Below are 61,842 nucleotides of genomic sequence, written 5' to 3'. Positions count from 1 at the left end.
GATACTCAAGCCACGAAAGCCCCCAAGGCTCAGCTAGGCCAGGAGGAGGTGAAAGACCAGGTGTTGCTGACCTGTCCTCAAGTCCTTGGAACTTCAGGTCACTAGCCTAGGATATCTGCAGAGGATCTAGACCCCTCTACAGGTCTGCCTCCATGTCACTAGGTTCTCCTAAGAGGCTTCATACTTCAGTCAGGGGAAAGCCAGGACACGCCCAAGGTAGCTCCTGAACATCATTCAATCCAGAATGCGTAAGAAAAGAGCAAGGTGCACACTGTAAAGCAGGATACTACTGGTATGAAAATAAAAGGACAAAGGACAGAGAAATACATCTATGGTGACTCTATCTCTGCAAAGGAGCACACCTGGCAGCAGGATCTCTGAGGGTGGGAACTGAGCAGTTGGGAGAAAAGGTGGAGAACTTTACCTTTGTAGCTTGAGTTCTGAACCACGTGAATGTGTAACATTTCAAAGAACAAATTAAAAACAAACGCAGAATGCTATAATCTTATTATTACAAAAAAAGAAAAATGCTCTAGAAATCTGTGTACATAAAAATATTCTGGAAGAATATGCAACTGTTATCAACGGGGTACTCCTGGGAAACGAGAGTAGGGAAATAAGGAGACTTGCATGGTTTATTCTATATGGTCTGTATTATTTTAATTGTTTCCAAAAGACATACTATACTACTTTGGCAATTTTCACTTAAAAAAAAAGAAAGACACATCTTTAAGAACTGCAATCTCACCTCCAAAAAGAATCTCTGAACTCCCTCAGTACTTTCAGTGTCTCACATTACTCAGTCACATCTTATCTTGTGTTACAATGCCTTGTCTACAGGTCTCATCTCCGTTAAACTCTGGAGCAGCTGCAACTGTAGCCTGTCTACCACTCAAGCTCCACTTTCCCGGGACAAAACTCTGTGGAAAAGAACCGGCAAGGAATAAAATAGCAGTCAAGATGGCAACAAAGCAATCACACAAGGACAAAACAACCAACCACAGTAAGCGTGAACAGTAATCTTACAAGTATGTTAATGAGCACAAGACTATTAGCAATGGGAAACCATGACCGAATCAAAACAACACTGAAGACAAAGTCCTTCCCAGAAATTGTGGGAATTCTAACAATCTGCATGTGTGCATCAGCTAGGAGCTTTGCACAATTGCCAAGTGAAGTGTGACCACCAGATTTCTCAGTAAAATTCAGTAAATTCCTATCAGAAGACAGGTTCTTTGCTTAGGAAAATTTCAGAGCAACCTCCGAGTGTTGAAAGAGAAGCTCCCACTACAATATGACCTGAAGGGATAAAGAACCTGACTTCCTCTGTAAGATAAAAGTGGAAATTTGGGGCGCCTGGGTGGCACAGCGGTTAAGCGTCTGCCTTCGGCTCAGGGCGTGATCCCGGCGTTCCGGGATCGAGCCCCACATCAGGCTCCTCCGCTATGAGCCTGCTTCTTCCTCTCCCACTCCCCCTGCTTGTGTTCCCTCTCTCGCTGGCTGTTTCTATCTCTGTCGAATAAATAAATAAAATCTTAAAAAAAAAAAGATAAAAGTGGAAATTTTAAGCTTGGAAATGGGAGGAAATGGGAGACTGTATTTGAAATGAGGGTCACGTGAGGTTCCTGAAAGAGAACTCAGTACTAGACAGACTGAGCTGAGGAGAAACAGCCAGCTGCTGGGAAACTGAGGAATTCTGGGAAGCAGGAGGCAATGGATGTCTGCATCTCAATTTTAAGCTCTTTGTTCTGAAGTAATGTAATCCCATTCTATTGCCTCTCCAAGACTGTCACACATTACCACCCCGACATGGCCCTGTCTGGAGAGGGTAATCCAGAAGGATCTGCTAGGTCCATAATTCTCAGTATGCTCTTGCCAGAACCCTCATTTTGAGGGCTGGATTTATTCTCCTACCTGAAACGACCAAAACCAAAAAATGGGCAAAATATATGACACCTGATACCAGATGGAAATATATGAAGGATAGTGAACTGTCAAAAACTGATGATATGAGAGAGTGGGGAAAGCCACAGTGGACAAACACAGAGGGGCTCATGAGATAAATAGGAGAGAAACCCAAGCAAGAGGTGACCAGAAACAATAAAAACCCTCCAGGAATCCACAAGAGATAGGAGGGCTGAGGTAGAACTGGATTTCTCACAGGACTGATACCTGTGTACCCTCAACTACCCTCTTTCTCGCATACCACGTCCAATATGTCAGTAAGTCTTGCCAGTTATAACTTCAAGATACACTCAGAACCCAACCGTTTCTCACCACCTCCACTGTTGCTACCCCAGCCCAAGCTCCTATTAGCTCTCACCTACATGCCTCCCATCCCATTCCAGTCTATTCTCCACACAGCAGAGAAACACTTACCACATGACAGAAGAGAGGACAGTTGCTTGCTTATAGTCTGTCTTCCCTCCTAAAAGGTAAGGTCCATGAAGGCAAGTTCTTCTATTTCTGTTCATTGCTGTATTCCCAGAGACTAAGTGGTCCCAAGGTATATACACTTAGCACCAAGTAAATAGTTGTTAAATGGATGGACCTGTATACTAGACTTCTAGGAAATGAATAAAGAAACTATCTTGCATCAGTGAGTCTTCAGGAGGCTCAGTGATCTGCAAATCATGTCTTGCTTTGTCATCCATCGCTGAATCTACAACAGCCTGTTCATAATGCTCACTGAATGAATAAATGAAAGGAATATAAAACAGGTTTACTATCCTCTATGGTGCCTAGGACTGGCCTGGGCAGACTATGGATGCTTTTATATCCTTTAGCACAGGAGTAGAGGACTAGTAAAGAGTAGAGTTCATAAATAATGCCGAGTCTAAAAGAAAATACACTACTTAATATGGATCTAGCAAATTCTGTGCCAGCTACAAAAAATATAGAGATGACTAAAATAATTTTTATTTTCAAGGACTAAGAAAATCTTAGGTATCTGGGTCTCTACCAGTTCGTGAACAAGTACAAGTAATTCAGCAGTATAACTGTTCTACTAGAGACATATACAAGAAGCATTTGAGAGGCACAAAGAAGGAATGATCACCCTTGCCTGCAGAGGTCAGGTGGTCAAGGAAGGATTTATGAAAAAGATTTTACTTTAGTCTTAGAAGGAAGCTTGCCAGATGAGAAAAAGCACATTTAGGAAAGAAGGCACAGATCTGTGTGAAGGCATAACACACAATTGCCTTCCAGAGTGGTTCCTGGAAGGGAGTTAACAAAATACAGAAGGACAGAAAAATGTTACAAAGCACTTTCCTCTAAGGACAGAGCCTGTGCTTTAAAAGTTCCTGGACCCTCCTCCTCTCAAAGTACCCATTTCTCCAGTGAGATGTGACCTCCAAAGGGGCTTGACAGAATTAAAAACAGGAAGTAACAAAATCAGGGAGGGGAAGACCAACATATTTATTCCGCTCCAGTTTATCAGAGGACTTAAAACGTGTACTGCGCAGCATTCCCTGTTATTATCAGCATTGACAAGGGAAGAATGTGCCTTAACAGCAGTTCTGCCCCAAAACTTGCCGGTGGCTGCTATGAGGCTCCCCGTGGGTCCGCGGTCTTCCTTGTGGTTGTGCAGTTAATGAGGCTTCCACCCTCGTAGAGACAGGCTCCTTAACTCTAAATTCATTTTGTGCAGAGATGAGGAAAGAATCTGATATACTGACTGTTCCTCAGGTAAGCCATGACTTAAATCCTATCTTAGTATTTAACTATCTTTATTTTCTGATTAAAATAGAAAAAAAGGGGGAGGGGGCAAAGAGGCAATAGAAAGTATACTGTGCTGATACAGAGACTTTAAACTCTAGTCAGAGTTAAGACTCATATTAAAGGTCAACTGATGGTTCAAAGGAAGTAACTACATGAAGTCAGAGGGAGACATGCATCAGTTGAGTCTCATTATTGGCCTCAATAATGTAGGAAAACAATTCTCAACAAAACTGGAGTCCACACTTGTCAGGTACGCTCTGTTAGGCATGAGCAGGTAAAAGTCTAGAAAGACGGGTTCTCCCCATGCCCTGGTGACAAGGAAAGAAGGCTCCTGGTTTGATGAAAAGAGCAGTTCCTGCTCCCAGGTGGTGTCTGCAGCTCACGGCTGAGGTTAGCAGTGGAATCGAGTGGAGAACTTGGGAGAAACGGGCACAGTCAGAGGCTGGTCACTGGACTTTACTTCCACACCCTGGTACTTGCGTATTGGATTTGCCTTGTGCACCTGCAGAGCAAGGGAAGATAATTACCACTGATCAGGATGTTAGAAAAGTACTGAGTATAGCTGTTTTTATTTTTTTTCTTCCTGAGAAAATGTTTGTATAGTCTTATAAATCCAAGTCACGATCCAAAGGGTGGGGAGGAACGCAACACAGCATAATAGAAAAGCACGTGAGCTTTGGAGCCCAAGTAGGTTTTTATTCAGGTCTTGGGGGTCCCTCAGCTTGCACTAAAGAACATCAAGACTAACTCCAACTTGATTGTTTATTACTAGGTTTAACAGGGCTGTACACAATCGCAGCAGAAAAGAGATACATGTTAAGAATCTGTCAGAGTGGGGAGTGGGGGACTGGGATAACTGGGTGATGGACATTAAGGAGGGCACGTGATGTAATGAGCACTGGGTGTTATATAAGACTGATGAATCACTGAACTCTACCTCTGAAACTAATAATACACTATATGTTAAAAAATAAATCTCCCAGAGTACAGTCTTAAGCTTGAGTCTTAATATTCACCAAAACCATGGACAAACAAACAAAAACAATAACCAGGAAGGGTTGCTGGGAGAAGGCCACCCTTCCTTCTGGGCAGTCTAAAACAATCCTGAATCAAGTCAGGTTAGTCGAGAGCTAACTAGCATTAACGGAAATGTGCTTTAGGATGCTGACATCAGGGGCGCCTGGGTGGCTCAGTCGTTAAGCGTCTGCCTTCAGCTCAGGGCATGATTCCGGGGTCCTGGGATCGAGCCCCGCATCGGGCTCCCTGCTCTGCTGGGAGCCTGCTTCTTCCTCTCCCACTCCCCCTGCTTGTGTTCCTTCTCTCGCTGGCTGTCTCTCTCTGTCTGTCAAATAAATAAATAAATAATCTTAAAAAAAAAAAAAAAAAGGATGCTGACATCAGCCTATACTGAGAATCACTGTAAGTAGCACCTCTATGACGGGGACAAACCCAAGAAGCAGTACCAAGCGTTGAAAAATCAAAGAACTTCAGGCTGGAAAAAAGACTAGTTTTGTGAGCATATCTAGAGTGGGGATCATTTTTTATCATTTCTTTATCCAATCAGCAAATGGCAGCTTGGATTTTGCCAGGAAACTAGTCCCTTTAATAGTTTGTCCCCAGACCTTCTTGAGGCCACCGTCATCTCTGCCAACAGCTGTATCAGCAGCTGGCCTCGCCTTTTTAGACAAAACTGCAACAACTTATGTATTTATATAATAATTCTTTTATCAATCACATGAAGTTCCATCTGAAACTCTCTTTGCTCAATAATGCAGTTAATGCACCTTGCTGCCTTCCAAGTGAAAAAGTTCTTAATGTGAATTAAGCTTTCTTTCTGCATAACTTAATATCTAAATCATTACGCTAGTGTTAGCATGGAGGGTCACATAGACCAATATGTGTTATAACCCCAAGGAATTTGAGTCAATTATTAAGAGGAAAACGAAAATACAGTTGCCACATAATTCCCATGTCCTTCCCTACCTATGTATCCTTGTCTAACTGTAAAACCACTTTGGTTTTCGTAAGTCGAAAGGAAATAATAAATAAGTTAGATAAATAAACAAGTCCTAGGAGAGCCTCACTGCGCATGTTCTACCACAGCACACCCTCCTTATCAAGACCCCTGGAAGAAATTCTGTCTGAATTCTGTATCAAGACTAAATGTACTTTTTTTTTTTTTTTAACAACTAGCTTGTTTGTATCTCATGAACACTGTGAGTTTTGTAACCAACAGTTCGTTTCTAAAAAGAGCCAAAGTTATGGCGCAAACTTGGCAGACACATGGGTCACAATGTGCACATCTTCAACATTGTTCACATCACAATTTTGTTCTTGGTTTGTGTGATTTTCCACCGTCACTCATCTTTGATATGTCCTGGTAGGCTACCTTAGATCCTTTCGGGAACAAAGCAAGGTACAGAGAAAACAAAATAGAGATAACCGTGGGCTAGTGAGTGCTCATGCTGCCCAGTTACCAGTTCTTTCCGTAGCCTGGCCAGCTCCTCCCTCTGCTGCTCTTCCTCCTGGTGCCTGGCCTCCTCCAACTGCTGGACTTTCTGAGCTTCTACCTCAGCCATTCTCTTTTCCAGCTCCTGCCGCTCCTTGGCTCTCTTCTCGGTGGCCAGCTGAAAAGGTTCCTGAACTAGAGAACCAGAGAGGCCCTCTGAGTACAGAAACAGAGAGAGTATTGGTGCACAAGCAGGACCTGCATAAACATAGCCCCCTGGATGCAGCAAGTGGCACGGACACGCAGGGCAACAGAAAGGCTAAGCTCTAGGGAAGGCCTGTTAGCAGAAAGGTAGAACACACCACATACAAAAAGTCCTAGAATTTTAACAGTTGGAAGGGCTCCTGGAAACCATCTAATTAGGAGAAAAGTAAGACCCACACAGATGAAATAGCTTGCTCAAAACTACATAGTGATTCTAAAACAGATGTAGGAGGAGAATCCAGTTTTCTGACACCTTACCCAGTGCTTAAGGAATCAAACGTTTATACCTAAGGCTTGCTTCATGGAGAACTCCAGAAAGAATTCCTGGCTTTTCCTCCCTCACTTACTACCCTTTGTAAAGTAAAGCCAATAACTGCTGTTGAAATGCCAGCTGCCTTTGCCCAGGCTCTTGTTCTATGAATCTGGCCCCAACATACACTTCAAACTCAACACAGGTACATGGTTCAACAAAGACAAAAAACCCGGTCTAAGAAGAGAACTAGATCCTCTAAAGGCAAATGCTCTGGCTGACAGAGCTGATACTGAGTCCCAGCATCCCCCCTGGGAAGTCTGACAATTCTCCCCTGATTCCCCAAGGGTACATATAATACTACCAGCAACGGATTTCTTCTCTTTCTTGGGAACAAAGGGCTCCTGGGAGATGACGGTGTTTGGACGAGCCTTGAAGCAAGCTGCTTCTCTCTGCTGTTTCAGCTCTTCCTCCAGCTATTAGAAAGAAAGTCTGTTAGATAAGCAACAGCACAACTCTCCATGACTGCTGCCTCAGTGGCTCAAGAACTAATGTTTCTAAGAGCTTCATCAATAAAGGCAGATGACTTCATCTCCACCTAGTTAAAACCCCCTTTACACTGAGTAGATCAGACTGACAACCTCTGAATCCACTGAGAACTGGAAAATATCTTTAAGGTACTTTTAAGGCCTATCTGAACACAAAAATAAACATGTAGACATTATAGCCCTTGGATGGGAACATCTATAAAGTATTCTCCCTTCCAATCCCCCAGATAATCTAACCAGAATTTTTTTTTAAGATTTCATTTATTTGAGAGAGAGAGAGAGAGAGCATGAGTGGGATGGGGAGGGGAGCGGGGAGGACAGGCAGAAGGAGAGGGAGAAGCAGACTCCCCGCTGAGCAGGGAGCCCAACATGGGGCTCAATCCCAAGACCCTGAGATCATGACCTGAGCCAAAAGCAAATGCTTAACCAACTGAGCCACTCAGGTGCCCCAAATCTAACCAGAATTTAACAAGCCTCTAGATTTAACTACTCATTTATAGGAAATACAGAAGGTACAGGAAGATATTAAATAACACCATGGGAATACAATGACCAAAATCGGGACTGTGGAAAATTTATAGGACAAACAAGCCAGTTTACTCTACAAGTAATATGTAAGTAGAAGAGTCTGTAGAGAAAAAGGGGTTTAGAGATTTACCAAACAAATGCAGTATGTGGGTCTTATTTGGATCCTGATTTCAACAATTCAACTGTCTAAAAAAATTATGAGAGATTTGGAGATATAAGAACACTATTTGTCACTATTAAGGGATTACTATTAATTTTTTTTATGTGTGATAGTATTACGGGTTTTTTTTTATACTTGTATTTTTATTTTTATTTTTTTTAAAGATTTTATTTATTTATTCGACAGGATAGAGACAGCCAGCGAGAGAGGGAACACAAGCAGGGGGAGTGGGAGAGGAAGAAGCAGGCTCCTAGCGGAGGAGCCTAATGAGGGGCTCGATCCCATAACGCCGGGATCATGCCCTGAGCCAAAGGCAGACGCTTAACCGCTGTGCCACCCAGGCGCCCCTATACTTGTATTTTTAAAGATACATACTGAAGATATAAAGATACATACTTATCATTACTTGCTGTTTTTAGATGAAATGAGGTGATACCTAGAATTTCCTTCAAAGTAATCCTTTGTTGGTAGAAATATCCAGTATAGAGGTTAAGTAGGTAGAAATGCAGATGAAATAAGATTTTCCATGTTTTGATCATTATAGAACCAAGTGACAGGTTCATGGAAGAAGATCCTTATACTATCCTTTCTACTTTTGTGTATGTTTGAAAACCTTTTAAAAAAATTTAATTATAGGAAATACCCCACACAGACATTTTGTATCACGGTCCTGGAAAGAGAATTAACTACCACTTCCAAACCAACAGTCCTAAATTTTCCTAGGGAACACCACCAACAAGGAAGCTATGTGCAGTTATGTAAGCAATCACATTTCTTGACTTCCTAGAAAGATTAGCCCAGAGCTCCTTTTGGACAGAGCCCAGGATAAGTGATGATATAAAAACACTGACAAACTTAGGGATTCAGGGGAATTTTTTTCCAAATAGGGCAGAATTAGATCCGAATCATACCAACCAACAACCAATTAATTGTTTTTAATCACCTGTTATCTACAAAGAGCAAAGAGCACACTATGTTGAGAAAACAGCATACCATACTGAGGATCTATGGTGATACTGTTTCTTATCAAAGTACCAACAGAAGGGAGTGGACACGTAATGAACAAATCTAATAGATGGAATAGATGAGATCTTAAACTCCTGATGCAAAAAGAGCTTGTCAGTTCTCACATTCCCCAGATGATCACTTGGAGCGGAGGTCAGCAAACTTCAGCCTGCAGGCCAAATCCAGCTTGTAATCCTTTTTGTATAGCCCTTGAGCTAAGCCTGGTTTTCACATTTTCAAAGGGTTGAAACACAAACACACACACACACACACACACACACACAGAATATGTGACAGAGACCACATGTAACCTACAAAATCTAAAATATTTACTATCTGGTCTTTTACTTATTTATTTCTTTTTAAAGATTTATTTATTTATGAGAGAGAGAGAGAGAGCACGCAAGCTGGGGCAGGGACAATGGGAGAGGGAGACGAGCAGACTCCCTGCTGAGCGGGGAGCCTGATGTGGGGCTCAATCCCAGGACCCGGAGAACATGACTTAAGCCAAAATCAAGAGTTGGAAGCTTAACCAACTGGGCCACCCAGGTGCCCCACTATCTGGTCTTTTATAGAAAGTCTGCTGATCCCTGATTTAGAGTGAGAGTCCCTCAAATAATCCAGTATGTTAGTTCTCAGATGAATTTCAGTGTAGTGGGTCTACCTATTCTAACAAACCAACAATGAAGCAAGGAACATTTTAGCTCCTCTCCCCATGCCCCACCTGATGCTTCCAAGTCTGTGCCTTCAGAGCACCTCTTCTGTCAGTCTCCAGGCAGAAAGGCTCAATCTGAGTTGTGTTCTTCACCTTCTTCTCTGGCAGGTTAACGGTGTCAAAATGAGGCAAAGGAAGTGCCTTAAACTTGGGCACCTAACAGAAAAGAAAACATAAGATTTGAGATCCTAAGGTCTCTCTAGCCAGAAAGCAAGAGCTGCTCCAGAACATCTGGATGAATCTGAAATACAGGAAAGGCAGTTTTCTAAGCAGCATGGTATGTATAGCAGAAACAGTAAGGGACTCAAGAGGAAATCTGGGTTATCCTCCCAATATTGCCAATAACTGGCAACACGATCACAGGCAAGTCCCTTAATCTCCTTGTACCAGAAGGGTTATTAAAAACTTGCCCTATTTATACTTCATAAGGTTCTTAGAGGGATCAAAGTCAGTCAGTGATTTTATAGCTAAAAGTGCAACATAAAAGATTATCTGTGACAGATCAAAGAATAGTATTATGCTACTTGCAGAAATGGAAACACCTACCTCCCCTTTCTGCAGTTCTTTTATTTTCTTCTCCTTCTGTAACTGACGTTCTTTGTCTCGAGAATCAAAAGAGAAAGGGCATATTTCCACAGTTCTTGCCTCTGGGATTTGGGGCTTAAAAGGCACCCCATAATGTGGCACAGGTTGAGCTCTTATCACTACCGGCTCCTCCTCTTCCTAAGGGAGAAACTGTAGTTTAGACACGAGTTCTTTCTCACCTCCTCAGAATGTGGTGTCAGAAGATAGTATTTGAGAGAAATCATTAATTAAGGCAGGTCACTCAACCTCCTAGGTGTCTTTGCTTCCTTTTCTACCAAAGAGGGATAATACCTAAGTCACCTACCACTTCACAGGGGTGAGACCAGTGTGAAAGCATTTGATAAAGGACAAACACAATTACTCTTAAAGGATCTAAATTTTTTCACAGGAAGATTGTAAAAATGAAAAGAGATCAAACAGTGTGAACCAAATGGAGAGGAGAGGTACTAAGCATATACCTTGGCCTCTTCTTTGACCCAGCCTCCAGACTCCACTAAAACATGTGACTGGCAGTTAATGGTTGCCAAACCCAGAATAGGACCAAGTAAGTTGTTTGGGTTCAAGCTGGTAACATAAGATTACAGTGTATTTTAGTTTCAAATGAACCTATAAAAAGGTTTATGCTTGAGATCTGCTATAAAATTACCCTAACTCTGGATATTTATAGATAAAAATGGGAGATGTAACAAGAAACTAGCCTGATCAATGACAGCTACATATTCCAATTTCATGAACCATCACCATACAGTCACCTTAGCCACCCTTGGCTTAGTGGAGATCAGACAGGGCGGATATAACTGCTCAGTGTGGTTTTAAAAATCCCTCACTGAATGGTGACAAAAACTTAGGCAAAATAAAATACAGGGCTTGTCAACTTTTGATCCAATTATGACAGGCTGCTTTTCAATGCTATAGAAATGGACAAGGGTCCAAAAAGTTGCATAACCAGTCACTACTGAAAGCCAAAAGATTCATACCCTTACCAACTACTTGGCTCTTGGGGAAGCAAAAAAGATAATCAAATGTTCATACCCACTGTTAAAGACAACTCCAGATAAGAGTGACTGCCTTTGAATTCCATTAAGCTTAAGAAAGAGGAATGCTTAAATTGATAAAAAAGATAAAGGAAGAAAACTCTCTCTATCCCAGGGAATCACCTCATCTTCTTTGGTGGGCATTCGGATTCTGTTCTTCAAGGCAAATGCCGGTGACTTGGGGACAGTGACTGGAAGTACTTTCTTTTCAGGAACACCCTGCAAGGAGTAAGCAATTCAATTAACGTCCCAGAACAATCTCTACTAGGCTGTGTGATAAGATCAAATCCCTCTGGGGTGGTTGGGTGGCTCAGTCGGTTAATCGTCTGCTTTTAGCTCAGGGCACGATCCCAAGATCACAGGATTGAGCCCCGAGTCGGAAGAGCAGCAAAGAACAAGGGCATGGCTAGAGTACTATATTCAGTAAAAACAGGATTCATCACAATCTTTTTTGGTGCTTATGAAAAACACCACAACAGAAAACAAACTAATTTTTTATTTATTTTATTGTTTATTTTATTGCCGATATTTTATTGTTTCTCTCCCTTACTATACTCTAATCCCTCAAAAACAAAAGTCAAAAAAGGCTTCCAAATGTATCTAGGCTCAGAATAGATACTGTCCATTTTCTTGATCCTATTCCTCATACAAATCTACAAGAGAACTTATGTTCGAAAACACCACCCTCAGGGCGCCTGGCTGACTCAGTTGGTACAGCACGTGAGTCCTGATCCCATGGTTGCCTGCATGAGCCCCATGTTGGGTGTAGAGATTACTTAAAAAGAAAATCTTAAAAAGAAAAAAAATCACCCTCAAAATGCAAAAGGAAAAAAGTATTGGGCAAGAGCTAGTTAAATTTCCTTCTGCCAAACAAATAGACAAAGAACAAGAACAAGCAGTTCACAAAGATACACAAGAGACTTGATCTCAATAATTTTTAAAAATATAAATTAATCAGGTTATTCTTCACCTATAAGATTGAGTAATATTAGAAAGACTGACTAATACCAGTGTTGGCATGCACGAAACAGAAGTCAGCACTCACATACAGTTGGGTAAGAATACAGGTCATAAATTGGTACAACCTTTGGGAATTACCTATTAAATTTTTCTTAAGATTTTATTTATTTGACAAGGAGAGAGAGAGCATGCACGTGAGAGAGCAACAACCTGAGCCGAAAACAGACACTTAACCGACTAAGTCAGTCAGGCACCCCCACCTTTTTTTTTTTTTTTTTAAAGATTTTATTTATTTATTAGACAGAGATAGAGACAGCCAGCGAGAGAGGGAACACAAGCAGGGGGAGTGGGAGAGGAAGAAGCAGGCTCATAGCGGAGGAGCCTGATGTGGGGCTCGATCCCATAACGCCGGGATCACGCCCTGAGCCGAAGGCAGACGCTTAACCGCTGTGCCACCCAGGCGCCCCCCACCTTTTTTTTTTTTTAAAGATTTTATTTATGGGGCGCCTGGATGGCTCAGTCGTTAAGTGTCTGCCTTTGGCTCAGGGCGTGATCCCAGGATCCTGGGATCGAGCCCCACATCAGGATCCCTGCTCCGCTGGGAGCCTGCTTCTTCCTCTCCCACTCCCACTGCTTGTGTTCCCTCTCTTGCTGGCTGTCTCTCTCTCTGTCAAATGAATAAATAAAATCTTTAAAAAATATATTTTATTTATTTATTTGATGGGGGGGATTACCTATTAAATTTTTAAATGGTCATACTCTTTCATCCAATATTCCACCTCTAGTATTTGATCTCTAGTTTAGTTTTTGTTTTTAGTATTATTTCAATATATTTTGTAAAAGAATAAAAATTGCAAATAATTCAATTATTTATCAAGAAAGGATCAGTTAAATCCTTTTTTAAATTGTTGAGCACCCATGCAAAAGAATATTATACAGCCATGAAAAAGAATTAAGTAACTCTTTATTACTGACATATGACAGTGTTCATAATATTGAGGGGAGAGTGACAAGTTGCTGAAATAGAATTAATTATATATATAACTTAAGCATAGAAAATAAAATCTGGGAAGAACAGCTGTTAACTCTCACCATACCTCTTTGAGAGGAGATTAAGGGAAGCAATTAATTTTCTATATTCCATAATTCTCATACATTCAAGTACTCTGAAGATTTTTCCCTTCATGATTCCAAAACACTGCCAACATTTTAAATCCTTGCAGGCTGAGTTACCTGTACCATATTGTGCACATCATTTAAGACTAACACATTTTAGAAAGTTGTTCCATAAGCACTTTCTGATTCTCATAGAATTTATACTCTATCACAAATCTGGCAATTAATCCTAACTACAAAATGGTATCTCTTGGGCTTTTTTGAATGAAGTGTTAAGACCAGATCAATTTAAAAAAGATAAAAATAAAAACTGCAACATTATTTACAACAGCCAAACCATGGAAGCAGCCCAAGTATCCACTGATAAATGGCTAAAAAAGATGTGGTGCGTGTGCGTGTGTGTGTGTGTATACATATGTGTGTATACGTGTATACACACACACACACACACACCCCAATACCAATGGCATATTATTCAGCCATTACAAAAAGCCATTTACAACAACATTGGATGGAGCTGGACAGTAGAGTGCTAAACAAAATCAGTCAGTCAAAGACAGACAAATACCATATGATTTCACTCATACGTATAATTTAAAAAACAAATGAGCAAAGGAAAAAAGAGAGAGAATCCAAGAAACAGACTCTTAACTACAGAGAACAAACTGATGGTTACTGGGAGGAGTGAGGGGTGAGGCTGGTGGTGGGATGGGAGAAATAGGGGATGGGGGTTAAAGAGTACACTTATCATGATGAAAAAATAAAATAAAATGATAAAATCAAACCCTTATTTGTTACATTCACATGTGTATGTTGCCTCCCTCTGCCCTCTATTCTGCTTCCTCTCCACCTCTTTACCACCATACACAGGCCACACCACCGATTGCCTGCACCATTCCACTAGCCTTGTAATATTCTTTCAGCTTCTCATCTAATTCCTCCAATCCATCTTCTATATATAGTGAGAATTATTTGCCTAAGACACATCGGATCACATAACTTCCTGACTTAAAGTTCTTTAATGGCTCCTATGCTACCTACAATAGTATAACAAATTCCTTGCCATGAAGTACAAGGTGCTTCATAATATGCAGCCCTGCCTGACTCTCCAGCCTTACCTCTTGCCTTTCCCTTGGAGGAGGCTCACCCTCCAACCGCTACGAACCACTGGCAGTTGCCAAAATGTTAACGCTGGTTCTCTGAATACCTTTGTTTGTGTTCTCTCTGAAATGTCCCAGCTGCTTGGAAGCACCTAAGCCTTCTTTTCAAGCCTCCACTGAAGCATCTCTTCTTTTATAAAGGCTTTCCATTGATCGCTCCACTCCCAGAACCTACGAAATGACCCCCTTTCCCTGTATATAGTTCTATGACAGTACAGAAGTTTTGTATAAAACTTCACAGCACTTGTGTATTTAGATGTTCAACTCCCGCTAGCCTTCGAGAGTGGGGACTGTTGTTCCATTTATCCCTAGTACCTCACAAAGACCTGGCAAGTGTACGGCATTCAGTAAATTCATTGAATACATATAGTAAAAATGAATAACGGAATTTATACCTTGGACTCTTGGAATCTACTTTATACCTTGGGAGAGAGACTTCTCCTTAAAACATGTTTGGAGGGGTGCCTGGGTGGCTCAGTCAGTTGGGCGTCTGCCTTCGGCTCAGGTCATGATCCCAGGGTCCTGGGATGGAGCCCCACACCGGGCTCCCTGTTCAGCGGGAAGCCTGCTTCTTCCTCTGCCTGACCACTCCCCCGTGCTTGTGCTCTCTCTCTCTTTTAAATAAATAAATAAAATCTTTAAAAAAAATGTTTGGAATGTTTTTCTTGGAGTGGCCTTCAAAGCTAATTTTTAAGCAATGCAAGGTAGTCGCTCAATATTTACTTTTTTTTTTTTTTTTTTAAAGATTCTATTTATTTATTTGACAGAGACAGCCAGCGAGAGAGGGAGCACAGCAGGTGGAGTGGGAGAGAAAGAAGCAGGCTCCCAGCAAAGGAGCCCGATGTGGGACTCGATCCCAGAACGCCGGGATCACGCCCTGAGCCGAAGGCAGACGCTTAACGACTGCGCCACCCAGGCGCCCCTCAATATTTACTTTTAATTAGCAAAACTATTTCCAGCTCTATTATCCTGGACTACTTAGTTTTAGTTCCAAATGATTTAGATTAGCTCTTAAAAGCAAATTAATCTTTAAAATATGAACATTTGCCACTGCTGAAGAGATCCAAGACTGTGTGCCAGAGGGTCCAAGATAAGTGGCTTTCCCAAAATGCATTATATAGTATCAGTCATTGAAAAGAATTTATACCCTGCTAAGATGACCACTGTAAAGAGAATGCTCATTCTGCTGTGGAAGCTGTTTTCTAAAGAAAGCCAGGATCACTAGGAACAGTGAAATCCCATACAGCAGAAATTGTACTGAGAGTGACAAAAGTCCGTGAAATGGGTGTTCAAATAATGCTTACCATAAAACAACAAGAGCCTGTTGTTCTACAGGTGGCCGCCAGCCTCTTGCTCAAGCATATTCAGGGCATGTGGGAGTGGGAAGAACATGAAGCAAGGCTCAGAGGTTGGTTCTAGCCCTTGCTCTGATTCTAATCTGCATAACTTGGGGCACATTAGAGAGACTTCTAGGCCTTGGGTTTTTGTTTTTTAAGATTTTATTTATTTGAGAGAGAGAGCGTGAGCGAGAGAGCAGAAGCAGGGGGAGCAGCAGAAGGAGAGAAGCAGACTCCCTACTGCACTGGGAGCCCGACATGGGGGCTCGATCCCAGGACCCTGACATCATGACCTGAGCCAAAGGCAGATGCTTAGCCAACTGAGCCACCCAGGCGCCCCGGTTTGGTTTTATTTTTTAAGATTTTATTAATTTGAGAGAGACAGAGTGCAAGTGGTTGGGGGCAAGAGAAGGAGAAGCAGACTCCCTGCTGAGTGTGGAGCCCAACGCAGAATCTGGTTCCAGGACTCTGAGATCATGACCTAAGCCAAAGTCAGACACTTAACTGAGCCACCCAGCTCATTTCTTCTCATAAAATAAAGTATTAGAAATAAATACCTGATGATTCATTTAGCTCTAAAATANTCCCTCTTTCCCTTTCTTCCCCTCTCTGCATCCACCCGGCAGAGATCTGCATTTTAAAAGAGCAAGGGAAATCTCTAATAAATAAGCCACCAAAGAGCTATGAGTGCGCTCAATCCTCACTAATTGGGGAAGAGGAAGAGGTGATTTATGAACATCAAATCTGCAGGAACGACCCACCCACACCCCATCTCTTCCGCAATCAACACTAACTGGAGGCTCAATCAGAAATTTAAAAAACCAGGGGCACCTGGGTGGCTCAGCTGGTTAAATGCCAGACTCTTGATTTCGGCTCAGGTCATGATCTCAGGGTCGTGAGACTGAGCCCCATGTCGCGCTCCACACTCAGCACAGAGTCTGCTTGAGATTCTGTCTCCCTCTACCCCTCCCTCTGGTCATGCTCACTGGCTCTAAATAAATAAATAAATAAATAAATAAATAAATAAATAAATAATTTGTTTTTAGATAAAAATTTAAAAAATGAATATTGGGTTTCTAAAAACAGGTGGCTTCTTGTTTTGCTATTTTAAGTTTTCCTAGTTGTAAGCTCCTTGAGGGCAGGAATGTCACCATTTACATTCCTTTGCATTCTCCACAGGACCTACAAGAAGTAGTAATTAGTTCCATGAACATATGTTGATTGACAGTACTATCCTTATGTGTTTACATATCAATCTGCTCTACCAAACTGTGAAAACTTTGAGGACGAGGGCTGTGTTTTCCCCCACCTTTGAATTCCCAGTACCTAACACAGCCTAGGCCGGCGCATTTCAGCTGGTACTGTACTCACTCAATTATCCAACATCAGAGTGCTTCTGCAGCAATATTAGGTGCAGGGGATATAAAAGTGAGTAAGACAGATAAACACAGTCCCTGCTTTCAGGGAGCTCACATTCTAGTGGAGGAAAAGAACAACGAAAAGGTAACAAATCAGGTATTCCCTGATTTTCAAAAGTGCTCTGAAGAAACCTAGCAGAACGTGCAGCTCAAGGATAATGGGGGGAAGCTCCTAATGGGAAGCTCCAGGAAGATAGCTCTAAAGAAGTGATATGTGGTTAGAAGTGGGCAATGTGTGGGCAGATGGCACATTTAGGGAAAGCAGCCCAGGATGGGGAAGGGAGTGTCAGGGGTGAACACTTCTCCTTATGGCAGGATATGCCGCCAAATGTCCCGGGACAAGATCAGTTAGGAAATTACTGTGAAGCAATGTTATCTCACGGCGTATGGGAAAAAAAAAAAGTCTGCTGGTCTCCCCAAGTCATCCCTAAAATATCGCTGCTAAAATTACTCACTGGCCTCACCGACACCACACCTACCTCTGTGGTGCCCCAGCTCCCCGCTAGATGTCGGCACCAAGTTCACATTTCACACCCTTGAGCTCAAGCTTTTCATCACTCCACCTCTGCCCCAAGAGCCCTTTTTTCATCTCTGCCTCATGGCCCACTGCTGCCCAAGCCCATCTCTCATCAGCCCCGTTGTCTCCTTGCCACCTATCAACCACAAGTTGAAGAGCACAAGAAATACCGTAAGGACACGTGGAAAGAGCTTCAGCACCAGAGGGACATGGATGAAGAGCAACAGTGACAAACAGACAAGCTGCACTTGGGCTCTGGGAAGCAGGCTCCTCTGTTCTGCTAGAAGAGTCCAGAACTAGAAGTAACAGGACAGAATCTCAATTCTGCCTCCAATTTTTAAAAATGGTTCTATGAGCAAGCCACATTCCCGTTTCAAAGCCTCCCTTTCCAAAAAATGAAGAGGGTGAGAGAGAATACACCTAAAGTCTCTTATGCTTTGCTTCTCTAGAAACCAATAGTTGAAGTGAAATTCCTGGAAATTTTAGAAGGGAGAACTACAAACAGCCAATGTCAAATGCAAAAACGGAGTTTGCAAATAAACAACAGTAAGTTGATACTGTGGGGTAAAATAATATAGTGCTCGAGGAGATGATGGGTTCAAATCCTGGTTCTGCATACTAGATACCTCCTAATGTCTCTTCCTCAACTAAAAAATAGGGCTAAAAATAAAACCTATCTCTTAAGAATTGTTTCAAGAAGTACGATAATCTACATAGAACACTCGGAATGAGGTAAGCATGCGATAAAATGACAGTTATTACTATTAACAACATGACTGCTTACTGTGTGTCAGACACTAAGTTCTCACTGGGGCTCTCTCTAATCTATGCTGCACATAACAAATCAAAACCCCAGGGGTGGGGCCCAGGAATCTGTTTATGTAATAGGATCCTCAGAGGATTCTGAGAAGCAGCTGGATTTGGCAAACACTTCCCTGGAGCACACCACGTCAATTCAGTTGCATCTTACTTACTTACCTAGTGCATTGCTGACTGCTTATTCAGAATTCTCCACAAGGCACAACCTGGTACAAGGCTACTCTAAGATCTCACTTAACTAAACTCTTACTGAACTCTAGGGACCCTTCCACAGGCACCACTTCACCCTAGCATGTCCAAAGGAAAACTGCCAGCCCCATTTCCTAAATCAGCATTTCTAAAAACAAAGTTCAGGTAAGACGGATAATATGGAAGAGGATGTTAGGTGGGATGCAGACTACTTTTTTTAATAGTCACATATTTCCTAAGACCTTTCTATTTAAAAAGGTACCTTCTATTTTAATATAAGAGCACAGACCCTGAAACCATACTACCTAGTATCTATCCCAGCTCTCCCATTGGTTAATTCATGATCTTGGGCAAGTTATTTAATCTCTGTATTGCCTAACTGTAAAACAGACTGATAATAAGACCTATAGTATTTACCTCATAGAGTTATTATGAGAATTAAATAAGTTATTATACAAATTGAAGAGCTTAGACTAAAACTTGGCACATAATAAGCTCTATATATTGGCTATTACTATTGCTATTCATGGCAAAAAGTACTGGTTTTCCATTTACATAGTGATTTAAATGTTCCCTTTAAAATTACTTTAAAAATGAGTTGATTCTGAGAATATATAAAGTCAGGGGTGCCTGGGTGGCTCAGTCAGTTAAGTGCCTGCCTTATGGCTCAGTTAAGTGTCTGCCAAATGAATAAATAAAATCTTTCTTTTTTTTTATAAGATTTGATTTATTTGAGAGAGAGAGAGAGAGAGATAGCAAGAGAGAGTATGAGCAGGGCAGTGGGGGGAGAGAGGGAGAGGCAGGCTCCCCGCCCAGCAGGGAGCCCGATGCGGGGCTTGATCCCAGAACCCTGGGATCATGACCTGAGCAGAAGGCAGCTGCTTGGGGCGCCTGGGTGGCACAGTGGTTAAGCGTCTGCCTTCGGCTCAGGGCGTGATCCCGGCCTTATGGGATCGAGCCCCACATCAGGCTCCTCCCCTGGGAGCCTGCTTCTTCCTCTCCCACTCCCCCTCCTTGTGTTCCCTCTCTCGCTGGCTGTCTCTATCTCTGTCGAATAAATAAATAAAATCTTTAAAAAAAAAAAAAAGAAGAAGGCAGCTGCTTAACAGGCTGAGACACCCAGATGCCTCTGAATAAATAAAATCTTTAAAAAAAAGGGGGGGGGACACCTAGGTGGCTCAGTCCATTAAGCGCTGCCTTTGGCTCAGGTCATGATTCCAAGGTCCTAGGACTGAGTCCCTTATCAGGCTCCTTGCTTCGCAGGGAGCCTGCTTCTCCCTCTGCCTGCCACTCCCCCTGCTTGTGCTCATGCTCTCTCTCCAACAAATAAATAAATAAAATCTTTAAAAAAAAAAAAAAGAAAAGTGGTCTCATATGCCGAAAGCTCTCAGTTGAAAGAAGACAAGGGGTGGGAAGAGGGGAATAACTATTTCTAAGCATTATGATGCGTTTTTAAAGCCGGGAAAATATAACTTTGGATTGCTTCTGACTTAGTGCTAAGAAAATAGAGTAAACAAAACTACACAGTCCAAGGTAATATATTGGTGCACAGTTTCATTTAAAACCACGGTGACTCAAAAGGACGAGCAAAAAGAAAGAAAACAGGAAAACAGAATTCTTAGTACCTGGACATAAATCAGTCCAATGCAGGAAGAGAATATTTCCCCATCTGCACAGAAATTATCTAAAACCCACCTTTGCATTTACGTAGATGAACTCTATTACTTGTTCTTTGACTGTGGCATCTCTTCCTAATTGTATATTTTCTCTAAAATCCTAACTATAAGCCCACCAGCACACTACAACCCACTTCTCTGATCTAGTTTCTACTTGGTCCTCTTGATATACTTCATTTTTCCAGCTTAACTGACTCCACCCACTTTCCAGTAACCCCCCTACCATATTTCCCACCTTCAGGCTTTTATGTTACTTCCACTGCCTGGAATGCTCTGCCAGTCCATTTCACTTGCATTTCTACAAGTCCAAATTCTACCATATAATGGAGAGGCAACCTAACGAAGTGTTAAGATCATGAACTCTGGAGCCACAGTGCCTGAATTCTTATCCTTATTCCACCATTCACTAGCTGAGTGTCCTAGGAATGACTCTTAACCTCTCTGCACCTCAACTGCTTCATCTGAAACTGGTGATAATTACAGTAAATCACCTGAAGGCGTTGTGGTCAAAATGAATGGGTTAATACAGGAAGGGGCTTGGAGCCTACCTGGCACATAGTGAAAGTTTTGGCTATTAGGATAGTAACAACACATGATGATGATGATGTGAAGGCTCGGGTCATATGCTCCCTCCTCCACAAAGCATTCGCTAAACCTTCCGTCTTGAAGAAATCATTATCTCCTTTGAGTTCCTATAGTACTGTTAACTGTCACCTCTCTTAGAACACTTCTGTCTAATTTTATATTATTTACACATATGTTGCCTCCCTTATTCGACTTTAAGTTTCCTAAAAGCAAAATCCATTTATGTCTCTTTTATCACCTACAGCTCCTAATACAATGCCCTGATCATAGTATCTACTCAAACATTTGTGAATGGGTGGATATTTGGTCACAAGCAGGATGCTTCTGCCAGCATGCAGAGCCTCAACCATTCTTACCACAACATCTTCCAAGATTTTAGTCGGGCAAGGTCTGGAGTGAAATTCAAAGTGTTCATCCTCTGATTTCTTCTTTGACTCCCGCTCCTGGATTCTCTTCTCAATTTCCAAATCAAAGCCAATAGGCTGGGTGGGTGGCTTCACAGGTGGTTTCTTGGGCAAGATGGGCCCACCTTCAAGAATTCTGGGATCAAGCTCCCGTGCTTTGAATTTGTATCTGTAAGATGAGAGTTTAAATGACAACCACAAAAAAATTTTTGTTAATAAAATAAAAGCTACACAAACAACAAAGTAGGCCAAAACAGAAAAATAGTAATTATTACGATTACCCAAGCACAGCAAAATTTCAATTCTCTCCATAGCCATTTCTCTACTTCAAGAGCAAAGAATAAAGGAGCCAGTCCTAACATTCCCACCTCTTTAAAGATTAGGGTTTCTTTCCCCAGAGGAAGCTGCCCCTCCTCAAAAGAAGTACAAAAAGGAATGAAAGCAGAATACAGGAGACGGGGCGCCTGGGTGGCTCAGTCGTTGAGCGTCTCCCTTCGGCTCAGGTCATGGTCCCAGGGTCCTGGGATCAAGCCCCGCGTGGGGCTCCCTGCTCAGCGGGAAGCCTGCTCCTCCCTCTCCCACTCCCCCTGCTTGTGTTCCCTCTCTCACTGTGTCTTTCTCTGTCAAATAAATAAAATCTTAAAAAAAAAAAAAAAAAAAAAAAGAATACAGGAGACAAACTCCAGAGCTAACAACCACATTATGTTCCACTTTCCTCCACCAATAATAGCTGTAATGAGCCCTTGGGTAGCCATAAAGAGTGGGATCTACCTAAACGAAGCTCAGAGGACACGCCTTAACTTCTCCCGCCCCAACTTCAGCATTTGTTTTTTACCAGTTTATACTCCAGGATATCTCCATATTCCCACTTCTAATCTCTTAATCATTCAGGCAGGGGCACAGACTGTAGAGAGCCTGTAACTCAAATGCCATAAATTCCAATGGCAAGAAAAACAGCAACTATCCCCATTATAGAACCGAAAAGAAAGCAGGTACTTGGAACTCTTCCTCCCCTGACGGAACTTACTGTTGCAGTTTCTCAAGCTCCTCTGCCTCCTGATCCGCCGCACTTTTGCAGGTCACAGGCCTTGTGCGCTGTTTGGTTTGCAACACAGGAGTCTGTGGGTCTCTGGATATCTTGACCACAGCATATTTGGAGGGTAACAGAGCTGTAAAACAAGATCACAGGCCTAGCTCTCCGAGACCCTGTTTACTGTAGGTGCTGACTCGGCTAGGCAGCCCGCGATGCCATCCACACTCAGCTCTGCTCATGTCAGCCAACCTGACAAAACATGCAGTCCCTTCTCGCCAGGCACTCTTTATTGAGGGGTATGATGAAGGCCGTCTTTGGGTAAACTCTACTATCATTTTCTGAACTTAAAATCCATTTGTGTCTGATGGACTCATCACTACACGGCATGTACTGCCTTTCTATTGATAATGCCAACTATTTTGGTTGTTATTGACACATAAGATTTTTGCTTATTCTAGCTTTAAAATAAGGCCTTTCTAAAGATCAAGTAATAACTCTCAATTTTGTGAATTCCCTAAAAGCATCTACATCAAAACATCAAGACCACCTCTCACAGAAAGTCAAATAGAGAAAGTGAAAAAACTATGTCAAAGCATCAATACTTTTATTTTTTTTAAAGATTTATTTATTTATTTGACAGAGAGAGAAAGAGAGTGCACAAGCTGGGGGAGTGGCAGGCAGAGGAAGAGGGAGAAGCAGGCTCCCTGCTGAGCAGGGAGCCCGATGCGAGGCTTGATCCCAGGACCCCAGGATCATGACCTGAGCCAAAGGCAGATGCTTAACCGATTGAGCCACCCAGGCGCCCCTCAAAGCATCAATCTTAAGACCATCACTACCATTCATAGAAAACACTGATTCACCTGACCAGGGCAACCTTATCAATTTTCATAATTATGTAGAATGAATCCCCTAATTTAGATCTGATCACATAACAGCAGGAGACAGAAACCAAATCTATTTATTTTAGAAATAAGCCAGTCTTCAAGTATACATACAACCATTATTTATAACTATATAAAGTTTTAAATAAAAATTGCAGAAAATACACCATACACAAAAATAAATTCAAAATGGATTAAGGACCTAAATGTCAGATCTGAAATCACAAAAACCTAGAAGAAAGCACAGGCAGTAATTTCCTAACATCGGCCACAGCAACATTTTCCAGATATGTCACCTGAGGCAAGGGAAATAAAAGCAAAAATAAACTATTGGGACTACATCAAAATAAAAAGATTCTGCACAGCAAAGGAAACAACAAAACTAAAAGACAACCTATGAAAGGGAGAAGATATTTGCAAACAACATATCCAATAAAGGCTTAGTAGTCAAAATACATAAAAAACTTATACAACTCAACACCAAAAAATCCCTAATAATCTAATTTGAAAATGGGCAGAAGACATGAACAGACATTTCTCCAAAGAAGACACACAGATGGCCAACAGACACATGAAAAATGCTCAATATCACTCATCATCAGGGAAATGCAAATCAAAACCACAATGAGATCACCTCACATGTGTCAGAATTGCTAGAATCAACAACATAAGAGGAGGCACCAGATGGCTCAGTCTTCGGTGTCTGCCTTTGGCTCAGGTCATGATCCCGGGGTCCTGGGATCGAGCCCCACATCAGGCTCCCTGCTCAGCAGGGAATCTGCTTCTCCCTCTCCCTCTGCCCCTGCCCTGATCGTGTTCTGTCTCTCTCTCTACCTCTCTCTCTCAAATAAATAAATAAATAAATAAATCTTAAAAAAAAAAAAAAAATCCAGAATGAAACATAAGAAACAGGTGCTGGCATGAATGTGGAGAAAAAGGAACACTTGCAAATGGTGGGAGTGCAAACTGGTGCAGCCACTGTGGAAAACAATATGGAGGTTCCTCAGAATATTAAAAATAGAATTACCATATGATCCAGTAATTCCACTACTGGGTATTTACCCAAAGAATACAAAAACACAAATTCAAAAAGATATGTGCACCCCTATGTTTATGGTAGTGTTATTTACAATAGCCAAGTTATGGAAACAAAACAAGGGTCCATCAATAGATGAATGGATAAAGAAGACATAATATATATGTGTATACACACACACACAGGAATATTACTCAGCCATAAAAAAGAAGGAAATCTTGCCATTTGCAACAGCACAGTTGGATCTAGAGTATAATGCTAAGTGAAATAAATCAGTCAGAGAAAGACAGATACCATAGATTTCACTCATATGTGGAATTAAAAAAACAAAACAGGAGGGGCGCCTGGGTGGCACAGCGGTTAAGCGTCTGCCTTCGGCTCAGGGCGTGATCCCGGCGTTCTGGGATCGAGCCCCACATCAGGCTCCTCCGCTATGAGCCTGCTTCTTCCTCTCCCACTCCCCCTGCTTGTGTTCCCTCTCTCGCTGGCTGTCTCTATCTCTGTCGAATAAATAAATAAAATCTTTAAAAAAAAAAAAAAAGGGAAAAAGACAAATAAAGAAACAGATTCTTAACTATAGAGAACTGATGGTTACCAGAGGGGAGGTAGGTGGAGGGACGGGTGAAATAGGTGTAGGGGATTAAGAGTACTCTTATCACGATGAGCACTGAGTAATGCATAAAATTGTTGAATCACTATATTGTACACATGAAACTAATAAAACACTACATGTTACTATACTGGAATTAAATTTTTTTTTTTAATTGCAGAAAATAATTTTTCTTTCTATTTGCCAGGACCAAGATTCTAAAAGCAGGGCATATCAGACTCTAAAAGTCATATATTATTTGGAAAGTCATGTTTAATATTTAAATTTCCATTAGAATAAAAAAAACAATTTCATTATTTTTCTAACATAAAATTTGACAAAATGACTACTGGAACATAATAACAATATTAAGGAATGCTATACTTAAAGAAGCTTGCCTCACTGCCTAACACAGCACTAAACAATGCCTATGCAAGAGCAGAAAACACTGAGACCTTCAAATGCAAAATGACCAAATTCTGCTTTATCCATTATGCTAGTCCTATATTCTGGACAACTATTTTGTACCACTTCCATTTCTCAAACTTCCTTACCTTCCTTCTTGCAGTAATTATTTTCATAAAGACAAAGGCTAGATTAGAACCCTCTCATGTGTTCATCCCAAACCTACAAACCTGCCAGCATTTACACCCATTTCTCTCTCTTCCACCCTCCCTTCAAAGAATGCACTCCACCTGAGAGCTAAGTATCCCTCCCCTACCTGCCCATGCAGGTATCAATCACTGGTTATCTCCTTTCTGCCCTGGATCTTCAACTTCTTTCACTGCCAGGGACTTCTCAGGATAAAGACATATTCTACCTATCTCCCCCATGTCTTGACTCTTACATCTCCCTCTACATTCATAGCACGTACCGTAATTTGTAATGATCTATTTATCTCTCTCACTGAGTTAGAAACTTGATACTGAGTAGCACCAAGTCCATTTTATTCACTGATATACCCCCTACACCCAACAGTGCCTGGTTTGTAGTGGTAAAGTTTGTTGAATGGCTGAACAAAAGCACACAACCCTGAATGAATGGAATGCTTTCATTTTCTATAGGTCAGTAGCTGCACCATGACACTTTGACACATGGCAAAGGTATAATTCCTGGCCAATTACTGATCAGGAGGATCAAGGTGGTTGATGGATATAAGCAGACAGATAGCCAGGGTGGGGTGGGGAAAGTCAGAGATGCTCAATGGTACATTCGTTGTCTGCATACAGGCACATGCCATAGTTTAGTTCAAAAGCTAGGATTTCAACTAAAGACAAATTTGTATAAGCAAAGGGAATTCTAGGGGAGGCTATAACAGTGGTATGAAACTTACTATCATCCTTTTTGCTCCTCAAGTGATATCTGTTAGGGGTTCGTTTATGAAAGGCTTCGACCTGCTGTGCAAGGGGCACGTACGTAGAAGCTGTTTCATCAAATGTTCTTTTCTTTCCTTGGGACAGGTTGAAAGGCTTAATAATGGTGCATCCCTTAGTCACTCGGGCCTGTAAAGAAAGAAGTTGTTTTCCAAATGAAGTGTTATGGAAGAGCTCAGATCTACCACAAACCATATATTCAGCACATAGGATCAAAAGAAAAAAGGCCTGTGGTGAAGCCAAGATTATTATTCTTAAATTTGTCAGTCCTTGAGCAAGGGTTAAAACTAGTCTATTCCCATCTTTTTAAAAAAGGGAGAAAGGATCTAGCACTTAACAAATTGTCTGTTCTACAATAGCAAATAAGGTGATTTTTCCCAAGCACATCAATGTTTTAAAGCCAGCAAGAACAAGTGTTCTGAGAATTAGAAGGGAAAAAAAAAGCTGCAAAGGTATTGCCCTCACCCCCAATCTCATTAAGAAAAAGCTGATTTGGGTTCTGGGTCTGGATCAGGCCAGGTAGCTGCCTGAATCAGAATCTCTGCAGACATCCTCCCCAAAACTAAGAGATGAAGAAGCCTAGTCCTTGGATGATTCATTTTCATAAAACTGATCTCTGATTGGAAACAAAACTCTTTAAGGACTGACATCTCAAAGGAAGAAGCACAACCCCAGGGTTTAAGACTGCAAAAGACTGATTTCAACAAGTGATGATGCCAACTGCAAATGCCAGTAGAAATTCTTAGTACTAGAATTTCTGCTTAGGATTCTTACTGTTTCTGTTAGATTTGAGTGGTCTGCCCCAAGACCATTATTCACATAAGCCCTGTCATATATTATACACTCTATAGACACAAGATATTTTTCAAGAATTTTGTAAAAGCACAAGCTGCAACAGGCTGGTACCTACAGTTTGCCACACATAATTCTATGTGCTTCATGTACATTGTCAATTCAGTTTTCACAGCAACTTCATAAGATGCTTCCCAGAAAAATATAGCGATTTCTCCAAGATCACATAGCAAACAGGGCAAAGTGAGGATTCAGATCTATCTTAACACAAAAACATGCTTCTCTCAATTATATTATTAGAAGTAGTGACCACAACTACTACACCTGAAATCCTTGCTGAATTAGTAACAAGCATATCCACTGAGCCCATCAACTTACAGGAGATGGAGGATGCTTTCGCAGTTCAGATGTAAAGTTCACTTCCTTATATTCCTCCTGGTTCTTAGGATGTTGTTTGATTCGTTCATCTGTGCGGAAGTGGAAGTCAACTGATTTCGTTACCTGGCTCACTGATTTCTTCACAGGTTGCCCTGAGTGAGAAGCAGAGTAAAACACATAGGTAACACCAAGAATAGAAAATACCTGTAAATCTCCTTTATCTGGTCCTTTTGGTATTTCTATCACCATGGATCTAACTTTGTTCACTCTCTACACATCACCCAAAACTTGAAACAGTCCTCAGGGACACTATTATATGGCCTTATTCATTGAGGATATTGGTTTGAGGACCTTTGGTCAGATGCAAACTGCAAAGAGGTGGCACCAGGGAAGAAGACCCCATTTCCCAGGTGTGATCATAGTTCTGGAGACACACTGTAACTGGAATTCTTTTGACAAGATAAGCTACGAATTGACTTGAAAAGCATACTTAACTAAACGTGTCAAAGAGGGAAACCCTATAAACTCCAGGGGTGCTTTTTCAACCCAGTAAGCAGGGCTTTATAGCTTTGACTCCACAATAATGTTATTTATTTTTTACTTTTTTTATTTTTTTTTAAGATTGTATTTATTTATTTGTCAGAGAGAGAGACAGCGAGAGAGGGAACACAAGAAGGGGTAGTGGGAGAGGAAGAAGCAGGCTCCCAGCGGAGGAGCCTGATGCGGGGCTCGATCCCAGGACTCTGGGATCACGCCCTGAGCCAAAGGCAGATGCTTAACGACTGAGCCACCCAGGCGCCCCCACAATAACGCTATTTAAGAGCAAAGCAGAACTCTGACCCCTTGGCTCCCTCAGAACTACTTTTCCTCTGTAGCTACAACTGGATTCGCTCAGCTTTCTTTTCCTCTGTCTAGGATTAAAATAGGAAAACAACAAAAAAATGGCCTGCCCAATGGCTTTATCTTCTGTCTCAATCCAAATCTCTTCTTTTTCTAATACAAAGAAAAAGAATTAGGAAGAAAAAGGAGGGAGGAATTAATTTTACTTGAAGAAATGAGGGAAGGTCTCACGGAAAAAGGCCTCTTTCAAAAGATGGGTATGCGTCCTATAATTAGAGGCAGAGAGCAACAGTGCACTCTTAAGAAAGGTTCAGTGTATGTTAATACTTTTTTTTTTTTTTCAAGTAATCTCTATGCCCAACTTGGGGCTTGAACTTAATGACCCTGAGTTCAAGAGTCACATGCTCTATTGACTGAGCCAGCCAGGGGCCCTGGTCTAATGTATATCAAACATTCTAGGGAATGGTCATTGGGATATAAAGGGTATCAGCTTTCCAATAAACACATCTTTTTCTACTGACTACTAGCCAAGAAAGCCTTTTTCCCTTTAGAGACTTCAAAAACCCTACCAAGATAAGGAGAAACACCCCTCATAAATCAGACTCAACGAGAGCCACGCTGACCTATTCCGGCAAGAGCAAGTTTCTTGAATTCTTCATTCTTTTTCCGCATCTCCACCACCTCCTGTTGCATTTTCATTCTCTTCTCCAACTCTTGCTCCTCAGTACTTTTTAGAATCTTCTGCCTAAGGGGCAAATCAGTAAAAGAAATAAAAGAGGAGAGAAGAAAGAGGCTCATAATTCAAAACAGTCTAAAGGTATTACATAGATTAGATTTTTAACCTGTGACAAAATAACCATCAAAACCAAAAAGTATTATCTGATAAATTGATATTGACTTAATTAGGTAACACTAAAAACTTGAATCAAAATTTATAACAAAATATTGAAAATTTTTCAAAAAGACAGCTAAAATAGACTATGGAAGATACTACAAAAGACTCATAAATTTGACTATACAGTGATTAGCTTTTAGGCCACAAGAAAAAGTAAGATTAAAATACCAGTAGAATGGGGAAAATATTTGCAAGAAATAGGACAAAAGTCTATTATACATAAAATATACACGGTGATAAGAGAGGACAGACTTAGGAGAGAAACCAGAGCTCAAATTCCTACCCTGTCATTTCATTTTCTGCCTATGTGATCTTGAGAAAACTATTTAATCCCTCTGAGCCTCAGTTACCTCCACTGTAAAATGAAGAAAATAAATATTTATCCCCACAGAATATTTGTGACTATTAAGTCAGATATTTCTGAAGTACCTGACACATAGTAAAAGTTCATTTTAGAGTAACCATTCTTAGCAATGAGACTATCACTAAGACCACTTAAAAATAAATAGAAAAGGAAACAATTCACCCAAGAGGAAATATGGAAAAGATGTTTACCATAACAGTAATAAATCCTGTCAGCAATCGAAAATTAAAATAAGCTGATGCCATCAACATTTATATCAATTAAATTTGAAACAGTTTTAAATGTAAAAAAAAAATAAATTCAATGTGGATGAGAGTACAAGGAAATAAAAATATTCATCCAAAGCTGACGGCACTGTAAATTCATACATTCATTTCAGAAATAAAACTGGTGGGGCACTGGGGTGGCTCTGATTCTTGGATGTCTGATTCTTGATTTCGGCTCAGCTCATGATATCAGGGTTGTGAGATCAAGCCCCACATCAGGCTCTGCGCTGGGTGGGGAGTCTGCTTAAAATTCTCTCATTCCCCCTCTTCCTAAGTCCCCCCCACAAAATAAATATGTCTGAAAAAATAAAATTAAAAAAAGAAATAAAATTGGCAATTAATATCAATAGCCGTAACACTAGTCATATGCTTTAATCAAGGAATTTCTCTTTCTTTAGCCCAAGGAGACTACTCAAAGAAAAGTCCCTGTCAATAAAGATGTTCACTGATTATTTGCAATAGTGAAAAATTGGTAACTGCATTTTCAACAGGAAATGGTTAAATATAACTTGATAGACTATTAACTATTAAAAAAGGATAAATGTGAAGATTTTGTAGCAGTACAGGAAAAAAAATTAAATACTCTCATGGCAAGCAAGGAAAACAGAATCCAAAGTTGCTTATACACTGATTGTGAAAATATATTTTTTGTTTGAGTAAAGACCAGAAGGGAGCTTGGCAAAATAAAAACTGTTCAATTCAGGTTAAGAACCTTTACTAACTTTTTACTTTCATATTTCTTTTAATTTGTTTAATATTCTTTTTTTTAATTTAAATTCAATTAGCCAATATGAAGCACATCATTAATTTTTGGTATAGTGTTCAATGATTCATTAGTTGCATTTAACATCCAGCGCTCATCACATCATGTGCCCTCCTTAATGCCCACCACTCAGTTACCCCATTCCCCCACCCACCTCCCTTCCCATAATCCTGTTTGTTTCCCAGATTAGTTTGCTTTAATAGTATATTTTTCTCAACTTTTAAGATGAGCATTCCCCCAAGATATAAAACAACTCACCTCACCACGGTTATAGCTTTATGAGTTTCCCAAGTTCCATGTGCCCAGACTGCAGATATACCCACTTATAATTTTACTCTATTGACTCTAAAGTTTAAATTTAGGAAAGAAGCATACCTCACAGGCTGTATACAAGACACAGTATGTCTGCCCTTGGCTTTCTCTGGGGAAGATGCATGTTTTTCTGAAGTATCTTGATGAGCGCTGCCTTCTTCCTCTTCCTCTGGCTTCTTTTTATCGTTAGAACTTGAGTTCAAAAGAACAAAAAAAAAAAAATACTCTCAATTCCCTAAAACATACCCTGCTGTACTCTCCTCCTCAAATCTACTACATATGGCTTAAATTTTCTCATTCTTTAGGACAACAAGCATGTCTCAACTGCAAGATTCTTCCAATAGCACCATTAGATCATACATATTAATGGATACAATGGGTAAACTTTGAGAACACCAACAGAAGTCAAGGTGAGAATTGTCTGATGATGGTTCAAGAAGGTGGAGAGGGATTCCAACTCCTCGTCATCAAATGCACAAATGGCAGATAGCTAACCGCCTTCCCAATATCTATTCTACTTTCTTTCTTATTAATAGAACTCCAATTTTGTTTGGGGCAGCAATGTACAAAGGCAAAAGTACTGTACTTGTTTCAATAGCCTCTCTTGCAACTAGGGAGAATCCAAGCGACACAGTAGGGCAACTGAAGTATAAGCAGGGTTTCTGGAAAATGTTCACTCTTATGATATGGGTGCTGCCCCTCTTCCTTTGCCATACCCTCCCCTTCTTCTCTTGAACATGGATGTGATACCTAGAAATATAGCAGCTATCTTGTGACAATGTGGCAACAAGTACAAGGAAGAAGTTGAGAAACACAGAGCTGCCATCTTGAGTAATAAGTATGAAAAAAAGCTAACACAGAGATGCTGCCCTGGCATTGTTCAGTCACTGAACCAAAGCCAACAACAAACTTCCATGAAGCAAATAAATGACTATTCTTTAAACTACTCTAGCTGAATAGGCTATTACTTACAGCAAAATACATTCCTAACTAATAAAAATAAGAACAAACACCATTGCTATTAACCATAGGAGCAAACAGGACTAAAACCTATGCCAACTGCAGAAGCTGTGGCTACTTACACTTTCATCTTTTTGGAGGGTGGAATTTCATTGATGATTACAGGAGTAGCACATCTCTTGGCTTTCATTTTTACATGTTTTTCTTTCTGTTCCAAATCTTTCTGAGCAGAGAGTCTAGTAGATCTTCTATGATACAGGAATTGACAAAATTTATCTGAAGTGAATACATCTACTACGGACATGCAATTGTGCCCCACAAATGTGAAAGTATGTCGACTACTGCCAAGGGCTACAAAGAGTTTAATGGTATTATTCCCACTCTAAAAACATAATCTCTTCTTGTCTTACAGATAGCTTTTGAATTTCATCATAAAATGTTGTACTTAAATGCAGCTGATTTTTTTTTTTTTTTAATGGTACTGGCAATCACCTAGCACAACTCCCTCCTTCTATAGGTAAAAGTCAAAAAAGATGAGGAGACTTGACCCTGTTACATAGCTAATTGCTGTCAGACTTGACATTTGAGATCAGGTCTCCTGGTAATTGACTAAGGTGCTTATTTTCTCCTTTTTGTAGCCACACTCCCCCTTTTTGGTAAAATATAACACATACCAAAAAGAACAAAAAAAAAGATTAAGTTAAATGATTACAAAGTGAAGACTCACGAAATCACCATCCAGGCTAAGAAACAGAACACTGGCAGCAGCTACTATCCTGACTTGTTTTATAGTAATCATTACTTTTTCTTTATCGTTTTGCCATTTAGCATGCATTCCATAAACATGGTACATTAGTTTGGAAAGAAAACAAAAAACAAAGAATAACAACAACAAAAATCCCCTTTAGATAATATAATCAGACTACTGCATGTATTTTTTTCTGTCTGGTTTGTTTCACTCAACATTATGCTTATGAGATTCAACCACCATGATTCATATAGCTTTAATTCACTGATTTTCAATGCTGTATAAGAGTCACTGTAGTAATGTACACTATTATTTATCCAGTCTACTGCCAATTTTCATATATGTCTCTTGGTACATATGTGCACACGTTGCTGTTGGGTGTAAGTTGTAAGACTGTTAGGTCATAAGGACATTGGTTATATCAACTAAAGCTGTTTTCCAAAGTGCTTGTACCAATCTATGCTTACCCTGGCAAGTTTATACTATCGTCTGCATTGCTCTACACTCTCCTGAACACTTTGATATTGTCAGATGACTTAATTTAGCTTCTATCTAGTAAAATCTCATTGTGGGTTGTCTTTTTTTTTTTTTAAGATTTTATTTATTTATTTGACACAGAGAAAGAGCACACAAATGAGCACGAGCAGTGGGGAGGAGCAAGGGGAGAGGGAGAAGCAGGCTCTCTGCTGAGCAGGAAGGCTGTTACGGAATTCAATCCCAGGACCCCGGGATCATGACCTAAGCCAAAGACAGACACTTAACCAACTGAGCCACCCAGGCAACCCTCATTGTGGTTTTAATTTGCTTTTCTCTGATTACCAGTGAGGTAGAGCAACTTTTCACATGTTTACTGGCCATTTGGATATCCTCTCTGATAAAGTGCTAGTTCAAGTCTCTTATTTGTTTTCCACTGGGTGGTCATGTTTTCCTGATTAGTAGGAATTCTTTATATACTATGAATATAAGCCCTTTGTAGGTTTTATGTGTCACAAGTATCTTCTCCCACTTTGGGGGTTGGCTTTTTACTCTCTTTATGGTATCATTTGATTAGATAAATGTCTCAAATACATCAATAGCCCTCCCCATAATGGTCAGTGCTTTTCTGTATTCTATTTAAAAAAAAATTTCCCCCTATTCCAAGGTCATAAAGATATTCTCCTATATTTCCTTATATGAGCTTTAGCTTTCATATTTAGATCTACAATTCCATATAGAATTGACTGTTTTAGGGTGCCTGGCTGGCTCAGTCAGGAACATGAAACTCTTGATCTCAGGGTTGTGGGTCTACGCCAACTCATGCTGGGTGTAGAGTTTACTTAAATAAAGAAATAAATAAACTTAAAAAAAAGAAAGAACTGACTATTTTATATGGGGTGAGGTAGGTACCAAGTTTCTTTCTGTTCTGTCTGGATATCCACTAGCCAAGCATTGTTTATTACAGGAGGGGAGGGAGCACTGTTTCCCATAGATCTGTCGTAACACCTTTGTCATATATCATGTCCATATAGGGGAAGGTGAATTTCTATTTGATTCCACTGGTCTCATTAATCCTTGAGATTACCATAAAGCTTTAATTACTGTAGCTTCATAATAATATGCCTTTCTATGTACTAGACACTTCAAAAGTATCCGGCTATTCTTAGACCTTTGCATTTCTCAATAAACTTTAGCATTAATTTATCAATGTCCAAAGTGTAAACCATTGGTGTTTTTATGGCTATTGCATTAATCTACATATCAGTTAGGGAGAATTAACATTTTTACAATATTGAGTCTCCCAATCCATAAATATGGTATGCCCTGCCATTTACTTAGATCTTGTTTAATTTCTCTCAACATTTTCTTTATAAAAGTCCTAAACACTGTAAAGACATTATTACACATTCAGACTTTTATGCTACTGCATAGAGTAACAATTTTTAAATCTTTATTACAGAGAATATCAAGCATATTTTAAAAATAAAGAGAAAAATAAACTACTAAGGACTCATCATTCAGTTTCAGAAATTATCAAATCATAGCCAATCATGTATCAGTTTTCCCTCTATCCACTTTCCTGGATTTTGAAGCAAATCCTAACTAAATGTCTATCTTTCATCTGCAAACATTTCATATTAATTTCTAAAAGAAAGTATTCATAAAAAAAATACATGGAGGGGCACCTGAGTGGTTCAGTTAAGCGTCTGCCTTCGGCTCAGGTCATGATCTCAGGGTTCTGGGATCGAGCCCCACATCGGGCTCCCTGCTCAGTGGCGAGTCTGCTTTTTCCTCTCCCTCTGTGATCCCTCTCACTCTCACTCTCAAATAAATAAAAATCTTTAAAAAAAATACATGGAGTAATAAAGAGCAAATTTATTCAATTAAGGAATGACGTAATGGATGTACTGAACGAGTAATGAAGAGTGCATATTAAAAAACATAGACAAAACACAAAAATACAACTATCTGAAGGCACTGGAAAGTGACCAAAAGCAGGCAGAAAACAGAGGAACATTTATCCATGAAAAACAGCAACTGCAAAGGGTAAGAATTATGAGTTAGTAGCTTTTTTGCCTGAGGTACTCCCCAAACATAGCAGATCCAATAGCAGAAAATTCCAGGCTCACTGGCTAGAGATAACAGAAGATAGAATACAAGGCCAGTATAACAGCTGGAAATTTAGAGGAAAATCCTGAAAGTAAAAGAGCCACAGAAAAGATGTCACTCAAAATCTGAGCAAAGACTCTGTACAAATTCCTGCCTGACGGCTAAACCATGTGTATTTAGGGGAGACCTAGGGGTCCAAGCAAAAAGGCAAGCAGAAACTGGTGAGGTGTCCATCCTTAAAAGACATAACTGCCTAGATAAGACTGGTGAGTTTGCTGCTTTTTTTATTAAGTGTATTCCCCACTGTGTATATTATAGGATGGCACAAAGCTAACATCTTACTAGCTTGAGGTGTCAGTAGACAAACATCAGAGCTGGCAGAAAGGCTGAAAATTTACGGGGCGCCTGGGTGGCTCAGTCATTAGGTGTCTGCCTTCGGCTCAGGTCATGATCCCAGGAAATGATCCCAGGGTCCTGGGATAGAGCCCCACATCGGGCTCCCTGCTCAGCAGGGAGCCTGCTTCTCCCTCTCCTACTCACCCTGCTGGTGTTTCCTCTCTCACTGTGTCTCTCTCTGTCCAATAAATAAATAAAATCTTAAAAAAAAAAAAAGAAGGGCTGAAAATTTAGAGGCAAAACTCCAGAAGCAAGACAACCACAGAGAGGATCAACACTTAAACCTGAGTATAAACTCTACTCAAAGTCTTGGCTGACCCCTAACCTTTGCAGACCCAGGGGAGACTGCAGGGAGCCAGACTAAAAAAGCAGCAGCTATGAATGCAAATACATGAATAGCCAATAATCACATGAAAATGTGGATCAATATCATCAGTCATCAGAAAAATACAAATTAAAAACAATGAAATATCATTGAAAAGACTGACAATACCAAGAGTTGGCTAGGATATTGAGCAACTGAAATTCTCATATATTGCTAGTGGGAATATAAATGGTATGGTCACTTTGGAAAACATTCTGGCTGTTTCTTATAAACATACATTTAACATTATGGCCCAGCAATTGCACTCCTGAGTATTTACCCAAGAGAAATGCATGTCCTCAACTACTCATAGCAGCTTTATATAGCCCCAAACTGGAAACAACCCAAATGTTCATCTGTTGAAAGGATAAATAAATCATGACATATCCACTCAAAAGAATTTATTATCAGCAATAAAAAGGAACAAACTACCAAACCATGCAGTGACACGAATGAATCTCAAAAACACATGTTAAGTGAAAGAAGTCAGATATAAAAGAGTACATATAATTCCATTTATAAAAATATCTAGAACAGGACAAATTAATCTATGGTGACAGGAATTGGAACAGTGGTTGTCTCTGGGTAGGAGGTGAGAGAGTGAGAAGGTAGAGGCAGCAGTACAGATTGACTATAAAGGGGTCGGAATGAGAGAACTTTCTGAAGTGTTGGAAATGTTCTATATATTTTGATTGTGAGATTATGGTTGCATGGTGGTATGTATGTATTTGTCAAAACTAATTAGACCATACACTCAAGATCTGTACATTTTACTATATGCAAATTATTACCCAGCAAAATTAATTTTTAAAAATGGACTGGGAATCATAAAAATTAGAAAGAAAGAAGGCAAAGCACATGAATGCAGAACCATTTTGGACCATTACTTAAATTCAACATACAGTGATGTTATAAAGTCAAGAGAAGAATTGCTAGGTGTCTTTAGGGAGAAATGGCTAAAGGATGAGATACCAAAAATTAGAACATATATTTATGGTAAAGCAACACCTCCATGGAAAAATTATTATGACATACTAAGGCCTTATTGACTCTTAAACTGTTCTGTGTCAAAGAAGTTTTGGCCATCTTTTAGCCTATCCATTGAAACCATGTGAAAATGGTAGGGAATATTTATGACTATCTACACCTTCCTATCCCAGCTGCCACTCCTTTCCAGATTAGGCATCTCTGGAATCAGATAAATCTGAGATTAACAGCACTAATGTTTTACTTCTTATTATGCATTTTCATAATGCAGTATCATTTACAAAGTACTGTCACATACCATCTTATTTGGCCCTTTCTGACAAGAAGCCTGAGGGATATGGTTATTCTCAGTAAACTAAGATTTTGAGTGGTAGAGGTACTTGCCTTAAAAATAAAACAAAACAAAAACCATTCAGGTCTTCTAACTCTGAGAGTAGCTGGATTCCTGTCACACCATCACTTCCAAAAAGCATTCAGAATTCAGTCAGGATGAGAGACAATTTTAGCAATCATACACAAAATGGAGAAGTGAAGACACTAACACCTCCCTGAATTCTGAAGAAATCTACAAGACACTGGGTATGGGCTTCTTTACTTGGGGCACCTGGGTAGCTGTTGGTTAAGCATCCGACTCTTGATTTTGGCTCAGGTCATGATCTCATGATGTGAGATTGAGCCCCATATCTGGCTTCACACTCAGCATGGAATCTGCTTGAGATCCTCTCCCTCTGCCTCTTCCCCTGCTCACATGCTCACTCTCTTTCTCAAATAAATAAATAAATAAAATAGATCTTTTTAAAAATAATAATAAAAAAATAAACTTATAAAAAGACTAAAATGGGCTTCTTTATCAAAAAAGATTAAGATTGTATGATACTATCCTCAAAAGGCAATACCCTTATGCCAACATGAAGCTTTGCAAAGGGTAATTTCATCACTTCTGAGCAACAATACATATTATTATCTGTATATAAATAATATCATTTGCCATTCCTCTTCCTTGAGAATATTCTACATAACATCAAAGTATAAAGCAACAGGGGTGTCTAGGTGGCTCAGTTGGTTGGGCATCCAACTCTTGATTTAAGGTCAGGTCATGATCTCAGGGTTGTGAGACTGAGCTCCACATCGGGCTCCATGCTGGGCGTGGAGCCTGCTTAAGATTCTCTCTCTGCCCCCCACCCCACACTCACTCCCTCCAAAAAAAAAAAAAAAAAAAAAAAAGATACTGATACAAATACAACATTCAAAGACATTAAATGTTTTAAGATTACCACTACCAGGATTGCAGCTTAACCCACCCATTCATTCATTCATCAACTATTTATCCAGCTCCTGCTCCTGCCAGACATTGTTAGGCACAGTAAGAATATATAATGCTTGCCTTTATGAAATTTACTTACAACCTATAAAGAGGAAAAAAAATATCTGTCATATATCCACACAAGTAAACGGCAACCCATATGGATGGTGCAAACAGCAAGGACTTTGGAAACAAACTGATGAGTCTGAATTCTGGCTCTGATATACAACCTCAGGCAACTTAGTACCTCTAAGTCCTTATCAATAAATTCAGCATACTATCTACAACTCATAAATGTTATAAAGATTAAATGAGGTAATATAAAGAGTCTAATATAGTATGGGACACATAGTAGGTACTCTGACAATAATTATTCTTTGAACATCAATGAATACAACCACCACTTTGAGCCCTGAAACAGTCTTACCTCGGAGGCTGCACTGGAGTATTTTTTGAGGTGGTTGCCTTGACTTCCAGGGAAGAACAAGAATTTGATGGAATGGACTGTTCCACTAGATTTTCTTTTTCCGCCTCTTTGTAATAAGTGTTGTCGACTGTGGGAGAGCAAAATTAGTCAGCACTCAAATCCCAAGGAAAAAGTTGGAGAGACATATATATACATACATATCTATATGTATGTGTGTGTGTGTGTGTGTGTGTGTGTGTATCCCTTCTGAGCAGTGGAACCATTATTTCCAGTGACATCTTATACAGAAGACCAATTTATAAAATCTACTTCGGTTGAAACAGAAATGTAGGATCCAAGACCTATCTGCCAGCCTAAGTCACCACCTCAGAAAAAAGCATCTCTGCCTTTTAATGCTGATACAATCATATTATCTGGCATTATGGGTATAACCACCAGCTTTTCTCCACTCAAAAATTAAAAACACTAGGGGCGCCTGGGTGGCACAGTGGTTAAGCATCTGCCTTCGGCTCAGGGCGTGATCCCGGCGTTACGGGATCGAGCCCCACGTCAGGCTCCTCTCCTATGAGCCTGCTTCTTCCTCTCCCACTCCCCCTGCTTGTGTTCCCTCTCTCGCTGGCTGTCTCTATCTCTGTCAAATAAATAAAATCTTTAAAAAAAAAAAATTAAAAACACTAAAAGTTAAAAGATACAGTATTTGAGAAAGGGGAAATAAGGGTGGAAAGGGGAAGGAGATATTTTATCATAAAGTATTCTGATATTACCATGGCCATCATGGAACAGAAACAAAAAAGTACTATAAGAATAAGGAGAGGAAAAAAAATAAGGAGAAAGAACAATCAAGTAAAGGCTTCAGGGAAGAAATAGCATTTGCTGGTATAGCTTATGAACTGAGCCTTGATAAAAGAAAAAACCCCAACCAAATAAATGGAAGAAAAGTCAGGCTATGAAAACACATTTCATGAATTATTTATTCCAGAGAACAATCATTTGGCTCATTCCCTAAAGAAATTTTTTTCTGGAGAGGAGAAAAAGAAACAAACAAAAAAATGATAGTGTATTATGTCAAGGCTACAATAGAGGCACTTACCCCATTTAAAAGCAGAGATGATTAGTTTTTTAAATTTAATATAAAAAATTTAATATAAAAATTTTACAGGGGCACCTGGCTGGCTCAGTCAGTAGAGCATATGACTCTTGATCTCAGGGTTATAAGTTCAGGTTCCATGTTGGGTATAGAGATTACTTAAAAATCTTAAAGAATATATATATTATATACTGTCTACAAAAAATGCGCTTAAAATATAAAGACACATCATGCTAGCACTAATCAAAAGAAAGTTGGAATGGATATATTAACTTTAGACAATGCAGATTTCAGAGCAAAGAATATCACCAGATATAAAGATGACCATTTCAAAAGGATAAAATGGTCAATTCCTCAAGATGCCAAAACCACCTAAATATTTATGTACCTAATAACAGAGCGTCAAAATACACAAAACAAAAAGTATAAGAAGAAATAGATAAAACCATAAGTATAGCCTGAAATTTCAATCTCTCCCTCTAATTTATGGAACAAATTGACAGAAAAATCAGTTAGAATATAATAGTCATAGGGGCGCCTGGGTGGCACAGCGGTTAAGCGTCTGCCTTCGGCTCAGGGCGTGATCCCGGCGTTATGGGATCGAGCCCCACATCAGGCTCCTCCGCTATGAGCCTGCTTCTTCCTCTCCCACTCCCCCTGCCTGTGTTCCCTCTCTCGCTGGCTGTCTCTCTCTGTCAAATAAATAAATAAAATCTTTAAAAAAAAAAAAAAAGAATATAATAGTCATAAATAACACAAGCAAATGTGTATGGTTATATTGCAATAAAATTTCATTAACAAAAATATGTTGCAGTCAGCTCATCAAGAGGACATAACAAACATACATACACAGACACACATGTTTACATATATGTGTGTGTGTGTATATATATATATATATATATATATATATATATGATAAAGTTCCAGATACATGAAGGAAAAACTGAAAAAATTAAAGGTAGAAATAGACAATTCAACAATATAGTGAAGATTTCAATATCCCCATTTTCAATAATGGATAGTACACTTAAATAGAAGATCAATAAGGAAATAGAAGACTTGAGCAACACTATGAACCAACTTGACCCAAATGACATTTATGTAACTCTCCACCCAATGACAGCGGAATACACATTCTTTCGAAGTGCACATAGAACATTTACCAAGACAGACAATATTCTGGGCCATGAAACAATACACTTAAAAGGATTCTAGTCACACAAGTCATGTTCTTTAACCACAATGGAATTAAATCCCTCAAGAAAGCAGTAACAGAGACAATTTCTAGAACCGTTTCCCCCCCGCCCATATATTTGGAAATTAAATAATACACTTCTAAATAACACTTAGGTAATTTGGAACTAGTAGAAATACAAACTATCAACACTCACTTAAGAAGAGACAACCTGTATCTGTTAAAGAAATTGAATTTGTAGTTAAAAACCTTTCTACAAAGAAAACTCCAGACCCAGTTGGGTTCAATGGTGACTTCTACCAAACATTTAAGACGTAATATCAATTTCATGCAAATTCTTCCAGGAAAAATGAAAAGAAGGGAATATTTAAAGTAAGGCCAGCATTATTCTATCAAAATCAAACAAATGCGTCACAAGGAAACCCACAGACCAATATCCCTCATGAATAATATAAATAAAAATTCTCAACAACAATGTAGCAAACTGAACCTAAAAACATATAAAAAGAAAAATACCATCATGATCAATTAGGGTTCATCCCAGAAATGCAAGGTTGGCTTAACATTGGAAAATCAGTGCAATTCAACATATTAACAGACCAAAAAAAGAAAAATATCATATAATCATCTCAATAGAAGCAGAAAGGCCATTTGACAAAATCTCACATCCATTACAAATAAAAATTATCAGCAAAACAAGAATAAGACAGGTATTTCCCAACCTGATTGAGGGTACTTATGAAAAAACTATAGTTAACGTCATACTTTTTTTAAAAAGATTTTTTTTTTATTTATTTGAGAGAGTGTGTGTGCACACACACACATACACACAAGGGGGTGGGAGAGGGGATAGCGGAGGGGGAGGGAGAGGGACAAGAAGACTCTGGGCTGAGTGCAGAGTCTGATGCGGGGCTCAATCCCACCACCTCGAGATGACCACCTGAGCCAAAATCAAGAGTCAGATGCTCAAATGACTAAGTCACCCAGGCACCCCAACTACAGTTAATGTCATACTTAATGGTGAAAGCCTAATGCAACAACAGGTACGTCTACCCTTTCCACTCCTATCCAATATCCTACTGAAGGCTCTAGCCAGTACAATATGCAAGAAAAAGAAGAAGAAAAGCATATGTGCAAATGATATCATCTATTTAGAAATCTGGTGGAATCCAGGGGTGCCTGAGTGGTTCAGTCGGATAAGCATCTGCCTTCGGCTCAGGTCACGGTCCGCAGTCCTGGGATAGAGCCCTCCTCAAGCTTCTTGCTCAGCAGGGTGTCTGCTTCTCCCTCTCCCTCTGCCTCTCCACCCGGCTTGTGCGCTCGCTCACTCTCTCTCACACACACTCTCTCTATTAAATAAATAAAATCTTTAAAAATAAATAAATAAATTTAAAAAAATCTGGTGGGATCTATAAAAAAGCTACTAAAACTAATAAGTGAGTTTAGAAGGTAGAAGGATAAAAGAGCAGTATATAAAAATTAATTGCATGTCTTTGTATTAGCAATACAATAGGAAATTGAAATTAAAATAGAGGTATGAAAAGAACTTTGGGAACACAAATACGGGAAATCAGAGAAAAAAGGGTATTTGAGCTGGACCTTGAATGATGAGTAGGAACTTTTCAGTTATATTACGAGGCAGAGGGAACAACACTAACAGACAGGTGAGAATATGTAATATGAAAGAACACGGACTCTGAGGGGCCTAAGGGGCATGCACGTAAGCAATGTGCATGGTCTTTGGCACATGACAGGCCCAGGAGAAGTATCTTGCTTTGGGGCACGCTGTTGACAAAACAGTCTTGAACTGAAAGTGGTCCACACAAATTAGGTAGTATCACATACTCTTTCAAAGAGCACAAAGACCACCAAAGCAACAGAAAAACTGCCACACATAATGAACTAACGAAAATTCACCTGAGGACACAGCACTCAGGGCACAGGCATTCCAAGCATGTCAAGTGAAACATGTCATTTGTGCCCATGAATTAATTGAAAGTCATCCTAGCAGCTTAGACTTTGTAAACTAGAAGAGTGCACTAAAAATACAGCTATTTCCTGGTATGGCTCCTCTGGTTAAAGGTCTAATTGAAGCCAGTTTCAGATTTACCCGTAATGGTAATTTTCAAATGTTCTAAATTAATTGTGGTCGTGGTTGTATACTACTCTTATGAATGTACCATAAAAAACACTGAAACGTAACTTTAGGTGATTTGTACAGGTGAATTATATCTAAATATAGCTATTATTTCAAAAAAAAGAATCATTTTTTAGGATTTATGATCTCTTTTAAAACACTTCTTTTGTTCTGATCAGACAATATTCTGCAGACTTAGTAACCACCAGTCTAAATGTCAACTATCTTTTAAAATCAGATACATGACTCAAAGAATCCTCGTACAATGGCAAGCAGTATATTCTTCTCTCCTGCTGTTTTGTTCCCAGTCAGACTCAGGTTAGGTTAAGTTTAGTCATAAAAAGAAAAGAGTTCTATATCTGGCAATAAAAGCCTATGTTAGCTTAAGTTCCAAGAGATTTAAAAAAAAAGTGTAGTGCATCATTAGTGCCACATTCACCATGAATGAATTAGCCCACTACACCAATAACAAACCAAAGGATACAGCATTTAGGTAATTCCCCCAGATCCCTCAGGCTCTTAATACACTGTTCCACCATTCTACCAAGGATCTTTTTTCTAAGATGATCTTTCTTACCTGGTCTCAAAGGCGTGACAATAGCTTGTTGAGGATTAGGCTTCCTCAGAGGAGTTTTGCCCTGAAAAAGCCCTGCTATGCCATTCTTCGCAGGAAACTTATTCTCTAAATTGGCCTTCTCTTCTGTGAAAAGGTAAGAGTATCATCATTTAAACCATCAGCAAGGAAGCAAAATAAATCAGTACCCTGCACTTAAAATGGGGTCTAAACCCCTCTACTCGTACACTTCTAATTCATTTGGCAAGTACAAACAAAGTTCTAATGATCAGAAGGAAATGAGTACGCATTATACGTCAGAGATAGAGACGGTAAAAACTATCGAAATTATCACTAAAACACTGGCAACACTGAATAATGTATCATAGAAAAGTGCAGACTCTGCATTGTGAATAGCTACTTATCTTTGCTTGATACACATTTGGACCATACAAGCATGAATTGGCCTAATACATCATGTTCCTCTTAAAGAAAACTGTAGCCATTAAGATCTGCAGGGCTTACAAGGGACATCTTATGGTCTATTTGAGTTGAGGTTCTTCTTCAACTGGGGTAACAAGAGGTGGGTGTGTGAGGATGGAACAGACCTAGGCTCTCTCAAGGAATTTTATCTTAGGTTCTGCTGTACCCAAAAGTTAGCCCAAAGCAGTGAAACATCTCTTCTACCACCAGCCTACCAATAGACAGAAGCTTCAGGAAGGTGGTGAGCACCAGCAGTAACACTGCGTATGCATACCTTGACTGCAATTGTGCAAAAAGATATGATTATTTGGAAGAGAATTAGAAAATAATATATTAGAAATAAGGTGGTTTTGAAAGAACAGTGGGATTAATTTTTTTCTTCCACATTATATTTAATAGTATCATTGTACTAATACTTCATATTTTGTTTTTAAAGAAACTTAGAAAAAGAAATAGACAACCCAGACTTTTTCTTGGGGTTTCAGTAAAGCAAAGACAGAGGGAACACCTCCATAGGGCAGCTGGTCCTTTTCTCCACCCTTCCTCAACACCACTTCCAACAGATCCCTCCTCTCAGGATCCCCACTGCATACCCAGGAAACTTATTCTAAGAAGAGAATGGCATGTACCATTACATTTGGATACTGCATTCTAAGAAACAAGTACAGCAGCAATGGACTCATTTTTTTTCTCCCATCACATACTGATTTTTTTTTAATACAGAGGATAAGAACATGAGAAAGAATAAAATGAAGAGACCCCAGGTACTACTAGCTTGACATACCAGTGGTTTCACCATATTATTACAAAGTAATATGAAAACACAACCACGTTCTTATTTATCGTTGGACTAGTGTCAGAGTTTGTGTCAAATCATATGATTCAACATCAGGCAATCCCATCTGTTTGGGGATTGGGTTCTGAGTAGCATAATCCCTCCAGCCAAAAAAGAATTGGTAAAGGGAAGCAAGAGGGAGGTAACTGTAGTTACAAAAAAGGAACACAAGAATCCTTGTGATGTTAGAACTGTTCAATATCTTGACAGCGGGAGTAGATACACAAACCTACACAGGTGATAAAATTGCATAGAACTTACTACATAAATGAATATGAGTACAAGTGAAACTGAGGAAATCTGAGTAAGATAGGTAGATTGCATCAATGTCAATATCCTAGCTGCAATATTATATTCTGTGCCCAATGACAGTAGAGCAAGTTTTTATCACTACAGACATGTTTTAAGTCCTAGAGCTTCACTCAACTTTGTTTCATCTGGATTTTCCCATATATCCCTAAAGATTAAATAGTTATCATTCTTAACTGCAAAATAACATTGATTTGTACTGATAGTCCCTTTCCAAAACAGTGGGCATTTCAATTATTTCTATCGTACCATGGATGATAAAGTATCTTGGTACAAAAAAGAATTTATATTTTAGTTTTTTTCTTGCAATTCCTTCTATTTTTTGAAAGGTACACTCAGAACAAAGCAAGCCACTAACCCTTAAAATGGCCAGAGAAAGCAGACTTACCAAACCAAGAATCTATGTTTTGGGTATCTTCCTCATCGTCCAAAGAGGTAAAATTGATGAAGTCCGTGGGAGCATCATAGGAATAGGAAGTTTTAACTTGTGACATTGTCCCCTGTCTTGGCACAGAAGAGCAGGTTTTTCCCAGTACTCCTGTCACTTTTTTCAACAGATCACCTTCTAATGAAAAAAATGGTTCAGAAACTCGTTTGCACATTAATTTGATTCCCCAGCAATTACTTTGCTTTTACTACTGCATTTGCAATTCTGAAAATGACCTGGACAAGTTGCCTTACTTTTCAAACCAAACTAAAAGTTAACTTCTTTTTCTTTTCTTTTTAAAAGATTTTTAAAAAAATTTTTAAGCAATGTCTACACCCAACGTGAGGCTCGAACACACAATCCCAAAATGAAAAGTCACATGCTCTACCGACTGAGCCAGCCAGGCGCCCCAAAGTGAACTTTTCTTTTTTGGTAACTTGAAGACACTCCTTGAGATAAATATGTTGGAATTGGGAAGAGGCGAAGTTTGATGAGTACCTACGACATGCCAGGGGGGCACCATACTAAGTGTTTCACATTCATTATTTTATTTTCCCTCAAACTACCATTTTCTCACTTGTAGCCTCTCCCATATCCAATTTACTCTCTCTCTCTCTGCCCTGAATAATCCAATTTCTGAAACACACCATTAAATTTTATACCTACCAACTAAAATCTTACTCATCATTCAAAGTCCAATTCAATTCTCTACGAACTTTCCCAATATCCACCTATCTTACGAACGGTTGCCTCTTCAAAGCCATAGTGCTTTGTTTACCATCCAATTTTATATTAGTTAACTCTGCAAATGCCTCTCCTAGCAGACTGTAAGCTCCTAAGACAAGGATGGATTTTACTCACTTGTGTATACCTCATCCGTCAAGGCACTTAGAATAGTATCTTATATACAGTAAGAGCTCAATACATTTTGCCAATTATAGGCTTTCTTTCCTTAGAAATATCTTCATAAAAATACTATTCTTGGGCATGAAGAGAAAGATTTTAAGAAATACATAAAAGGAGGTGCCTGGCTGGCTAAGTAGGTAGAGTGCATGACTCTTGATCTCAGGGTTGTAGGTTCCAGCCCTACGTTGGGTGTAGAGATTGCTAAAACTAAAATCTTAAAAAAAAAAATCTGCACAACATGCAGATTAGGTCAAAGGAACAACAAAGATATGGGCCCATCCCTACTCCTGTGTACAAAGTTCTATACTGTCCTGTAGAAATCTGTGTAGGTTTAAAGTCAACCCCCACTCTAGCCCTCTATGGTTAAGAAAATATCTAGAAGTAGTCTGAAAAACAGCGGAAGGACACACTCACTGGCAAATCATTTCCGTATGAAACCCAATGAGCCATTTGTCTTCATCCAGGGAACAACATGTACTTAAAGTATTCTGTATCTTGGAAGAGAAGTAGTTACCACTAATCACTTGCATACACATTTATTAAATTAAGTAACTTCTTTAAGGCTTTATTTTATCATAAAAATACATGATCATTAAAGAAATTAGATCACAAAAAAAAACTCTTATTAAAAAATAATCTACAATGCCACACTATTCCAGTCATCTCTCTTTTTTTTTTTTTTAAGATTTTATTTATTCATTTGACACAGAGAGAGAGCAGAAGCAGGGGGAGGTGGAGGGGGAGAGGGAGAAGCAGGCTCCCCACTGACCAGGGAGCCTGACGTGGGGCTCAATTCCAGGACCCTGTGATCATGACACAAGCCAAAGTCAGAAGCTCAACCGACTGAGCCACCCAGGCGCCCCTCTTTCTCATTCTTTTTCTGTATATATATACACACATATATATGAATCTGCTTCACATATTGTGAGCATTTTCGATGTCAATACATATAGATATTTTATCAATTGATGGCTGTACCATAATTTACTTATCCCCTATTTTTAGGCATTTCCCAATATTTTCACTTTAAAGATACTACTAGAAGAATATCCGGGGGTGCCTGTGTGGCTCAGTTGGTTGAGTGTTTGCCTTAGGCTCAGGTTATGGTCCCAGGGTCCTGGGATCGAGCCCCATGTCGGGCTCCCTGCTCAGAGGGGAGTCTGCTTCTCCCTCTCCCTCAGACCCTGCACCCCCCAGCTTGTGCTCTCTCTCTCTCTCTCAAATAAATAAATAAAATCTTTTTTAGAAAATGGATTTGCTGGCTCTTGATACAAACTGTGAAAATGTTCCTCAAAAAAGGAATACTCACTTATATTACCAGAGAGGTATGCCAATTCCCCAAACCATTACCAATTCTGGGCACTAATAACTCTCAGTGCTCATTTTCTTTATATTATACCACTATACCTATACTCTGAGATAAATCATGAGATTAGTTACATCCAACTTCATTGCTCAGTGGTTTGGCCAGTATTTCATTAGCTTCTCTCAGTGGACTGCAGTAATTCAGAAGGTACCTGAGTGCTTCAGAAACATTTGTTCTAATAAATATTTGGTTTACATAGTGACATCAATCTATATACAAGAGAACTTCATCTTCCCAGGGTCTCTCCTATGAACTCACCGCAGCCAGAACTCCATGGATACCTTTATAACAATGCCCCAGTTAAGGTACTTAGGTAGAAACATGATTATTTTGGAATTGGGAGGAATCTTAAATTAACACCTAACTTTTGTAGTTTATAGATAAGGATTAATTAAAGCAAAAAAAGGCTCTTGCAAGATCACACAACAGAAATACTAACAATCATGGTAAAAACAGTTACCAAAGGTACTTATACGTACCAGGTGCCACGAAGTACTAAATACATATTATTTCTAATACTCTCAACAATCCTGTAAAGCAGTAATTATTATTCCCATCCTACAAGAGGAAGCGGAAGAGAGAAATGACTTGCCCAATATCACACAGTTATATAATGGCAGAAGTAGATCTAGAACTGAGGCTCCTAACTCCAATGAAATGTTCTTTCCACATTATTCTGCCCTCTCACCAGAAGCGTATTAACATAATTAAGGCCTCTCATTGCATAATGGTACTGTATTTCCTAGTATATCTCCATTCTCCATAGTCTTTTGCCCTGAATAGAGGAGTCCTTATTATTCTCATTCTAAATTTTTCACTCTCCCCTCTTTCTACTTTCATTATTCAATTTAACTCAATAAGCTATTTACTAGCAGTCCACTCTTATTATACACTCACTACGGCCCTTAAGATGTGGGCTTGATGATACTGGAGCTCCTTTCTCACTAATACTCAAGGATAAGACTCTCTGTCTCATATGAAGTAGAAGATCTAGTCTCAGACACAAAGGAGCTTAAAATCTAGATAGGAGCCAAGGTCCCACCACACCCAATAAATAAGATAGTATATAATATTTAAATTACATTGTGCTAAGCAAAATAAGCCAATCAGAGAAAGATAATTATCATATCTCACTAATATGTGGAATTTAAGAAACAAAACCGAGGATCATAGGGGAAGAGAGGAAAAAATAAAACAAGATGAAACCAGAGAGGGAGACAAACCATAAGAGACTCTTAATCATAGGAAACAAACTGAGGGTTGCTGGAGGGAAGGTGAATGGAGGAATGGGGTACCTGGATGACAGACATTAAGGAGGACATGTGATGTAATTAGCACTGGGGAATATATAAGATTGATGAATCACAGGTCTGTACCTCTGAAACCAATAATACATTATATGTTAATTAATTGAGTTTAAATTAAAAATGTTTTTAAAAAATAAAACAAAAAAACTTTCATTCAACTTTTCAAAAAATATTCAAATTACACTGTATAAACTATAAGTATAAAGAGGATTAGAAATTAATATGGCTTAAGCCATGATTAAATATTTTTCATTGAACGTCTTCTAAATAGTAGGAAGCACCTACTATTATAATGAAAGTCACCACCTTGATCAACACCTTCCAGGCTTGGAATAGCCATGGACAGCTCTGGCCAATGAGAAAGAAGTAGGAATCTGCTGAAGGATTCACAGGAAAACTTACTTTCCTGATACAACCACACCCTTGCTCCTGCCCTCTCCCTTCACCTTTCTTCTTGCAAATGCAATGGCTAGAGATACAGCAGCTATCATGCACACAAGTAGATGGCCAAGAAAATAACATTGGCCCTGACATTGCTAAGCTACTGACCATTGATCAAATATCATCAACGACCTACCTCCAGACAATAATACTCTTTTTGTATAAGTCATTATAGTCACATTTTCTGTCACTTATAGCCCAAAACAATCCCAACTAACATAGAAGTCTAGAATTCTAGACCTGTCTCTGGAATTTACTAGATGTACATGATAACAGGCAAGTCACTCTACCTTTCTACCTACTTCCCATAAACAAATGAAAAAGCATTTCAAGTACTATAATGTACACTACTGTAAGATATTATCACTGCCTTTTGACCTACTGATACCTCTCCTCTCCTTGACCACATTTGTATTCAAAAGACCCTCACTGAAAGATTCCCCAGTGACTGACAGTGGTTAAAATTCCCCTGCTGTAAGGAATAAGTTTTCCTGTTCTTGGGAACAAACATGCTAGAAGACATGGGAAAATCTTGGATTCCCATGATCTTAATGCCTAACCCAGGTCACTGGGAACACTTCCCAGGCAGGAATGTAATGAAGACTACTAAAGTTGGGGGAGGGAAGAGGCAGGAATGTAATATGCAACAACCCCACTTAGCTTTCTAAAAATCATGATTTCCACCAAAGCATGCTACAGAAAACCACCTGGAAAGTGTTCAAATTTAACCCTCACACTCTTTTTTCTTTTTTTAATTATGGAGCTACACAGCTACCCTCTTTGAAGGGCAACTGCATTTTTCTTTTTGATAGATCTTACCAAATATAAAAATACTAAAGTACTGTTCATAAAAGCCAAAAAACTAAAAACCAAAATTCCACCAATAGAAGACTGGCTGAATAGGGGCGCCTGGGTGGCACAGCGGTTAAGCGTCTGCCTTCGGCTCAGGGCGTGATCCCAGCGTTACAGGATCGAGCCCCACATCAGGCTCCTCCACTATGAGCCTGCTTCTTCCTCTCCCACTCCCCCTGCTTGTGTTCCCTCTCTCGCTGGCTGTCTCTATCTCTGTCAAATAAATAAATAAAATCTTAAAAAAAAAAAAAAAGAAGACTGGCTGAATAAATTATGGCACAATAATATAATAAAATATGAAATAACTTTAATATTAGGTATTACATATGTAATACATATTAGGTGTACATATGATATGTACACAATGAGCTCCAAGAGCTATTTAAAAATGTAAAATATAAAAGTTCATACTCCCATTCATGCTAAAAAGAAGCAAAGGGGTAATATATACTCATATATACCTTTGCACACACGTAAGACTATTGTGGAAGGAGACATAAAAGTGTTAACGGTATTTGGGTCTGGGAAGAGAGCTAGGAGTTCTGGGTCAGGGGAAGACTTCACTATATGAACTTTTATACTCTTTGAATACGTTTTATAGATGCATACCTTCTCAGTTTAAAGAACTAGTTAAGCAGTATTCATTTCACCTTAAATTGCTGTTTATAGTCCATAAGTCACTGGGTTTTCTGGAGTTTTTTATTAAGTACTCTTGGTAATCTAGCAATAATTGCTAAACCTCTTGATTTTTGGAAATAAGGTTTCCCATTTACGTGGTCTATAAATTGGCTACTAACTTCACTTATCCAAATGTTACCCATCCTTTTTTTTTTTCCTGTATAAAAACAAAATGTTCCTGGGTATTGACTTAATAAGAAGTATATAAACTCGAAAAAAAAAAGTTAAAAATAATAATAGCTATTAATTACTGAGTACCTATGAGATGCCAGACACTGTTGACAGTGTTTTACATGTATTAACTCACTAAATCCTCCAATAATCCTATGAAGTAAGTACTGTTATTATCTTCATTTTACAGATGAGGAAACTGAGGCAAGGAGGGATTTACTACTTGTTCATGGCTACACAGCTAAGAAGCAGCAGAGCCAGCATTTGAACTCAGATAGGCCCTAAAGGGTGTGTCCTTATCCACCACCTCTCGTATTTAATTTTTTTCTTTAGGTAATCTCCATGCCCAATATGTGGCTCGAATTCACAACCCCAAAATCAGGAGCCACATGCTCGACCAACTGAACCAGCCAGGCACCCCTTTGTGTGTGTGCGTGTGTGTGTGTGTGTTTATGTATTTATTCGTTTGTTTTTATTTATTTACTCTCATATTTATTTAAAAGACAGATATGCATGTAGATCAATATGAAATGTCAAGGAACAAGGGATAAAACCATTTGTAGATGGGGGCGCCTGGGTGGCTCAGTGGTTAAGCATCTGCCTTCGGCTCAGGGCGTGATCCCAGCGTTCTGGGATCGAGCCCCACATCAGGCTCCTCTACTGGAAGCCTGCTTCTTCCTCTCCCACTCCCCCTGCTTGTGTTGCCTCTCTCGCCGGCTGTCTCTACCCCTGTCAAATGAATAAATAAAATCTTAAAAAAAAAAAAAACCCATTTGTAGATAATAACTTCCAAATACTGTTTACTACAGGCCAAACACTTTACCAGGCACTTGACATAAATCATCTCATTTAAACTTCATTAACAATATACAAGGTAGATATCATCATCACCATTTTACAAATAAGGAAACAGTCTCAGAGTGATTAAGCTACTCCAAGATTACCAACTAGCAAGTAGCAGTGTTGAGTTTTAAGACCAGGTCTTCAAGATTCCAAAATCTAGAGTTGCTATAATGTACAGGTTTTTCCTATAACATTACTTCAGAGATGAGGTAGGTAACCAAATCATACTAACCTGTCAGACAAATGCAAAAATTAACTCTGCTTTACATAAAACTAAGTATCCCTAACAAGCTGTTCATAAAAGAATATTGGTAAATTAAGAAACCTATTCTAAATACACTGGGAAAGCTCTGAGCTGAATCAGCCCATAAAGTAAAATGCCACCCCTTAATTTCCCTTTTTCTTAGTTTGTAGTCTTGCATATAAAGTTTTTGCTTTACGTAAGATCAAGTTAGTCTAAACCGCTCAGTGGATATTCTAGTGTAAAAGAGACAAAGAAGAGGGTATTTAAGCAATCAGAAGGAGGGATACCCTCTGAGGTCTAAGAGTGCATTTGATTGATGGGGGTCAAAAGGCAAGGGGCTCAAACCTAAATATGCCTAATCTTTACTCAGGTGAAAATTTTAAAACCAAAATACAATTTTTCTAACATGACCTCTTTTTTAAAAAGCTTCTTTTAAGCTATCTTTTGGTCCAGTATGACCAACTCAGGAGACCACCCCCACCAACCCCCCTAAAAAGGGAACAAGTAAACTAAATATATATCCACTGAGAAGTCTGACTCTCTTCAATAAAAGGTGACAGCACAAGTACATGAACAAAACCAAAAGCAACTTCTGGGTTATGCCGGTTTCACCGTGCTGCTTCTCCCACAAATAATAAAATTACGATGTGAAACCTTCAAAAATTAAAAAGCACAAGGCCTAGTGGGAAATGGAATAGGCCAGGGCTGGGCCAACTGTTTAAATGAGAGAGCCCCAGGCACCATGGGAACTGGATGCCTTCCTGCACCCCTTAATCAAGATTGAATTTCTGTCAACAGGTCTCACTGGAAAAAAAAAAAAAGAAAGAAAGAAAAAAGGCACATGCGTCAACCACATTCCCCCAAACAAATCAGACTGCCAAGCAAGAGAATCAGCTTCACATTTCAAAATTATCTGAATCTACCACAACTCGAGACTCCTGCAAAACTAGAAACATTCTGAGTGAAGAAATAGCTCTTTCAGACCAATATTCCTACAACAGAAAGAGGAAAAAGCCTCTCCCATATTATGAACTACTTAGTTCCTTTTAGAACTGCCTATAAAGAGCCATCATCATATCATATAGCTCATTTTTGTTTCCAGAAAACAAAGACTAAAAGGATATATATAATCTCTTCCCTTAAGAAACTCATATTTGAGTGGAGAATACAGACAATAGTGATACAGGGTGATCCTTGCTACAACAGGGGAAAAACCAAGGCCACTATGGAAGTGCAGAGAAGGGGACCAGGAGGGTCAGAGAAGGATACCTGGTGGAAGTGATGCGTAAAAGATACAGACAGTGGTGAGCACAGCATAACCTATAGAGATGTTGAATCACTATCTTGTAAACTGAAACTAATATAGCTTTGTGTGTCACCATACTCAAGTCAAAAATTTTTTTAAAAAGAAAAAAGATATGCACAAACAACAACAAAAAGATACAGACAATCCTGCACAGCTCTACAAACTAAGCATGAATCCTGACTTTTTCTAAGGGAAGAGATAAATGGAAAGGGGAAACAAATGTGGGAAAAGCACATAATTGAGGAAGATTACAAAAGAAGCAATGTAACTTGTTTCCACATTCATCTGAAATTAACCTCCATCATGTCCTGTCCCTCTTCACTCTCAAACCAAAAATAACTAGCCTTGACAACCTCTATAAATCAAAAGGTGCAGGTTCAGAGGAGGTGGGGGAAAACTGCAAAAGGGTGCATCCTAAGCAAGGTTGAAATAGTAGACTAGCAGCTCCTAAACAAAACAAAGACTGGTGTGACAAATGCTCTCAAGCGCTTCACTCTCCACCTTGTGAGCTGCATTGTACCTATCTCTACTGGAAGAAAAATCATGAGTTAAACAACTGGTAATATAATAAACAGAGTAAGAGTAAATCAAGACTTCATTAGAAGTGTATTAGTTAAATGGTCCCATCCCAAATGGTGCATTTCCCCAGGCACACCCTCTCCTACTTTCACAAGGGATAAGAGATCCTGTTACCGTACCACAAGTTAAATAGAGTTGAGTTATTTTCATCTTACCCAGGGAAAAAAACACCTACATTTTTTTGTACATAAGGGATTAGCAGGAGTCAGTAAATGGCAACATAATCCAGCATGCAATTTTCACTGTTAATCAAAGTCACAAACTAAGTCTAAAGGAAGTTAATGGACTTTGTGTTTCCACATTTATGTTTGCTAAATTCTACATTGAAATTGGATCTGTTTACAGAAAGAGATCCATGAAGCTTCCAAAATTGGGTCAATTTAAAATCCAATGACAATCCCTCACTGTCCAAGCACTCAGAAGTCAGCACAGGACACATGGACACTTGTCGTAATTCATCACTGTCCAGAAACCTCAAGCAGATATATTTTTTTTATCATCCCTCTCCCAAACCTGTGAGTTATGGATTACAAACTCAATTCTGCTTTATTTATCCACACAACTCTATAAACTGTAATCCACTCTTGTACATCTAGTAAGACCTGGATAAAAATCAATGATGCCATTTACCTTCAAACCAAATAATGACACAGATCTTTGTAGAATACTAAAAGGAAATCTTTGTAAAATATCAGGAAATCTTTGTAAATATCAAAGTGTTCTGCTGTTTCAATAGTAAGAAGCTGAAAGAGTTTGTAAGGATTGACAGTGGGGCTGCAGGAGGTTACATTCCTAGTGAAATCTCAATCATTCAGTCTTGAAAAGATTTACATCCTTCAAAAGGTATCCTTCTTGGAATGTAGATACACAGGTACCCAAGAACCTCAAAAAACGATTACCTATGAGATGCCAGGAAGTGAGGGAGACAGTGACAGGATTGAAAGAAGATTTTTAACTATAAAACTTTTTATACTGTTTTGATTTTTGCAGCATGTGAATGTATCACATATTTCTAAAATATAAATTTGTGCCTGTGTGAATATACACTATTAAGTGGGTATGTAAATCAGCATAATTTTCCTATGAGGCAATTTGGTGTTATGTACCCAAGTCTTAAAAATATGCATTCTTTTGACCAATGATTTCACTGCATAAAATACTATGGCAGAACCATATAATGCAACACCACATAGACATTAAAATTATGTTGTAGCGGGACACCTGGGTGGCTCAGCTGGTTAAGCTCCTGCCTTTGGCTCAGGTCATGATCCCAGGGTCTTGGGGTAGAGTCCCCCATCGGGCTTCTCACTCAGCAGGGAACCTGCTTCTCCCTCTGCCTGCTGCTCTCCCTGCTTGTGCATGATCTCTCTGACAAATAAAATCTTTTAAATAAAATAAAATAAAATGAAATAAAAGTTGTAGCAAATTTTAATGACATGAAAAAATGTTTATAACTAATTATTAAGTTGAAAAAAATAATGAAAATTTTTAGTGTATGACTTTTTAAAACCAAATATGGACACAGAAAAATTTGGAAAGAAATCTATCAAAAAGTTAGCAACAGTTTATCTGAGAGGTAGGATAGTGAGTGATAGATAGTTCTTTCTTTTGTTTTTCCATATTAAAAAATTTTTCTTTCAAAATATGTTACTTTTGAAGATACATCAAACACTTTTGGTGGTAATATATTAATGTTCCTCTTATTCCTTTTTAACGTAACTCACTTTGGACACAGCCTTACCTGTGGTTTAATCTTTCAGTCCACCTGCCTACAGGCTTGATTCAGAGTTGCAATATATTTTTTCACCTCCCTTCTGAAATGCTGAAGTCTACCAAGTACTTCTTATCAAGAACCTGGAAGAAACAGAAAGGTGATATAACAGGTTCATATTCTCTGTAGTAAAAATGGTTAACAGAGAAAAGGAAAGGGCTATAAAACACCAGGGATACCCACTCTCAAAACCAAAGAGTGCCTCTAAGAGCTAAGGTCTAAATAGCATAAATCTGCCCCAAATGTCAAACTTAATTGTTGTTTCAGTTTAAGTTTTTTTTTTTTTTTAAGATTTTATTTATTTATTCGACAGAGATAGAGACAGCCAGCGAGAGAGGGAACACAAGCAGGGGGAGTGGGAGAGGAAGAAGCAGGCTCACAGCAGAAGAGCCTGATGTGGGGCTCAATCCCATAACGCCGGGATCACGCCCTGAGCCAAAGGCAGACGCTTAACCGCTGTACCACCCAGGCGCCCCTCAGCTTAAGTTTTTGAATATATATTTGCTGTCTCATGGTGTCTTTAATATTATACACTCCCACTTTAAAACTACCTTTCCAAAATCTGCAATTTAGGAACACTGACACCAATGGGTGATAGTGTACACTTCTACCCTATTCAAACATCAGGACAAATTATAGGCATGCTTATAATATGGAGAAAAAAAAACTTTTACTATCTTTTTTTAATAGTATTTTTAAACATTTCTAAAGTAAGCTCCTTTCTCACTAATCTTTAATTTCCCTTCAATCAAATTTCTCTATGCAAACAAACATAACCAGAACCCCTCTCAGTTATCTATACTTTGTGCACCAAGTACCTTACACCACTGATCTCTAGGTCCCTGTCTCAAATAAGACCCATTCATAGAATTGTTTGGGCTGTTCAGTCTCCCAATTCTATTTCCTAACTTTACTCATTGCAAAGAAAATTCGGTTTGCCAAAGGGCATTTAGATCTCTTCTTTCTTCCTTCCTTCTCCAGCAATTCAAAAAGAATTAGGGAAGAGACCCAGGAAAGGCTGAAGAAAAAAATATGTAGGGGATATAGAAGAACTTTGAATATCTCCTAGCATCTAAACAAAAAATGAAGGACTTTTCCACATAATCCTGTCCCCTGGAGAAGCTTAATTGCAAATGTAGGATAAGTTGACTTTATTAAGCTTGGAATACACAGACTTAAGCATAAGGCTGGCCAAAACAACCTACTTTATTAAACGGTTTAAAGTCTTTTTTTTTTTAAGATTTTATTCATTTATTTGACAGAGCGAGAGAGCACAAGTAGGGGGAGCAGCACAGGGAGAGGGAGAAGCAGGCTCCCTGCTGAGCAAGGGGCCCAATGTGGGGCTCGGATCCCAGAACCCTGGGATCATGATACAAGCCGAAGGCAGATGCTCAAACGACTGAGCCACCCAGGTGCCCCAAAAGTTTTCAAGTTTAAACAAATTTACCAACCTGGTTGAATACATCCAGTTTTTCATACCTGCAATTTTGTAGTCAATTTGGATAATGTGCTCATGCCTATCCAATTCAGCAGATAGTAAATGGGCAATTTCTGGGCACCAAGACTGTTCTAGTTCTTGTCTAACCAAACTCTGCTTATCAAAAGCCAGTTTGTGTCCTATCTGCTTCACAAAGACATCCTTGCCTGTCTTAAGCCTCATTGATCTCCCTCACCTCTACATTGCCAGGGCACTTACAATACACAACACCATAGTACTCCAATGCTGTCATATCTTGTTCAGATCATCACTTGTCAGTTTGAATCAGTCTTTTGTCCTCAAGCACACCAGAAAACCCATGAGAACATCATACATCTGAATATCCATAGTATCTAACACCAATCTGAGCACACAATACACCCTCAAAAGTCAACTAATTAGCTAAGTGAGCTGGGAACCACAAAAATTTTTATCCCGAGAGTGGCAACTTAATATTGAGCTAACACACCCAACAGTGCTACTCCAAAACAACCAAGGATAATATAGGGGTGGCTTGACAGGGGGTATAATACACTGAGGCCACAACACAAGAATATCCTTATTATAGCAGTAAATAGTTTCAAATTCTGACACCCGATGAGTGAGACAAATACAAAGAAAGGCCATGGGATGTCAAGACAAGGTAGAGCTGAATGAACCTAGGAGTACATAAAGTGATGACCCCAGAGCAAAACCAGCAGAGCATTCAGTGCTGTCTGGTCCTAAGCAGGGCTGACTGGGACAAGCCCTTGGTACTTAACTACAGGAAAACTGTATATGAAACAAAGAAACCATACATCAAGAAAAAGGGAGCAAAACAATCCTACCATATTATAGTCTGGTTCGCACTTGTCCTTTCCTCCTCAATCTATAAATGTACTAGGATAGAAAATTAGAAAGGCAATAATACCAAGATATTCGTTACAAAGGGAGAGGGCTAAGCAGATATGGATGAAACAGGATGAATTTCAAATCCCAAACAGAAGGACAACTCCAATTGGAATTAAAGTCCCGCAATTATGTTCTCACACCATATCTATTACCTTTCTATCTTACACAATAGTTTTTAAATGTAGTTGTCTATGTCCACATCTGTTTTCCTCCACCAAAGCCACACTTCTTGAGGGCGTGGCTACCGTTTTCACCCATTTCTTGAAATCTAGATTGTGGGCCTCAGTTTCCTCCTCCATAAAGCGGGACTAAGAATAGCACCCGCTTCATTGGTTTCGTGCGACAATTAAGTGAGAAAACGCACGCAGAGTGCTTAGCCGAGTGAACACAGCTTATTTCATCTGTGCGTAGTAACAATGGTCGTTACCGTTATTAGCTTAGAGCCTCCTGCAACCCTTACATTCCCATTTCCCACGGCCGGCCTCCGCCTCTACCTGCACACGCAGCCCGCTAGTCTCGGTCGAGACACAATTCACGGGAAAATCCTGTCACCAAGAGAAGGGTGGTCCGAAGCCCGGCTCCCTCTCCGCCTGGCCAGGGCGGCGCCCACACAATACGACCGCCTCAGAGGCCCAAGCCAAGAGGCGCTTGGAGGCGCTGCGGTCTTGGGGGCGACCTCCAGCCGTTCGAAAATCAGGGAGAGGGCAGGCCGCGCCCCAGGTGCTCCCCGTTTCAACCCAAGGCTCACCTCGCCTCAGCTCTGACGACCAAGCGCCCGGAAGATCCGCCGCGGGACTTCATTCACTACCGTTGAAAATTTGAACCCAGGCTCTCTAGTCGAATGCACCAATCAGAGTGCGGGAACCGTCAATCCTTTGCCTCCGGATTGGCCCAGAGGATCACAGGGACGCCGGAAGTCAGGATGAGGGACAAGCAAACAACCGGCCCGGGAGGCTCCCGGGAAGTGTAGTTTCATGCAACTGCGTGAGCCCTTTAGAACAACTCTAATAAGGAAATTACTACAAAGCCCAGAATGCTCCACTCCAAATTTTCGGGAGAGGTGATACCAACTGAAGAGATAAGGAGTCGCTTCTGGTAACACGGTGGCGCGCACCTGGACCTCCCCAAAAGTTTCACGAAAGAGAATGTTTATTCTTCCTATAGTAGTGCATGGTGCCTTGAATGTTCATAAGAATTCGATTCGTTTTAATATAGAGTCCCCTGTATGCAACATAGACTCGCCCTCAGCGTCTGTCCCAGCCGTTAAGGAGTCTCAGTCTTTTTTGAGCCCATGCCCTGATATTACTGGCTTAAAGCCGCAGTTTATGATTGGTTGGTCCTTCCCTTTCAATTCCATTTACGTTCCTTGCTTTATCATCCTCGTATTTTAGAAGAGAAAACAAAGGCTCAGAGAAGTTGAGTGAGTTGTCTAAAATCAATAAATGGAGGAGGTGGAATTTGAATTAAGGACGTCTGGTCCCATACATCATCGATAATCAGTCAGAAAATAATAGCAGCTACAAGGGGGGAAAGATCACTGTAATAAAAACTACAACGTGTAGGTAAATAAGCCTAGGGGCGCCTGGGTGGCTCAGTCGTTGAAAGTCTGCTTTCTGCTGGGGTCGCGGGCCTGGGGTCCTGGGACCGAGCCCGCCTCGGGCTCCCTGCTCAGCGGGGAGCCTACTTCTCCCTCTCCCGCTTCCCCTGCTTGTGTTCTCTCTCGGGCGGTCTCTGTCAAATAAATAAATAAAATCTTTAAAAAATAATGATAATAATAAGCCTAAAGGATGCCTGGGTGGCTCAGTTGGTTGGCGTCTGCCTTAGGCTGGGGTCATGATCCCAGGGTCCTGGAATCTAGTCCCGCATTCGACTCCTTGTTCAGCCGGGAGCCTGCTTCTCCCTCTGGCTGCTGCTCTCCCTGCTTGTGCTCTCTCTCTGACAAAAAAATAAATTAAATAAAGTTAAAAAAAAAAAAAGCTTAAGATCTTTATCTGAAAATTAAAAACTAAAACTTGGTTAAATAACTATAAAAATAAGTAAAGGAGTTTATATACTTTATTAGTGGATGGGGAGATCCAATATTGTTAAGCTGTTAATTGTCCATATGAAGAGTTCAAGGCAATTCCAATGAAATTCGCAATAGGTTTTGTGACGGAACTTCCCAAGTTGATTCCAAAATTTATATAGAAGAGGAAAGCACAAGATGTAGCATCTGAATTTGGAAAAATAATGGGGGAGGCAGGTGATTGCCATATCAGCTCTCGTAAACATTAACATATTTTTAAGTTATCATAATTTTTAAAATATAGTTAATTGACTCCATGGGGATACAATCAGCAAAATCCAGACAGGAAAACTACAGGACAACAGATCTCATTTCTTCAAAACGTAAACAGTAAGAGTGGTTTTGTTTTTGTTTTAATACTCCTTCCTGTTTTTAGAGATACATATAGAAATGGTAGGGATAAAATGACTCTAGAATTTGCTTCAGAATAATCGGGAGAGTGCAAGGAGGAATGTAGGTGGGAGTATTGATGAAGCAAGATTAGCCACAAATTGATAAGCGATGAAGCTGAATGATAGGTTCGTGATACACACACACACACACACATATGTCCATATAAATATGTTTGTGAAGTTTTCCACAAAGTTTTTTAAGCAGGGTATTGCTATAGGAATTTTTTTTTAAACAACAAAAATGATCAGTAGAAGAGTTTAAGAGTCCAGAAACAGAACCATGTATATCAGAATTTAGTAAATGCTGACTAGAATTTCAAATCAGATGGAAACAAACAAGTAATGGAGTTAAGACTTTTGCTTTTCATTTGGAGTAAATATATTAGATTTTTATCCCATACCATTTACAAAAACAAATTTCAAATTAAAACAAATTAAAACAAACAAAAACAAATTAAAACCCTAAAGATAGGAAAAAATCAAAATTTTTAAAATTTTAAAAGATTTTATGATGTTGGGGTAGGAAATTTTTAAATATTTCCACCGCATATAACAAAGAGTTAGAACCCAATATATAAATAAACAAAAAAAGTCTATGAATCAGTAAGAAAAGAACAAAAACTCAATTGGAAAAAAAATGGGGGAAATGGGCAGTTCTTAGAAAAAGAAACAAAATTGGCCATTAAAGATAATGCAAATGGGGACTCCCCTCTACTTGCTAGATGGGATGCGGCCCGATTCAGGAATTCCTTAATAAAGCCAATTAGATCTTCAAATTAAAAAAAAAAAAAA

At 39.5% G+C, this 61,842-nt stretch overlaps 1 protein-coding gene across 4 annotated transcripts; it reads right to left on the bottom strand.

The window, feature by feature from the left end:
- Positions 1–3,393: 3,393 nt before the first annotated feature.
- Positions 3,394–59,858, bottom strand: TPX2 (TPX2 microtubule nucleation factor). 4 transcript variants are annotated; one of them, XM_008703232.2, is made up of 18 exons: positions 59,342–59,858; positions 56,196–56,308; positions 45,723–45,899; positions 43,732–43,854; positions 38,733–38,859; positions 32,044–32,169; positions 31,025–31,153; positions 28,985–29,106; positions 27,522–27,673; positions 26,312–26,480; positions 22,467–22,608; positions 21,392–21,608; positions 11,382–11,477; positions 10,186–10,362; positions 9,649–9,795; positions 7,048–7,159; positions 6,198–6,385; positions 3,394–4,222 (listed from the first exon to the last, which is right to left on the bottom strand). In XM_008703232.2, the coding sequence occupies exons 3-18, from the start codon at positions 45,826–45,828 to the stop codon at positions 4,112–4,114; spliced, it is 2,244 nt and encodes a 747-aa protein (XP_008701454.1). In that variant the 5' UTR covers positions 45,829–45,899; positions 56,196–56,308; positions 59,342–59,858; the 3' UTR covers positions 3,394–4,111. The 4 variants fall into 4 exon arrangements, with proteins under 4 accessions (XP_008701454.1, XP_040494065.1, XP_008701453.1 ...); XM_040638131.1 differs by having other exon boundaries at positions 6,198–6,364; positions 59,342–59,857; XM_008703231.2 differs by lacking the exon at positions 59,342–59,858 and adding an exon at positions 59,088–59,334.
- Between the last annotated feature and the right edge of the window lie 1,984 nt (positions 59,859–61,842).

The sequence above is a fragment of the Ursus maritimus genome, unplaced genomic scaffold (assembly GCF_017311325.1).
Source record: "Ursus maritimus isolate PB19 unplaced genomic scaffold, ASM1731132v1 scaffold_22, whole genome shotgun sequence".
NCBI classification, from domain to species: domain Eukaryota; kingdom Metazoa; phylum Chordata; class Mammalia; order Carnivora; family Ursidae; genus Ursus; species Ursus maritimus.
Note: the sequence above shows the minus strand (reverse complement) of the source record. Positions and strands in the feature narration are given on the sequence as shown.

Coding starts and splice junctions, on each gene's coding strand:
- TPX2 (XM_008703232.2), bottom strand. CDS start 45,828: ATGTCACAAGTTAAAACTTCCTATTCCTATGATGCTCCCACGGACTTC. Junction 38,860..43,731: donor TGTCACGCCTTTGAGACCAG/GTAAGAAAGATC, acceptor GCTCTCCCACAG/TCGACAACACTTATTACAAA. Junction 7,160..9,648: donor CACAGACTTGGAAGCATCAG/GTGGGGCATGGG, acceptor TCTTTCTAATAG/CTGGAGGAAGAGCTGAAACA.